The following is a 59,587-nucleotide window of genomic DNA, read 5'->3' as shown; positions in this document are numbered from 1 at the left end:
GGGGGCTACAGGGACGTTTTACGAGCTGGTTTCAAAGTGGAAGAGGGTGGATTTAGATTAGGCTTTAGGAAAAAAATCTTGACTGTGAGGGTGGTGGGACACTGGCATAAACTGCCCAGAGGAGTTGTGGGTGCCCCCTCCACAGGGGGGTTAGAACTTGATGATCTTTCAAGTCCCAAACATTCTATGATTCTATGAATTTTCTGGGAGCCTTGGCCTCAAGGGCTCTGCCTCAGCTCCCAGCCCGAGGGCAGGCAGTTGGGTGCCCAGGGCCCCCTGTCAGGGATGAGTAGCAACAGGTGAATCAAAGCAAGAATTCCACAGTGTGCACGTGGTGCTCGGAGGTGTTTGCATGGTGAGACGGACCTGTCCTGTCCTAGATGGAAGTCAGGAGCTAAGTCTGGTCCAAAGTTCGTCTGTTGTGCTTCTAGAAGTCAGGCAGTGCTGTGCAAGGCACGTTTTATTGAAAAGATGTAAAAACTGTGATAAGGACAATGGAAATTTTCTGAAGATGAGAAAGATTCAAGGTGAAGAACAAATCCAAGCACAGTGGGTTTTATCTTCTGGATTGTGCTTTACACTGTACAGTTACTTCGCCCAAGAAAAAAATTTGAAAGGGTTCATCTGTGAAAGAGTTTTACTCTAAGCTCATACACTGAACAGATACTTTTTCCTCATGGTTAACTTGGTTTGATGCCATGAAGCAGAAAGTTCCTCATATTTGGCTAGAATACGACTGTATCAAGGTTTCTTTTGATCCATATCTCTAGCTGCTCTGTGCCACTTTCTCACTTCATGGTATGTCTGTTGTAAGTTCCATTCTCCATCTTCTGACTCTGACTTTGCTCTGCTCCCATAGCAAGGTCTCTGCTGCCAGGGTTAATTGCAGACACTTTCTCCCATTCCTCCTGTATCCTTTCCTCCTGTCTTGAATATTCACCAGGCTGAATTTCTCACCATTAATTTTCTTACTCTTCAGCACTGGTGAGTCTTGTCAGCCCAACTGTCTGGTGTCTTGAACTAAATTAGACCTACAGTACTGACCACAACCATGTTTTTATGGTCACAGCCTTCGTATTTCTCAGTTCTGTCTTCATTTTGAGTGTTACCTAGAACCTCACCAATTCTAATGGTCAGTTTTATCTCATGAGAAAATCATGTTCCCTCTCCCTTTGAACAACTTGAACAACTTAAACAAGCTTGAACAACTCATCTTCCTTCCCTGCCAGAAGCACTAGGGTCTCTTGTCTGCACTGCACTTGTTCCACTGCCCCCCCACAGTCTCCTGCTTTCCTTCTTAATCCACCTGCTTGTCTCCAAAACTTCAGGGTTTCCTCTAGTGCTTTCCTTCCCAGACTCTGAGACAACTGAATGTGCTGTGTACACTTGCTATCAGTTCTTTTACTCCACTTTCATCCTAGGCTGTCATTTATTTCTGGTCTTTTCTGCCCCTGAGTGGTTTGCAGGCAGTTCTCTTCAAGGCACTGGTTCCTTCTTAGGCAAAATGAGAACATTTCTCAATCCCCTGGATCTGTCATCCAGTTTCACTATAAAAGAGGAAAGAGGAACGTTTTTCTGTCTTTAGATGTGTGCCCTAACCAGGTGTGCAGTCTAGGTCTTTTTTTTTTATATATAGAATGAAGCCCAGATGTTGTCCAGAGGGTCTGTAGGGTCTCCATCCTTGGGTATAGTTCTGAGTAATATGCTCAGACCTCAGAATCAACACTGCTGTGAGCAGGAGGTTGAACTAGAGACCTCCTGAGGTACCTTCCAACCTGAATTATTCTCTGTGCTATGATCCATATGGCAGGTGCCAGAACCCTTCTCCTGAAGAGTGAAAGACTGGAATGATAAGATGCAACAGAATTATAAGATGCAATGTGTCACTGGGGAAGTCCAGACATTGCTGCAGAGTGTTTTGTTCCTGTTCTTGAGAATCATCTTCTTCAGCTTTTTAAGAAGTTCTTTATGGTGGGTTTTGTTGTTGTTGTTTGATTGTTTGTGTTTTGTTTGTTGGTTTGGTTGTGGGTTTTTTGTTTGTTTTTGTTTTGTGGTTTTTTGTTGTGTTTTGTTTTGGGGTTTTTTTTGTGTTTGTTTTTTATAAATATTATATTTTTCCTCCTGTGCCTCCAGCTTACTACACAGAATCACAGAATCTTGCAGGGATGCTGTCCCCAGGCTCCGGTTAACTTCATGAACCATGCCAGATTCCGTTTATTTTTGTGTAGTGATACTCCATCTTGTTGTACTACCTGACCATTTATTCAAACTCAGCATGGCTATAATTGAACTCCAGGCTTCATTTTCAAGCTTCCCCTGTTTCTTCCTTTCTCCAGCCCCTTGTTTTAAATGTCATTCAAGTCCTTTAGCAAAGTGTCCAACCTGAACTCAGTCCTGCTTACATGCTTCAGGACTGTTTGTTCTTTTCATCACAGTTTGGTTTTTTTTTTCTTTTCATCACAGTTTGTTTTTTTTTTCTTTTCATCACAGTTTTATATAGTGCTACACTTCCTTTAATCCTGTCCACATGTACAATTGCACTGAAGTCTCCAGTTTATCTACTTTCAAATTAAATTCTTGAAATACTTTTTGCCTAGCAATGTCCTTGCTTCTAGCTGTATGTGACAATTATCTTAATCTTTGTAAATCTTCCTTTGAGCCATGAGTTTCCTGATGGCACTTTCAGTTTCTCTTCAAAGTCACCTTCATCAGTGCCTTCTCTTCTGTGTTTTCCTTCTGGTTTTGAGTCTTTATACTGTGTTTTATATGTTCTTAGCCCTACACCAAAAACAAAAACCAACAAAAAACCCTCCACCAAACAAAAACAAACTCTGCAATTTAGGATGTAGATAATCTTGAAAATTACTGTGAATCATAAGCTTGCTCATCTTGGCTACTAATAAGAGGATTTCTGAAACTAAATCAGGGGTTCTTTGATTGAAATCAGTCTCATTGTATGCATTCATGAACTAATAGGAAGCCAGAAAGAAGCATATAATTGCTACTTGCAGACTCGGCCTTTTACCAGGGTTAACTGCTGCCATTATTAAATCTGTTTATCCAGCAGAAAACTGTTTCCGGGAGCCTTCAGAATGCTTGACATGGGGCATTTCTCTGTTTTACTGCTCCTCCTTTGGCTCAAAGATTAAAAACTCCAATTGCCTCACCTTTTGTGGCAGAGGTGCAGAAAAACATTTTTGAGTGCAAGCATTCCAAAGCTAATAGAATAGCTCTTTTTTTAAAAAAAGAAAAAAAATCCACCTGATTTATTTCCTGAAACACTGATGATATTTAGAAATACTGTTGAATCAGTCATGAAGAGAACAAATGCCCTTTTTGCCCACTTTTCCTGCTTTATGGTTCTTTCATCACCTGGTTTATCTGAGCAGACATCCATAGTTTGTCACCCTAAACTGGAGATGAGTATTTATTTTGCTTTGCCTTGTCAGATTTTTCTGACTTTTTGAGGTATCTTGAGTCATTCAGCAGGAGTAAAGGCAAAGCAGGAAATGGTTGAACAGCCAAAACTGCTTCGTAGACCTCTGCCTCCTAAGCTGCCATCTGAACTGTCTGCACCAAGGAAGAATGTTGCTAAAGGTAAGTTGTTCAAAAATAGATCCTGTAGTGCATAGTTTCAAATTTCATATGTTCTCTAAAATTAACACGGAAGATAGATTGGAAGTTGAGCAACTAGTGCAAAGCAGTGTGAATAACACCAGTAAGACATGTATGACCTGCATCTCTTCGGGAGACTCTTCATGTAAACAGTGGAAGAGTCATCAGGGCAGGTCCTGAAGTTGTGTCTTCCTCCTATCAGACTTGAACACTACCCACCAGATAATAAAGGCCTTTCCCCTAATTAATAAAAAAAAAAAAAAAGAGAGATAACATGAAAACTGCTGATGTAACGAAAAATTAAATTAGATCACATGGAGTCAGACTATAGGGGAAGTGAGATACAACTTTGATTCAGACAAAATGATCTTTAAAGGTTCCTTCTAACCTAAACCATTCTATGATTCTGGGAGTCTATGAAAACAGAAAAAAATGAGGTTTTGGGGAATGGTCCTTATCTTTTTGGAATATACATCCATGTAAAAAGACATATCTTGGCTGACATGATTTTAAAGCCATCAAGGATTTCTGATGAAAACAAAGGACTTGCAGTGGTGTATGGTTCAGAAATAACTGGGCATTTTTGTGTGCCTGTATATGTGAATTAAAAGCTCCTTCCAGTCTATATAAAGTAGCTATTGATTAAATATTTAAGGACTAACCTTTAGAAAGAAAAGTGAAAAACAATATAATTACCTATATTTAAAACATTTTTAACCAAAGTCATTAAAGAAACCCAAAAACTGAAAACTAGGCACCAATCCTGGAACCAGATCTGTAAAGAAGAACCTGGCATGTAAACAGGTTAATTGACTTCTGCCAAAAATGTCAGGCCCCAGGATCTGCTGTAGAAGTTTAGCATACAGAAATTTTAAGAGAGTTTTTTTGACAGATGAGCACAGTAGAACAAAGTAGTAGCAAGAAGAAACAATGCTGTCCCTACCAACTGGGTTAAAAAGACCAAAGCAAGTTGTTGTTGTTTTTTTCCCCACCTAGATTCTGTAATTCAGTAGGAGTATCTAAAAAGCTAAACCTCCTCAGTCTTCACATAGTCAATAAAGCAGGCAAAGAAAGTAACTAGAACTATTTTTAGCATGTTTAAAATATTATATTTGTTGGTTTTATGTCATATATATATTATATTTGTTCTTATTATGTAATATTAATTTAAAAGTAATTACATAATACATCAAAAGTAATGCCTTTATAACACTATTAAAAATAATAAAGAAAATTCAGTTAGAGAAGTAAGGTTGAAAAGTCAGATGATATAATTATTAGCCCTTGATATTATTAAGCCTTTTCGAATATTATTTTGAAAGACTAGTAAAATCTATTTCTGTACAAAACACTTCCAGTCTGGCGCTGTCCAAACAGATGTAAATAATTCTGGCTCACTACCAGAGCTGTGCTTCAATGATTTAAACCCTTTAAAAAGTGACAGATAAGCTTTTACCCTGAAACAAAGTTCTGTTGTGATGGTTCTCCCTGTAGCAGTACATATTAGTGATGGATGCTATTTATAGATTATGTTTTTATACGGTAAACCTGACAAGAATCTAAGAGCTGTGCAGTAAAGTTTCAAGGGTCATTTCTCCAAATATAACCATTATACCTGAAAGATATTTATACAGCAGCATGCCTATTGATCAGCAAACAGCTCTTCAGCAGTGGTAATTCCATCATCTTGGTGGATGGAATTTTGTGCTTCATGAAGTGTGAGACTGAGGCAAAAGAGCAGGAGTCCTGGAAAGAAAACAGGCAGATAAGGCAATGGTCCCAGCTTTGTTTGAGAGCTGACTTGTAGCACAAAGCTATAAAAAGTAACTTTTCCCTCAGCAGGTCTCTGGAAATGAGCCTCCCTAGCAAAGGGAGCACCAAGAGCACCAAGCTTGTGGAACTTACAGGCTGAATGAAGGATAATTTGCTAAGTATTTCTTTGCTGATAAAAATGGTCAGGATGAAATGTTGGCTGGGTGTGGTACTGTTTGGGAATTGGGGGCTAGTTAAGGAACCAGAATTAGGTCTTTGGGAGCAGTCCTGGCAGCAAAGTCTATCTGTTTTGTGAAGTGTATGAAACAAACCTCTGCCTTAGTGGTGTAGGACATGAGGACTCAGTGCCACCTCACCACACACCAGTCATTGAATGGAGGTGAATAAACTGAGAAAACAGAATTTCTAAGCCTCTCAGTAATCTGTAAAGAGAGGTAAGCAATTTCGGTGAGGTGTTCAGCTCGCTGAAGATCTGGTTCACCCTCTGAAAAGTCTTTCCCCTCATCTGAAGAGAGTAATTGTGTATCCTATTGTATTAGTAAAAGGGCAGAGGACAGACTTCTGACTGGTGCTTCACTGGGTGCCTAACAATTAGTAGAATTAATACAGACCTCAGAGGCTGATAAAAGTTCTTCTGCACAGGCCTGATCAATTCTGTGAAGCTGCCTACTTGGAAAAGATCCTGCAGTCACTTTTGAGACAGTTTCCAGAAGCTGTTTCACCAGTTCTTTTTACAGCTCTACCACAGCTGACCTCATTTATATACTCAAAAGTCCCTCCATAGTGCTTTTTTGGTATGGAAGTTCCCTGAATGTTTGTCCTTTTCCCATTCAGTAGGGTCCAGTGCAAATCCAACCCAAAGATACATGTCTGACTGTTCATCAGATTTGTCATTGTCAAACACAAATCCAACTCAAAGACCCTGTCGTGGTTTGGGCCCAACACAACAACAAAGGAACAGCCCCTGGCCGCTCATTCAACTCCCCTCCCCACACACATCTCTCTGGGATGAGGAGGACAAAGCTCATGGTCTGAGACAAAGGTCCCGGGCAAAACAGACTCAACTTGAGGGAAAAAATAATACTTTAATTTCATACTAATCACACACACACAGGACACAGACAACACCAAGAGCAGTTCTTACATACATTACCCCCACCCCTCCCTTTTTCCCGTGCCCAAATCACTTTGTTCCCGGTTTCTCTCCCTCCTTCCCCCCAGCGGCACAGGGGGACAGGGGATGGGGTTTAGAGTCAGTTCACAGGCTGGTGGTTCCTGCTGCTCCTTCCTCCTCAGGAAGAAGGATTCCTTACAGTCCTGCCCTGCTTCCCCACGGGGTCCCTCCCATGGGAGAGAATCCTCCACGAACCTCTCCTTCATGAGTCCTTCCCACGAGGTCCGGAGCTGCTCCAGCCTGGGCTTCCCACAGAGTCACGGGCTGCTTCGGGAACAGCCACCTCCCCTGGCACCGGGGTCTTCCAAAGCTCCGTAATCAGAGTCCACAGGCAGCAAATCCTTTGGCCACAAAATCCAAATCCACTGGCCAAGTTCACCCCTCCTGGCGCCCCCAGGGAATGTTCCACCACGTTCCTCCACGAGTGCAGGGGGACAGCTGCCATCTCGCCATGGGCTGCAGGGAAACTTCTGCTCGGGGACCTTCTTCCCCTTCTTCCTCACCAGCCACCAGCTCTCCTTCCCCAGCACAGCTCTTCTTTTTTCTTTTAGTGCTCCTCTGCTCAGGTCTTATCTCAGTTCTTTCGTATGTTAATCGCTGAGGCGCATCTATTGTTCCTCTAATGGCTCCTTGGCTGGGTTTGGAGCAGGGGGAGTTTCTCAGCTTCTTACTGGAGCCACCCCTCGGGCCCTTCCCCCCCTAACAAAAATCCCACCAAAGCAAACCAGCACAGACACAGCCTGTCAGTACACAGCCCTGGTTTGACCACATTTCTTCTTGCCCAATGTTTCTAATACAGACATACATCACCTCAATCAAGACAGTAAGACCGTTCCATCCCAAAGCTACATGTATCTGTGACCTAAGGAGAGGCTTGGTTCTCTCTGAAGCAAATTTCCCAACAGAGAAAGTGGAGCAAAAAAGTGGTAGTTACTCTCTAGGTGTAGTTCATAAGAATAATGCCCTGGTGTTGGTGTTGGTCTTTACGAGCCATTACTGCAAGCAGAGTTGTTCCATATGAAATTAATCCTGTCTACTCAAGCAGTCAAATGCCAAACAAAAGTGAACAGAAAAAAAGATTTGCTGTCCCAAATCCTAGGAGATATTTTATTATTACTAAAACTCTTAGTTGGCCTGGTAGCTTCCCATTTCACAAATAATCACAGGTTCTCTCATATGAAGTACTGAAAATGACACTGGTCTTGCCCTTTTCACTCCTATATTTTCACTGGAAAGTCTAGCTGCGGATTCAGCTCCTCACCCTCTGCCTCTGAAGACAATGCTCAAAAAGCCACTTGCTTCCCACTACAACTGTGAAGTCCTCAGTAGCTGGTTAATGATTTATTGAAAGGAGGAGCTTGCAGACTGAACTTAACAGGGTGATTTTGTCTGATATTGATTTACCACTATCTGAAACAAGAAAGCCTGAGCAACAGAAGATCCTAGGTAATTAATATTCAATATCTTCGTGCTTTTTTGTGGGTACAGTATTTTACTGAAAGCTTTTCCTGAGTATGTCTTGCAGGGAGAAAAATACGCTGCATTTATCTTTGTGTGGATATTAGTTTGCCCACATCACCTGAGAAATACACAGCGTGAAATTATAGCTTGTGATAACAAAATGATGTGATTTATGATGACAGCAAATTATTATTTAAATGTGTGTAATTTTATTATAACTGGTGGTATAAGGGAACTGAAAAAGTCCAGTTCCATAAGACTTTGAAAATTGTGGGCCAGTCTATCACCAAAATTTAGGAAAGTGATTCCAACACTTGTGTCTTTGACCTGATCTCTCTGTATCAGGTGTAGCCAACTAATTGAATGCAAAATGAGGAACAGATGTGATTATATTGATTTTTCAGATCTTTGCAACTACTTTAGGTCTAACAAAATCCCTGCCAATATGAACAATTTTATTATTTTATTACTTTATTGAAGCTATAAAAACATTAAAATTAATCTCTTATGTTTAAGGTCTTCCTCACTGCATTTAAATAATATATAGGACTTGTGCAATAAGATTCTGAGCTATATGTATAAAGGAATCTATTTATTGTACATTCAACATGTCTTTCACTGTTAATTTATCTCTTCTGTTTAGAAATGGTCTTGAAAGAAAAAAGTAGAAAGTCTGATTCACTGGAACAGCATTTACAAGAGGGAAAGAAAGAAAAAGCATATACTATACATTACTGAAAGCTACTTGAAGCTGGAAGAGAAGGACTCTTTACAGGTAGGATCAAGAAGTTTATGTCACTTTTGAGAGAGAAACTAGATAGATGACATGGGTTGACAGTCATAAAATGGCATTATGAGAAATGAGGGTTTCAGAAGTGTGGCCTGCTCCTTGTAGACTCTGGAGGACTACAACTGCTACATCCTGTTGCGTTAGTGAAATAGTGGAATTATAATGTAACAAATTAATCTGCAATGTTGATTTGGCATTGAAGGGACTGGGAGGTTGAAGCTTACAGGACCTAAAGCACTCAGGAGAAGGATGCCTCTTCTGCACTGTTGTGGGTGGCATAAGCTCCAGCACAATGAGAAGCCTATAGTCTCTGTAACTGGAACTGGCAGCTATGGAAGAAGGCAAACTAATGTCATGACTGCAGGTCATAAGCCATTCTAGTGCAAGCCCCTTTTTTTTGTGTACATGAAGAATTATTCTTCTCCCATCAAAGGAAAAAGAAAGGAACTGTTTGTAAAGAACATGCAGTCTTTGTATCTTTATGCAGGTCTTTGTAAGTTGATTGGTTACTGTAAGTGAGCTCTGTCTGAGTATGGCAACAAAGGATCTCAAGGATTAGATGCAGGAAGTTTGCAGAACACTTCTCATTCTGTCTTTATTTTCTAATGTTTGCTTTCCCCTAAGAGCTTCTATAATGCCTGACATACTTTTTTTACATAATAGACTTTAATAGTGCCTCCCATGGCTATAGTGTGTGGAGGATATTTGGGAAACTAATTTCCATTTTATAGCAAGCAAACAAGATAAAGGGGAAAAACTGATGTCTGTGTCCCAAGTTGAAGTATTATGTTGCTTCTTGTACCAGAAGATTGCTCATAGCCTTCAGGTGTATCCTTTAAAGACACATTGCTCATGTTTCTGTGTTTAAAAGTCAATAACAGCTTTCATTCAAAGTATGTTTTGGCTTTGTAACCTCATGCACAGAACAATGGTCTTAAATTTCTTACTGTACCACTGAAGGAAAAGAAGTGCTTAAAATGATTTAAAACTGTTAACATTAAAGCAGCTATAGGGATAACTGATTTACATGCTTTTCTTCTATAGTTCCCTTGCCTTAAATTCTCCCATGTGTATTTCTTATTTTCTTTTGTTTCACCTTCTTTTGTCATTTCCTCTGTACTTTTACTGTGTCTCATTTTCTTTCTGATGCATCCTGCATGATTTTCGTGGCACTTGCTCAGCACTGTACCTATTGCCAAAGTGTAATTCAACCCAAGTTATGTCAGCACCATAAAAAGTAGTTGTCAGATGCAGAAAATGAGAGAAGGTGCCTCTTGCTTTTGGTAAGGAACCAGAAATCTAATATTTCATGGTTTTCGGGAGTTTGCCTGCTGATCTAAATTTTGTCCTTTGCTGGAGCTGAACCAGCAGTTTAGTTTCCTAGCTGAACAAGCCAGAGGAAGCTTCACTCAAAATTCCACTTGAGAGTCTCCGCTGGAATTTATGCTTCTACCTTCATGGAGGACACAAATCCCTGGCAGTTGGCATGAGGAAATGGTTTTCTAAACCACCTTTATATAAATGGTTTGTAGGCTTCTCCCAGCTGTCTGCTGCAGGCTTCCATCGGAATGGGAGTTGCTGTCTGGAGAAGCAGGCTCCTCCTTGGAGGTAGATAGTGGATTTGATGTATGGACTTTAAAATCTCAGAATAAATATAACTAGTGAGAGGGTAGATCAGAAGTAATCAATTAGGGATTTGGGGAATAATCCTATCTGGATACATTTTGCTTTAAATTAAGTTCAATCTTAAGCAAATGGTCTGTGTAAATTAGCCATAAATATTTCATTCCTTTTTCCATGACCTTGAAAGAATTAGTATTATTGTTCCCTTTCCTGTTTTATGATCTAGAAAACCTGTTGAAATACTGGTGTTCACAGAGAACTTGTTTGGTTCCTGAAAATATTATGCTGTGATATGGCTGCATTTGGAAGCTAGGCAGTATCCCATGTTGTAGCAGTAAGGTACAGATTTTGTCCGATACCTTTTTATTTTGAGGTTCTTTGTGTAAGAAATATAATTATCTAATAAAACACACTATGTCACTTCATTGTCCATTTCTGCAAGTGTGACCAAAATGGAAACTGGCAATGACAGAGGTGGAAATACCAGAACCATCATCACAAGCAAACAGTGCTGGGAGTTCTCTTTCTTGGTACTATAAAAAAACAGCTATTGATTTTTCACGTTCTTGCCAGCAATACTCTTATGTGAGTCTAGAAAAAACTATTTTTAGATATCTTTTCTGAAAAGTGTTCAGTATATAAATTCCTCTTTCCAAAGCATCCAAACCAATGGAGCTAGTCCCCACTTTACCAGCCAAGATCCTCGAATGACCTCTCCTTATTTTCTTCAGCTTCTCAGCAGTTTGCTTACTGTTTATCAAGACCACTACTATAATTTTGCTGACTTTCTGAGAGGGGAAAGATTACTCTTGTCAAGTTATTTTTAGTGAACAATCAGTCCTTGCCACATGCTAAGGAGATTCTTGGTTCATGGTCACCACTGGTGAAATCTTCTTTGCTGTACTGCATCCATTCTTCTTTTGAGGCAAGCTACTTAAATTATTGTAAATTACTTAAAAGTACTCGTGACCTTCCTCATTCTCTTTCCCTGATCCCTGTATAAATCACTCCAACCCAGCCCCTGATCTCTGTATAACTATTTTTTCCTCATCCTCATGTAAATGACTGCAACTCAATCCCATCCTTCCACATAGTGAATAATAGAGTGAGCTTTGCCATGAGATTGTTACATTGCACCTGTACAAATTTATATTGAAATTACTTTTTCCTAATATTTTTGACTGTGATGCTTTAAGCAACCTTAAGTCCTTCCACTCCCATCTGTGACAAGTATGTCACTTTTTTACATGTAAATGAAAAGGATGAGAGGTTTCTTTATACACCTGACCCATTTTTTGTATCACTTTTAGGCCTGCTTTTTTGTTTCACCTTCCAGACCTGACCCCTTTTAATGGACACCTTTGTTCACCTTAACTTCTTGCTCAATAATTTACTCTTTTTTCCCCACAAAGGCATGTGCTGCTTATTTTCCATTACTTCACCGAAGTGATGTAAGGCTGAAATTTTACAGTTTAAATTTAAAAAGTAACTTTCAAAGATCCATAATTTAATCAGTGAGGCTGTTCTCCTAGGCTCTTGCCTGCTCCCACGTGCCTTTCTGCCCCTTATCCACCATCTTTCCCAGGTCTGAGAAATCTGTAGCTACAGTTCCCAGTCATCTCAGTCTACTGTAGTTAGGTGTATCTATGTATACAGTATTTGTACTAGCTAATCTTATAATATTGATTTCCTAGTTCTTCCAGCATAGTTTACTGATACTAGAGATACAGAATACAGAACCATGACATACTTTGTGATGGACAGTCATTGTTTTTTCCACTTGCTGTCCCATTCCTTTCTCAGATGTTCAGTATTAAAGCCTTACAAGTCCTGGTGTTGTCCTGAAAACAGGGTCTGTTGCCAGGTGTGCAAGAAGCTGATCCACACACAGAGTTGAGATATTTGCTTTAATATCCAGCCCTAAACAGAGAAAGGAGCCAAGTGGTATTCCACAAAGCAAGCTCAGCTTCCCAAAGCACAAGGGCTCCTTTTGTACACAGAAATACGTAAAATTACTTCATCTCTAACTATATTCTGTCAGTCACATACATTATAGGTTAACTAATTTTTGCTTCCATTTAAAGTGACAGTGCTTAAAGACTTCACTTTGCACACTCAGAGAGTAGGGGGCTTTTTGTTACTAGGTGTCCATCTAGCCTATGGGTGGGTACTTTAGTATTAATATACTGATGAGATATTAATACGTTGAGTTTAATTAGGTAGTGTTTTCTACCCAGTGCTCAAGGCTATAACCAAGATAAGCTGTGTGGAGCACTCCCTCCCATCCCTTTCATCTGTCTTACAGGCCTGTGTCTCAAGGACAGGCTGTTGACTACTTGGGACATATTTTTCTCTAATTCTTGCCATTTTGGTGTTAGGTGAGCTCTGTTTTTATTCTTTGTGTCTCTTTGTTCTGTTTTACATGATTTTTCCCCAAAATTTTACTTATTTTGATTAATGACTGACATCACTGGTGCTCTAGAACAACCCCATCTGAGAAATCCCTAATGACATTCAGAGACTTAAGCCAGTGAAGAAATTGAAAGTTTCCTTCAATTTGCTATCACATTTCCATCTGGATAAGAAATTTGCTATTAGCTGAGAGGATCACAGCATTTATAAGCAGAAACAAAGATTTTTATCTTGACCATATATTATAATAATTCACTAATTTCCATTCTACCCATGCAATTAAGCCAAACAAAAAAAGACTTTTTCATACTAGTAGAATGCAGAGGTACTGAAAGTTAATTGTAATGTTTCCTAAAATGCCTTGCCATATTTAATTTTAACTATATAAATGTATTTGGTCAGCTGTGGCTCATTTTCAGTACACAGACATTCTAGCTGAAAGCATTTTGAGAAAGAAAGGTCTTGTGGCTTCCATTATTAGCTCTGCTGTCTGCCTTTGTGTAGCAGTAAAAATAGGTATAATTTTAAAACTTAGTCAATACATTAAATTATTATTGTCCTGGGGAAATTCTGGAGGACATAAGCAAAAGTCCCTTTTTAGAGTATTTTGGAATGCTAAGACCCAGCTTCATCCCCCTGGCTTTAGGTACTTTATTGAGGGACCCATCTTAACATCTACACTGACTGGAGAGAATAGCTTTAGAGGTCATCTGAGCTCCTGTAAGAGCTGGAGGATAGTTTTGGATCCTGAAAAGGGGCTAAACCATCAATTTATTTTTTTTTTTTATAATAGGTAGAAAAATAGAGGCCTACACACTATGTAGCAGCTAGAAATTTTTTGAGCTGCAGGGCTGGAGTAGATGACCTCCAGAGGTCTCCTGAATAATTCTGACTCTGTGTTTTGTGTTTCTAATTAATTATTCTGTTCACTTTCATTGTAGGTTGTTTTTATTAGATCTCCAAATATCTGGATATTGCCTGTAATGATGTTAGCTTTATTCCTATTGACACCAAGAACCTCAGGTATATATGCAACATAAAATGAAACCAGATCTGCACATCAGAATGCTGTGGACCATACTTGGATACTAATTGTGTCAGTGAATACATTGGGAAGATTCACTGCACCCTCTGTCCCCCCTTCTTAACCCTTTCCTATGTCCCATTTAAGCAAAAACAATACATGGCAATTGGATACCAGAAATAGCTGTGATTAGAGTCAGCCACTATTTCCAAGTCTTGATGATAGCTGTAAGTCAAATATCCCCATGCAAAATATGATCATTTTTTCATTTGGACCATATATGTGCACATAAATTTGATTTGTATGATGCTGAAAGACAAAATGTCTTTCTAAACCATGTGTGGTTGCTTTCAAGCAGTGTCAAGTGAAATAAGAATTAAAACATAGCTCTGTAGAAGCCATCCAGTAGAAAATAGAAAAGGAATTATTTATACAAGAGACTCCTGCTCTATGTTGCCCTTAATCATAGAATCATAGAATGCCAGGCTGGAAGGGACTTCAAGGGTCACCTGGTCCAAACTTACTAGGTACTACTATAGTTTATATGAGATGGCTCAGCACCCTGTCAAGCTGAGACTTAAAACTGTCCAATGTGGGGGAATCTGCCCCTTCCCTTGGGAGACTATTCCAATATTTAATTGTCCTCATGGTGAAAGAGTCACCTCTTGTGTCTCATCAGAATCTCCCCAGTAGAAACTTGTGCCCATTACCCCTTGTCTGTTCCATGTGACTCCTTGTAAATAGAGAGTCTCCATCTTCTTAGTATCCACCCTGTAAGTACTGGAACATGGTAATGAGGTCTCCCCAAAGCTGTCTTTTCTCAAGGCTGAACAAACCCAGTTTTCTCAGACTCTCCTCATATGACAGGTTCTCCAGTCCTCTGATCATCCTTGCAGCCCTTCTCTGGACCCTCTCCAGCCTCTCTGCATCCTTTTTGTAGAGCAAGGACCAAAACAGAACACAAAAGTCCAGGTGTGGTCCAACAAGCACCGAGTAGAGCAGAATGATGGCTTCCTTATCTCTGCTGTTGATGCCCTGGTTGATGCAGCCCAGCATCCTGTTGGCTTTCTTTGCCACTGCAGCACACTGCTCACTCAGGTTGAGGCTGTTATCCACCACGACCCCCAGGTCCCTTTCCACAGGGCTGCTCTCCAGCCAGATGGATCCCAGCCAGACCTGCACTCCTGGGTTATGTGTTCCCAGGTACACTCTTACACTTCTCCCATTAATGTTGATGTTCTCAGTGCATGTGTCTATTGCATTCAGATACACCCATCCCTGGATTTCAAGGTAACTCAGGTATTTAAGTTATAATTAGAAAAGCACCATATATACAATTGTGTCTGGTATGTAAATTGCACCCTAAGATACACAGCATTTTATGCATATATGCTATCTTGAATTACTTATTAATCAAACAAGAATTAGGACATTATATAACCATGGTGAAGGTAGGATATGTTGTCAGTGGCCTACAGATGCTTGGTGATCCTTAACATTACAGCAAGCTTGGGTGTTTTGACATTGAAGGGAATCAGCTCTCTGCTTTACTATTTAGGGTTTGGAATCTTCCACTAAACTTACTCAGAATGGAAAATAACTTCATACACCACTTGTTGTAGAACGAAAAGATTCAGAACCTCACTCATCTGGCTGCCCTTTGCTTCTCCAGAAATAACCTAAAGGAAAGATACACAGACATTACAGAAGGTATTAAAAATATTGGATGAGCAAGTAGTTCATAAAGATGTCCTGTTCCCTTGCCCCTAGAGGAGTATTGTGAGGAAGAAATATACAGAAATAGCCCCTAATCAGTCATTCTGTAAGTGTTAGGAGAGTGGATGTTCATACTTGGTCCACACTTACACGTGGAAGTAATGTTGAGCAAGGGTTGCTGTTACACAAATTGGAGTATATCATGGTTTCCATGCAGGTGTGCTCAATTCAGATTTTTAGTATGTCTGGGTGAATGTGAAACTACATTAAAGGGAGATTTATCAGGCATGCAAATACTTTCTTCTAATTAAAGATCCTAGGATTTTACACTGCCACCTGTCCTTCAGACAAAATGGGTGTTGCAGCTTCATGATGTGGGTTTGTGTCAAGCCAGCCTGTTCAGAAGGGAGGTGGACTTGAAGCTTACAGCTGAGACAAAAATTATGTTGCCTTCATTTCTGGGAATTGAAGAATTATTTTCTTCTCTCCCTCTCCACCTCACTCCACTGTACAGTACATTTTTCTATTTTTGATGTGTCTGTCTCCTTCCCCACAGGAGCTATGCAGACTGTGCATTAAGGCTAAAGTAATTATTTCTTGGCAATAGTATGGTCCTCAGCTAAAACAGAGCTGAGGAAGTTTAAGCACCTTCTCCAGTGATAAGCCACAGTCAGTTTGAGGCCAGATAATTTGTTTAATTTGCATTCGTGAGTAAGGAAGTTGAACTGCTGTGGGTGTGTAAATAGTCTGAGAAGGGCGACGCTAAGTTTTTGACCCATTTTCTTCCCCATTGTATTTTTACTGTGTGTGATTGATGCAGTGGACCTCAGTATGGCTAAGGACTTTGTCTTGTCCAACCTGATGGGAACATATTTTGATTTGGAAGACTTCCCTTTTACTCCCATGCCTACTCATCATCATGCCACAGAAACTTCATGTCTCAGATTGAAGCTTGACTTCAGCACTTGGTGAAAAATGACCTGCATTAAAGCAGAGGAACCGTGAATGGCATAAAATAGTTAGAAATAAAAGGTCTCATGTGATGTTATTCTGTTGGACTACCTGGGACTTAGCTGGAGCGATGGGATCACTTGCTGTGTACTGCTGCCATGGCTTTCAGCTCTGGATGATGTTTTGAAAAGATAGTTGAATCAAAAGGAAAGGCAGACTCAGCCCTATGTAACATCAGTGAAGTCATATGCTGACCCTGTCTTTCCTCCAGTAATACCTGCAAGGGATCAGATTCTTCCTCACTGCTGCCAAGAGGTCATTCAGCATCATAATACTTGTCATTGTTTTATATTAAAAAAAAAAAAAACCAAACAAACAAACCAAAAAACCAAAGTCAAAACCAAAACCAACCAAACAAACAAAAAACCCAAAACAAACAAAACAAAACAAACTTTATTGCTGGACTACAAATTACATCTAGGACCAAATTGTCAAAACAATTGGTTTGACTTTTTTGCAAGCTGTAGGAGGTCTTGTAAATATATTTTGTTATTTCTTTTAAATACATTTTGTTTACCGTAGGGGGAAAAAAAGAAAAAAGAAAAGTATTTTTAATGAGTTCCAGTCCCCAAATCTGAAGTGCCTGATGTTTTTCTAAATATAAGAAACCAAGCAAAAAAAAAACCCCTTGCCTAAGTGACTTGATGATTAAGGCAGCCTGCAATAGAACTGGGATCAGAGCTCCAGCCTCTGATTTGGTACCCCTTGACCACAGGGCTGTTCAGTGAGGGCTTAGTTGATGCTTTGGGTTGTTCCCACATTGTATCAACACAAGTGATGAAATATACAAAAACAGTAAAACTCAACTGCCATTTTAACAAACAAATCTCAAAAACCCAACTGTCCGTCTTTGTACCCAAGGACTCCTATGGACAGACGGACACCTCTGCGCCAGTGATGAGGACACAGAATTTGTCCTAACCTTCTGCTGACTTGTCACTCTGGCCCCATGGGTCTTGCATGTCTAATGACAGCTGTGTAGCTGTGGTAGTCTCCCCTTTCCCCCACTTCCCCATCCTCTCCATCACCCCTTCTGCTTTCCAGCACGCATCACTTTATGCCTATTGACTTGTGGCTGCCGATATGCTGCGATATGGTTGCAAGCAGTTGAAACCACCTCAGCTTAAAAAAGAATGCTTTTCACCTGCTGCTAAGTGCTGCAACCTCTGCACGGTTGTGCAGATGCAGTTTCCCTTCTCCCCACCTCAGCAACTTCCAGTGAACTCAGCAATGTCTTTGGTACCCACAGAACAGTAACCAGTCAGAGGGTGTGCAGCCATGAGTCTTGCAGCAGCCTGCCTTGGGGAGCTGCAAGGAAAAATTAGGTGCCTGTGGACAAAGGCCAAACCAAGGATGCAGGTAGACTTCACTCTATTAGCTCAATACACCTGAAATTTGGTTTCAGTGAAGCTGAAGGATGAAAGTAATCTCTCCACTTGCTATACTAATTATAGTAAGAAACTCAAACCACTTGTCTCTGCTGGGATTTTCACTGGAGTCAGTTAATTCAGCTAAATGTTCTCTTGGTGCAAGTACCCAGCTACAGGCTGCCAGCAATGGGGAGAGGCAACAGTATAGACTGGGAGTGAAGTTAGAGAAATCTACATGCAGAAGCAGAAACAGGTGTAGTAGAAAGAGAAGTGAAGGAGGGAATTGAGGGCCTTAGTAGAACTCATGGGCATTGCAATGAAGAGAAAAGACCTGAATGAGGTTATGTGAGTTATCATAAGCATTATTCAAACACAGAAAACAGTCAAATATGTCACTTGCAAGAAGATTGCCATTTGCTAAATGTTAAACCTCCAGCCACAGAGTAGAAAATTCATTTAGACACCACAGTAGTTTCAGTGACTTTCAACCACAGAGCAGGTGGTCTGAACAACCACTCCACAATTTTGAGAGGAGCAGGAAGCAAAAAGCCCCATGGTACAGATGGAAGGGAGTTTTTTATTTTTCTTTAAAGCTGTTTGGTACTGAGAAACTCCAGAGGATTTATGCACACTGAATGGGTCCACAGCTGAAATTCAAAGTAATTTCAAGCTATCAACGAATCAAGGAACTAGAAAGATCCCCAGTAAACTTTCCATCATCCTTTGGCTTTCCCTCACCTGTTCCTGGTTGCTCACAGCAAGGAAAATTAACTCTGGCACTGCACAGTACTGTAGGTGCTTCTGCAAGGGGGAATGCAGGCACAGATAAACATGGACACAGATGACCTCCTGTGCCCTGGGCTTGGAGCTGGCTGGCAGAGGAGGAGCTGTGAGCTGCAGTGACATGCAAATTGCTATTATGATTATGATTATTGTTCTTGTTGTTATTATTATTATCTCAAGTGCAGCAGTACTTCAGTCTCTGGCTTCAGAGTGAAAGCTGTGCCAGGCTAGCATGGAGGAGGTGGTACTCCTGCCTGAGTAGATACTCCTTTAAGGGACATTAGTCCTGCGTCTTCCAAAGAAAAAACTTCTGTTAACATTGAGCTCCTCTAGGGATATCTTTAAGCAATTTATTCCAGTATTTCAGGAATGGCTCTAAAGCTTCCCAGGACTAATTAATAGAAAATGTCTCCAGACTGAAAGAGCTCCAAATGCATTCAGGAATTCTGGACCAGACTCAGGCTCTCCACCAGGCTCCAGGGGCAGAAGGCTGTACTCTCTGCGTTGCTACCTTGCCAGCAGCAGAGAGAGTTGGCACTCCGTGTGTCTTTCACAAAACATGAATAGTAAAAGGATTTAAAGAAGCTAGGTTTAGAAGTGGGCAAGCTTAGAGACAGGAGAATAAGGAGCCAGAGCTTGAAGTGAGCACGCGGTGTAGTTGTGTTCTGCAGACACTAGAGCCGCTGGTGCATGTGGACATTGCTTCTCCGGGATGAATGTTTGCTTCTCTCCGGCTTGGGGTGGCTCTGCAGACGCACCTTTGGAGCAGAGAGCAGCACGGACACGGCAGTGCAGCATTGCCGAGGTCACCACTCCGGGTTCTGCCCCTTCTTCTGCGCAGGTTTTGTGGCTACAGCTCCAGTGAGGCGTGTTTGCACTGGCTGGTGTCCTTCAGGGCTGCACGGCCACCTGCAGTAGCTTTGGGGCACCAAGACAGCCATCCGTGTACCGTGTCGAGCAGTGTAGAAACCTAAACGAGTTACGTGCAACCAGCCCCCTCTAGTGGTACTTTTCCCGGGAAGTTTTAATGCTTTGTGAAAGTGGATTTTATTTTTTTATGTTATACATGTAACGGTGTGACAAGACAGGGACATGATCAAGGTCTTAACTGTTTGAATCGCTTACAGTTTCTCTTACTCTGCAGAGTAAGGCACAGGGAGCAAGTCACCTCCTGAAATTTCTGTGACAAAGTGAAATGATAATTATGATCAAGCTGTTCAAACATGAACAAAGCTGCTGTTTGAGAATACACAACGTTCGAGTTCAACACCAACACTTCTCATCTTCTCTGTGCAAGTCTTCAAGCCTCATTTGCCTTCCTCCTCACCCAGGGCACTTCCAAACACACCTTTAAATGTAAAGCCAGTGTTAGAGAAGATACACCCCCTAAAATTATACTTGAGCATTTTACTAGCAGTATTTAATGAAGTGTGACTTAGGGTGTCTGACCCACATGCTGGAGCACAGGCATAACATTTTACATGTGACAACCTACATATGGAGATCATGCTTACACAGTTCCTCAAAGAGAGGACTGGAAAAGCTTAAAATTCCAGCCAGCTTTTGCTGGGGGCCTCATTTTGATCTCCCCACTAATTTGGGATTTTGAAATCGTGTACCTTCGAGACAGAGGGCAAAGCTTTGGTGAGGTTAGGAGAAAAATCATTACTTTGTTTTATCAAAAGATTGTTAAAAATACAGCTCTGACTTTCATATCATATTTAGATAGCACAGCAATGGCTCATTACTGGGTGATCGATACACACATTCCTGCTTCTCAGATGTGGCTCGATTTGGAGACAAGAGGCTGCAATTCAGCCAAAGTTAAACTTGGCATTTCTTGATGGCTTTGCATTGGGCCCTGCTCCTTTAAGCACGTGTGTGTGAGCGTGCACATGTGTGCATGTGTACAAGGAGACAGATGCAGTCATACTTCCACAGGCAAGCAGAGTCAGAGGGGAAGGAACCTTTTTAGTGCCAGTCCTTTCTCAGTTCTCTGCTCCAGTCAGCTGGAAGGTGGCTTAAAGGTGCAGGTAACATAGATGGTGTAGCGAGACACTGCGAGAGCTCTTTCCTGTGCATGCAGAGGATAAGGTAGCTGTGAGCTACATACACCTGTGCACTGATTTTGCACAGCCAGTGGGGAAGATTAGAGCCACAGATAGTAACTGACAGGCATCTCCTCTCCCATTGCTTACAGAAGAATAGCCAAGAATAGAGAACTGTGTACTGCATTCCTTGGTTGTGTGGCTACACCCATGGCATTTTGTACCTGTAAAATACAGACAGGTTTTTAGGCTAACACAGAGGGCTGGGTGTTGGACTAGCTGGAGCACACAGGGTAGTCACCTGGTCCTTTCTGGATTGTCATCCTCCTGGGAAGCAACCTCTTGCCACAGCCCAGTTGTGAGTTAGGCAAGCACAGGAATGACTTGTGTGCAGGGGGAGTGAAGTGAAGGTTAACAACAGGAAAAAACGCAATGAACTGTGCTTAACATCACTGTACTGTTGCCCCATCAGATTTACAAAACTCCCAACAGGCTTGCTCCTGCTCTTTTGCTTTTCTCTCTTATCTGCTCCTCACTTTGTCCTCTCATTGAGCTCATCATACTTACATACTCTCTTGGCTATTCCTGTCACCTGCAATAGCTCCATCTCCTATGCCATCTATACTGAGACATCTCTTGGTGTCCAGGTGAGGAAGCATCTTGCACCTCTCACAATGAGAGGAAAACTGAGGCTTCTTCTTTATTGATTGAGGCTTGGGGGAAGGTAGGTGGTGAACAGAGACAAGTCACTGCTTTTCTCCATCTTCCTGCCTGTGAACTGTGCCAAATCCCTATGGAGGTCAAGGCACATCTTTCTGATCAACCTGTGAAACACACACCTCTTCATTCCTTTCTTGCTGCTCATCTTGGCCTTGGGCACAGTCCTCAGGCAGTGTACAGAGCAAAATTTAAGTTCTGTCTTCCTTTTCAGTGTCCAGTTGCCCGTGGCTGAAAAGCCCAGGATCAGGCCCAACAACATATCTACTTTTTCAGCCACAGAGCTGACCATTAATCACCTGACTGGGCACTTGGCACTTCTATAAGCAGCTTAAAACTACCACACATAAGTAACAGTTCGAACTTATGTATAAATTTCACCACTTCCTGCACCCCCAGCGCAGGAACCACAACATGGTGGGACATATACTATGCCAGAGCCTCGTGCTTGAGTGGCACCCTGGCACCCCCACCTCTCAGCCTCAGTGTGACCCTCAGTGGGACTTCTTTCTCACTCCATGACTCCCAGGCACCAAATGCTGCAGCACTGCAATGCCATAGTGCAAATGCAGGGACCAACCCTTCCTTCTGGTGCTTGCTCAGCAGAGAGGAGGGAGAGGAAAAAGACTTTTTTTCGCAAAAAAAGAGGAAAACCCTCGGTCAGCTTTTATTTCACTGGAGTACAAAGAGAAAGATTCAGTGGCAGCAACTTTCCTCTTGTTGCTCCTTCCCGACTCAGGCAGAACTCGAGAACAGTCTGGTGTAGCTGCACGTCATCTATTCATTAGAATCATAGAATCATAAAATCATAGCACAGTTTGGGTTGGAAGGGACCTTAAAGATCATCTAGATCAACCCCCTCTGCATTGGCAGGGACACCTTCCACTAGACCAGGTTACTCAGAGCCCCATCCAACCTGGCCTTGAATACTTCCAGCGATGGGGTTTCCACAACTTCCCTGGGCAACCTGTGCCAGTGTCTCACCACCCTCATAGTGAAGAATTTCCTCCTAATGTCTAACCTAAATCTCCCCTCTTCCAGTTTTAATCCATTACCCCTTGTCCTCTTACTACATGCCCTAGTAAAAAGTCCCTCCCTAGCTTTCCTGCAGGTCCCTTCAGGTACTGGAAGGCCACTATGAGGTCTTCCTGGGGCCAGGATGAATAGTTTTGTACAACATCCTCGGTCAGTCAGGACGAGTTTGCAGCAAATATTAAATACCAGCTGCTCCCCATCCCTGCATGAGCAGTGCTGGAAACAATCTATGACACAGCTGAGTAGCCAGGACAGTAGGTGGGTTTTATGCCATCTGCTGTCAAATTTGGATGACAGGTTTTGTTTGAGAAATCTGCCCTTAGGAACTCGCATTTCAGCATTTGTTCTCCTGGTAAGACCCCATGTACATAAAGACTGGAAGCACCTATGGACTTGTTGACTTGGCAAATAGTGCCCTAAGGACAGCCAGATACTACAGAACATGTGGTCACAGCCCAACATTGAAGACAAAGAGGTGTCATTTTTTCATGATGCATGGTAAATGGCATTTCTAGATGTGTGATTCCAAGAATTATAAATTCTGAGGATTTACAATTCAACTCATTTTTCTGAGAAAAAAGCATGTGCTTGTGTTCTGTCCTCATTAGGATGTGGGAAGCGAAAGTGTGAGCTAGTGCTGCCTCACCCCATCAGAAAGAGGTTTTTTCCTGTAAGCTTTACTGGAATTCTGAATTCCTTGGACTGGGATGTTACATAGGTGAACAAGGGTCAATGAGAAACAGAGTCATTAGTTTAGTTGCTGAAAGGTGTTTCAGGCCTCACTTGCAGTCAGGTCAAGTTGGAAGAAAGGATGAGTGGTGAAAAAGTACCTGGCAGAGAGAGGTGAGGATTTTAAGTTATAGAGAAAGTGAAGTCTGTTAGTAATAGTCAAAGGGTAATTAATGTGATATGTGCTGGAAAATTAAGTGTTCTTCAGGTTGTTCCTCTGGAGGAAGAAAAGGGATAGAAGGCAGGGGAGAAATTTGGCCTGAGATGAGTGCCCAGGAGAGAGACAGTGGCTTAAAGCAATAAGCTGCAGGCATCCAAGTGCACCTTCTTGGCATGTAAGGTGTGAAGGAAAGAATGCTGAAGGCTCTGGGCAATCACTGGTTGCAGATGCTAGGGGAAGAGGGGAGGAAATGCTAGAGGGAAAAGGTGTGTCTGTGGAAGCTAGGAACCCTAGGGAAGGTAGGGGTGAACAGTGTCTTTGCAGGGACTTAGAGAGGAAAGGATGGGGTAGGATGGCTTAAAGAGTTTCCCCATGAAAAGATCTGGAAAGACAAAAATGTGAGAAAAAATGCTGGGAAAATAGCAGAGTAAGGTGAGCACTCAGCACAGGGCTGGGACAAGACCAACATACAGATAGGGCCTGGACCCAGCCAGATCCAGAACCAGTAGATGGGCTGTTTGTGGATTTCTACATCTCGTGGCAGGAGCAACTGGAAGGTTGACTTGGAGAAGTGTCATCTCCATCCAGCATCTGGTGCAGCAGCAGTTGTGCATATTTGCTCTGTGAAAGAGGAAGTGTATGTGTTGACTAGCCAGAAAGCAGCTGGGAAATAGGAAGTGTGGAGGATATGCTGGTAGCTATTTCTGCTTTCCCATCAGTCTGTCCAATACAGAAATCCTGGGGATCAGGGTCAGGGAGCTCCAGACTGTCTGACTCTGGCCTTGTGCCTGGCCACTGGGACCTGCTGAAGGAGCCCTACTGCAGTGAATGAAGCACTACTCATAGAGGAGAGAGAGCTAGGTGACTTCCAAAGCATTTGGAGGGAAGGCTGGGGCAACCAGATCCTCCATGTTAAGCTGAGTTTGAGAGGGAATATTGATGAGTGGTGCTGTTAGCATGTTGACTTAATAAATTGATGAGACTGGGTTGGACTAGATGATCTTTTGAGGTCCCTTCCAACCCCTAAGATTCTGTGATTCCGTGAAACGTAGGAAAATCAGATTTTTCCTCACTATGGGAGACAGACAAGGCCCTTCACCCTTCTCTGTGCATTTCATCCTTCCTGGGAAAGTCCATCTCCAGCACTGCTGTGTCTCTCAAGGTTAGAGAAGTAAGATGCTCCTCTGCTCAGGATGCTGGGGTGTGCTTCCAGCTGTATCCTCAAGCTCCTCAGGGCTGTTTCAGCCTCACCTTGACTCTACTTTGCAATCCACAAAATGATGTATTTTCCTTCTTCATATTTTCCTAGATTTCTCAATCTTGTGTTGCACTTCTAAGTAGCCCTCAAGCTCTGCTTCAGTCATAGACCCACGAACTTCTTTCTAGCATGACACAGCATGACACACTGGCTATGTTAGCACTGTGCTGGCACAGGAAAATGCCGTGCCAAGGTGTATTCCTGGGAAAGGAATGTAGCTATTGAAGCCAGATGTGACTAGGATCCGAGTTAGCTTAGGAAATTCTCTACTACAGAAGCGTGGATATATCCTCTTTGCTGTGTCAGCACATAAACTACTACTCACATTCTTGTGTCTCCTCCATTAAATGTGTAGGAGGCCTGAAAACATAACCCTATTCCAGTAAAACCATTCCTGCTTTGATTTAGTTTCACCTTCTGAGAACCCAGTAAGGGGAAACCTGATTTACAGTAACTGTTGAACCAAGATGAGAGCACAGTAAAAAGGCTCCCAGTTCCAGGTGAGGCAAATAAATTCTCCTTTCCCACAGAACATTCCTTGATGCACAACAGCAGTTCAGCAGAGTCACTGACTTGCTTTGAAGTGACCACAACACTGCATTCCTTCTGCTTTATGCAAGGCACTGTGATTTCTTCCAGGGAGTGCTTCTTAGTGTTCTCTCCTAAGGCAGCAGGCAGGTCTTTCCCACCACCCATCTGTGCTACACTACAGCACTTTTTGTTTTCTTCAGGCTGACAGCCCTTCAATGAATTTGTTTCCTTTTTGTTTGCTAACATCTGCCTCAGTGTCACCCCCATCTCATTAACTCATTAAAAAATTCATCTGGGCTGTAAAGAGTTAAAAATTGTTCAGCACGTGAATAAAATATGCTTCACAGAAGAGGGGCTGGTAACATCAGAGGTTTACCTCTCAGTTTCATTTTGGCCATAAGGACAACTGGAAAGGCCTGGACTAAAATAGCAGAGAAAGGAATCCAAGAGGAACTGCTGCTGCTGTGGCTGCTGCTTGGGGAAGTAAGGCGAGTCAGATCATTTCGGACAAGTGACACAGGGGCAGCAGAAGCAATTGTGAAAAAGTCCGTGCAGCTCAGCTCCTCCAAATGTTAATTGTCCAAACAGCTCTGGGTGCGTCCAAGTCCTGCATTGTCTGCAGCATCAGCAACACAGTGCTGGGGCACAAGGCAAACACTTGAATAAAATTATGTTTCCATAGAAGAGGTGACATTGAAGTCATACAGGCATTTCCACAGATACTCACCCCTAGGTTCATGAAGGTCCCAGAGAATCTGGCTCTTGCTCACCAGAACCAGTTGGGCAATTCCTTGGCTGCTTATGATTCTTCTGCATAAACCAGATGGTTTTTCAGGCAGCAGGTCCTTCGTCACTTTTCCCTTTATACCCAGCACACTCGGGGAACTTATCTGGCCCTTAAATGCCCCTCCTGTCCAGTCCCACCCTTGCAGCAGTTGTTACTAGGCTGGCACTGGGTTTAACTTAGTTGCAAATAAATGAACCTAATTGATACATTGAGGGGAAATCTGCATAGTGGGGAGAAGAAAAAATGCTTCCTTTTTCTTCTGCTTTAAGACTGTCAAAAGCCCCAAAATTAAAAACCTTCAGCAGTTTGGTGGGGAACAATAAATGCAGGGAGATGCCATCATTTTGTGGAAAGTGAGCAATCAGCAGCTACCAAACTGTGAACTTAACTGAGCATATGAGTGGTTACACCAAACAATGGCAGCTGTACAGATTTCTTTTAAATAGAATGACATATATCTACACTGGCAAACTGTTCAGACTAAACCGGGCACATTTCTGGCCCATGACAGCAAATACAGATCAGGTGCTAGCATGGACACGGGGGCATTCACAACAGGCACACTGGATTTGGCAACCCCACAGTGAACAAATGTATGGAGTATTTGAACTTGGCCCATCTTGTACCACCTGCCCTCGGTACCAGAGAACAGTCCTGGCAAGTTTAATTTACTGCTAACAGATTTAACCTGCAATTGCAGCAACCTGCTGTAGTAGAAGCTGTCTCTGTCCATAGCAGAAGGGTTGAAACTAGATCATATGTAAAGTCCCTTCCAAATCAAACCATTTCGTGATTCTATGATTTTTAATCTAGTCAAATGTAAAGTATCATCAACTTTTGTAGACACTATGGATGATTTATTCAGTGCAGAGCATCTTTTACTGCGGCCAGTCTTGCTCAGCAATCTCCACACTCCATTAAAGCATATGCTGCTCAAGCCTTTCTTGTAAATCTATTTCCTACCTCTCCTTTCCCTCCTTTAGGGATTAGATTTCCCTTAATGACCTGCTGGTTTTGCAGTCTTTGGAAGACTTTCCAGTCTGTGGTCAGACAGATACGCAATGTGTGATCAAAAAACAGCAAGGGAGGGCAAATACCCTAGACCAAGGGATACCAATGATTATGGCAATGCTGAACCACTTAAGTACAAGTGGTATCTTAGAGAGATACCAGAGATCTTCAGGTGTTTTTCAGAGTATTCAGATTGCTGGCCTAAAAGGAAGCTGTATCAAGCAGCAGTCCCAGAGCAAATGTGAGGAAATGGTGGTAAATTTCCTTTAAAAAAATTAAAAACATGAAAATAGCTACATCAAAAGTGAAAGATTTCTGCTGAAGGTATTTGCATGCTCTGTGTGAAAAACCAGACAAAATACCATTTCTCATAAAACACATAGGTATTCTCTTCTCTTTAAGTAAGTGGGTGTGACAGACATCCCTGGAATTATATAGACCCATACAACTACCTAATTACTTGACAAAATTGCTTACAGTTGCAACAAGACCTGTATTTGTGAGTCCATGCTATGCTGGGCAATTAGTATTATTCTATTTACAGTAACAGCTGTATGATGTGTCATGAAAGATCCTGGCTGGAATGCACTGTATGGAGTCTTAGCAAGGCCCTTCCACCTCTAGACAACTCACAACTGAAACTAAGAGGAGAAATACAACAAATCAATATAAAGAAATAACTAGTGGAAAAGCAAGTTAAGCTGTTAGCAGCAAGGATGAGACATTGGTATTGTGTTCCTTTGAAAACCTGCTCCTATGGAAATTACTAACTAAACTGTCTTGACCTGAATTCTTCTACCTGTGGAGTGAAGCAGGCAGTTAACTAGGAATAGGTTTCTCTGCCTCTTAAGTCCTTGAGAAGTGTTCCCATTGCATCCACATGGCATCATGGAAACACGCTGTTAAGGATATGCATTGGTCCTCACTGCTCAGGCAAACATAAAGGTGCAACAATTCCCTTTCTTTCCCTGGCTGAAGAGTCACATCTCTGTGAAACATGTTCAGCTTTCCAGCTAGCAGGCAGTTTATTTTGAACTGTCCCAACTCCTTAGTAAGACAACCTAACCATTCTATGTCTTCACCTCTCCATGAATTCAGAGCTTCCACATGCAGGATTTTACTTCCTGCAAACAAGTTCAGTAGAGCCATATAGCTTTTGTTTCTTAAAAAGTTCTTATCTTGGATCTGTCTTATCATCTGTTTTAACCTCAGAAATTATCAAACTCAGTACTTATCCATTAAGAGAGATGCTCAGGAAGAGGTTAGTATTGATCTAAGAAGCTTAATGAATCTGAAAACTTGATTCAAAGATCACAGCCACACCCTAAACACACCTAGAGGGTTTGTAGCACACAAGTCACCCCTTCCTTATGATGCCATAGGAATAACTGAAAGATGGTTCAATGATTAATATGACTGGAGGACCATGAGAGATGGCTAAAGACTGTTGGAAAAGATGCTTTGGGTCAACAAAACTTGGTCCTGATGGGAGACTTTAACTACCCAGACATTTACTGGAAAAACAACATTGTAGCTCCCCTGACATCCATCCAGTTGCTGGAATGTGTACAAGACTGCTTCCTCACACAAATTTTGGATGTGCCAACCAGGAATGGGACACAACTGGACTTACTACTCACTAACCAGGAAAACCTGCTCTGTAATATCTCAGTTAGTGACAGACTTGGCTGCAGTGACCACAGAATTGTGGGGCCTGGGACACTGCTGAGCACAATGAAGGTGAATTCCAGGACAAAGGTTTTAGATTTTAGAAGAGCAAACTTCAGCTTGCTCTGGTCTCAGTTGGAAGGGATCCTGTGGGAAGCTTCCATGGAGGGGAAAGGAGCTTGTGAGTGCTAGGAATTTTTCAAGAACACTCTCCTAGATAAGCAAAACCAGTTCATCTCCTCTAAAGGGAAGTAGGCTGAGGAAGAAACCCCCTTGGCTTAACTGTGAGACTGGGTCTGCTCAGAACCACCTAGAGGTGGAAAAGTGGAACATTACCAGTTGGAAATTACAAGGGCATTGCCAGGGTATGCAGGGATGCAGTTAGGAAAGCAAAAGCTCAACTTGAGCTGACACTGGCCAGAGATGTCAAAAACTTCAAGAAAGGGTTCTTCAGGTGCATGAACACAAGCAGAAACAGAGGAATAATAATTGGCCCACTATTAAACAGGAGAGGTGAACTAGTCACCTGCAATGCTGAAAAGGCAGAGGTCCTCAACACCTTCTTCACCTCTGTCTTTACCAGCACTGTTGGGTCCCAGGCCACACGAACAAAAGTCCATGTTGATGCAGACACTTACCCACTGTCATTGAAGGAAGAGGTGGTGTGTCAGCTATTGGAGAAACTTGACCCGTACAAATTGATGGGTCCAGATGCCACCCCCCCTAGGGTTCTGTTAGAGCTGGCTGATGTCATTGCAAAGCTGATCTCTATAATCTTTGACAAGTTGTGGAGATCAGGAGATGTCCCTGAGGACTGGAGGAAGGCTAACATCACCCCCATTTATAAGGGCTGAAAGGAGGACACAGTTAATTATTGACCCATTAGTCTCACTTCAGTCCCTGGAAAGCTCATGGGGCAAATCCTCCTGGGGACTGTCACAAGTCAACTGAAGCACGTGATTGGGAAAAGCCAACATGGACTTACCAGGGGCAAATTGTGCTTGACAAACCTGATCACCTTCTATGACAAAGTGACCTGCTCAGTTGATGCAGGGCGAGTGGTGGGCACTGTCTACCTGGACTTCTCCAAGGCTTTTGACAAGGTCCCCCACAGCCTCCTCCTGGAGAATCCAACTTGTTACAGCCTTGACAAGTGGTCTGTGTGGTGGGTGGGTAACTAGACTTTGTCTGGAGCAGTGGGGATGTGCTTTTAAACAGTATCACCTTAATACTGCCTTTACCTTGTCCTTGACAAATAGTCTCTGTGGTGGGTGGGGAACTGGCTGACAAACCATACCCAGAGTGGGATAGTAAATAGTTCCTCCTCAAACTGGCAACTGGTCACTAGTGGGGTCCTCCAGGGATCAATACTGGGCCCAAGGCTCTTCAGCATCTTCGTAAGTGACCTGGATGTTGGGATCAAGAGCACCCTGATGAAGTTTGCTGATGACATCAACATGAGTGGAGGGGTTGACCCTCCAAAAGAGAGAGCCACCCTCCAGGATGACCTGGACAGACCAGAGGAGTGGGCTAGCAGGAACCTTGTGAAGTTCAACGGGGAGAAGTGTAGATTCTTGCACCTGGAAACACATAACCCAAGAGTGCAGTTGAGACTGGGATCTACCTGGCTGGAGAGCAGCACTGTTGTAAGGGACCTGGGGGCTTTGGTGGATAACAGCCTCAACATGAGTGAACAGTGTGCTGCTGCAGTGGCAAAGAAAGCCAACAGGATGCTGGGCTGCATCAACAAGGGCATCAACAGCAGAGACAAGGAAGTCATCATCCTGCTCTACTTGGTACTTGTCAGACCACACCTGGAGTATTGAGTTCAGTTTGGTCCCTGCTCTACAAAAAGGATGCAGACAGGCTGGAGAGGGTCCAGAGAAGGGCCACAAGGATGATCAGAGGACTGGAGAACCTGTCATAGGAGGAAAGGTTGAGAACTGGGTTTGTTCAGCCTTGAGAAGAGAAGGCTTCAAGAAGACCTTATTACCATGTTCCAGTACTTAAAGGGTGGCTACCGGGAAGATGGAGCCTCTCTGTTTACAAGGAGTCACATGGAACAGACAAGGGGTAATGGGCACAAGTTGCTCCTGGGGAGATTCTGATTAGACACAAGAGGTGAATCTTTCACCATGAGGAGTCATCAAACATTGGAATAGTCTCCCAAGGGAAATGGTACATTCCCCCACATTGGACAGTTTTAAGTCTCAGCTTGACAGGGTGCTCAGCCATCTCATATAAACTATAGTAGTACCTAGAAAGGTTGAGCCAGATGATCCTTGAGGTCCCTTCCAGTCTGGCATTCTATGATTCTCTGATTCCTGTCCAAGCCACTTTATCACCAAATACAGAAAGATCTAGTATGTACTTTCAGTTTCATTGTGGTTGCTTTACACTATACCAGGATAGCAGTAACATTGTTATTAGTTTTATATGGATTCTAGGTGTGTTGGTCTTCTAAGCTCTTCCACTTTCCACCAGCTACCCAAACCCATCGACGATTTTCTCTTGCTGTGATATAGATCGTGGTACTAAGCGGTACAGGCTCTATGGAGATAAGGGCTGAACTGAATGGATGTAAATTATCAACACAATGCATGAAACTCACTCTGACACTCCCCCTCTTCTGCATGCCACTACTGTTTAGGAAGACTTGAACATCTGTGAGAAGCCCAGCCAGAAACCAGATCAGCTCTGCTAAATTAATGAATAGTGAAAAAAAAAAATATGTATTCAGTTGCCCTGCAGGTTATCCTACAAAAGGATTATTCAAGTGAGCTACTTCATAAGCAGAAAATCCCTACAGCAAGGCCTTTCATGTGATTCAGTTAGTCGTGCACCTAACTTCAATGAGAATTAACTCTTGCATAACATTAAATACAGTCAGCTGCATAAGCAGGCCCCTTCTCACCACGTCTTACCCTAAGTCAGTATCCGTTTGGTGATCTTGAGTAAGAGATGATAATCTTGCTTCCGAGCAGTAAGTAGGTAAGCTGCTTTTGGCCACAGAAAAAATAGCTAAGTGGAAGAGCTAGGGAGCTTACTAGTACTGAGAGCATTAGCATGGAGGTGAACTTCACAAACCTTGGTAACAAGACAGCTGATCTCTTCCTTGCTAAAAGCTGGAGCCAGCAGGTGAGGAGAGAGAGAGCGCAAAACACAAAAGGAGAACAACTAATTTAAAATATTAAGAGCACCTCACTGGAGAGATCAAAATGGTGTGTGTTTGGTATATGTTTTCAGGTTCTGGGGTTTTGGTGTTCACTGATACTTCACCTGTGGCACAAACAGAAAAATGGTTTTACAGGTTCAAGAAGCTGCTCTGGGTTTCTGAAGTCAGAGGCTGCTTACTCAGCTGGTTTCCTCAGAATTAACCAACCAGGCTGGGAAAGAATGCTGCTTTCAACTTCCAGCACTTCACCTTTAGGCAAGGACTCAGTCTGCAAGTGTGAGAGTGGATTTATACAGGAGCATCCTGCCCACTCACTGCCTCTCCTTACATTTCTAAGTGCTCTGGAAAGAAACTTGTGGAGCAGTGTACAGGCTGTGGGTGGCAAAGTGATGGCAGAAGGAGCTGTAGACAGACAACTGCTTACAACCAGCTCTAGATGGACCCACTGCAGGACACAGCTGAGCACCTCAGCCAAGATGGTGGTACCTCTGACAAATGTGTTTTAAGAAAGGGCAAAACACTACATAGGCAGAGAGTGAGAAACATCAGTAGAAACATCAAAGTCAGTGAAGAAGGAGGGGGCGAGAGATGCTCCAGGCACCAGCGCACATTCCCCTGCAGCTCATGGGTATTACCTGAAGGAATTCTGTCTGCTGGAGAGGCCACGGAGGAGCAGGTTTATCCTGAAGGCCCCACACTGGAGCAGGGAAACAGCATGAGAAGGAAGTAACAGAGAGGAACTGTTAGAGTTGACCGCAACCACATTCCCCATCCGCCTGCACCACTTGGGGCAGAGGAGAAGGTAGAAGAGTTGGGAATGAAGAAGTGAAGTTAAGCCTGAGTAAAAGGGTGGGTGAGGTAAGGGGAAATTGGTTTAGTTTTCGTCTTTGTTTCTCACCACGCTACTCAACTTCTAATTGGCAATAATTTTGGTTTTCCCCAATTCAAGTCTGTTTTGTCTCTGACAGTAGCTGGTAAGTGATCTCCATGGCTTTACCTTGACTTAAAAACTCGCTCCATCTTATTTTCTCCCCCTGTCCTGTTGAGGGGGAGTGAGAGAGCAGCTGGGTGGGCATCTAGCAGCAGGCCAAGGTCAACCCACCACAAGCTGTTGCATGTGTGTCTTTAAAAGAAACTTTGAATCCACTGGTTGAAATTAAGCAATTGCCAGAACAAAATTTCAGATCATCATTTGCCTAAAGCTTACAGACAAGCTTTTTATATTGTAGAGCTTTTGAGAGAATCATTTCATACTTAAAACACTTTTTCCCATTTCCAAAATCTGACACAAATAAGGATTTCCAACACTCATTTACTATCTATACATTATTTGCAGAATTACAGAGAAGAATGATTGTTATATGGAAAAATATAATAATAAAAATCTTACATACAAGGACAAAACATAGCAACAAAAGGCTGCTCACAGAATTGACAACCAGTCTTTCTGTCACCAGTTAAGATGACACTCTTTCAGCACGAGTTTTCGGTTATATTGAAGTCCTCTTTTTCTTCCACCCCCCCATAAAGGAGACATGCGTTAAAAATAGTAATGTCTAAAACAACATTAATTTAATTCTTAGTCAGGCACCTGAAGATTTGGCTTTGAGCATCTACTGAAATCAGCAGTCAGAGGCATCTGGTTTCACGAAGGCACCACCGATGGAGTTTCTGAAAGTGTCCTCCTAGCTGCAATCCGCAGGCATTTGGGGCAGCCTCCAGACTTGAAGCATGCTTTGTGAAAGCATGTTTTGCACTCTGTTTATACATACAAGCAGTTTAACATTCAGAAAACAAACAAAACAACAACAAAACCAACAAATTAAAAAATGAATCAATAGCTGTGCTCCTTGAAGGATGTCCTATTTAGTTCACCCAAATATAAAAGTAAACAGAAGCAGTGCAAGGCTGGGACAACCACCACCATTGTTGTAACTATGACTAAACATTTTGGTAAGATTCCCAGGATTTACAATGAATGTCAGCAAGATCTGCTATAGCAGCAGTACATGCAGCACTGTCCCAGGCTTACTCTCATGCACAGACCCAGAAAAATAGCACCCCCCTGCAGCCATAATAATGTTTAGGCAAGTCCCTGTTTTGCTTTCCGAATTCACTGCTGCAAGACAGCTGCCACAGCCTGGTTTTCAAAGATACATGCTATCCACAGATATCAAATACACATGCGGATCTCCAAACACACATGCTTTCAGTGAAACAACTTCTCAATGTTTTCCTAAAATCAGTTTGAACAGTTTTAAACACCAACATTCCCGCAAGATAAAAAGAGAAAGAAGCTTGGTCTGGAACGTACCTGTGCACCTTTTGCATTTAGCAATCTGGTATGGAAAGAGCAGATCTGCACTCTGACAGAATTCACAGATGAAACCCTTAGCCTGACAGAGCTACAAGAACAGAAAGAGAGTGGATTTATTTTTAATTAATGTAAAAAATATTTGGGAGTGTCAGCAGGGATGTTTCTCCACACTAGCAGCTGTGAGGACACTAAGAGCCCTGGCTCTTCCTTACCTCACAACCATCCACATGGGAGGTGGAGCTCTTCAGAATGTCTTTAAGAAGGGGCAGTAACTGCCCTCGTTTGATCTTCACCAGATCATCCAGTGAGAAGAGATGCAGCTCCTCTGTCAAATGGCTGGGGACCTGTTCAAATTCTTTCAGTACACTGGTAAGAGAAAGAAAAAACAAACCAAGTTACAAAAACTGTCTGACAAGTGATGTGAAGCATAAACCTATTTCACTTCTCAAGTCATCCAGGATTCATCCTAAATCCTACCTCCCCTCCCAATTTGAGATCACATGAAGAAAAACTGGAGAGCTTGGGATTTAGAATAAAATGTCTGTTTTAAATGTGCATTGGAGTTGCCATGTGCAGTTATCCCAGCAATTCTCAAACAACAAGTAAAGGTCTCTCTCTCCTATCTCAGAAACAGTAGGTAAAATCTGATACATTAACTAATGCTAATAAGCTACAATTCTTCACTTTTTTTGTGTAAAGAGATCTTTGAGGGTTTTTATCCTGCATAGGTCACTATTGAGGGAAACTATGCTTGTTCTGAGCAGGTTAACACTGAAATCATAGCTATTACTTTTGAAATTTGTCACATACATAGAAGGTACAACAGGGATCCTAATACTGATTTCTGTAATGGAATCAAAAGTGGTCATGCAGAAGAGAGACACTAATACATGTATTTATTTAGTTTTGGTGACCAGCACAGAACCGCTTATTTTCTTAAAGAGGTCCATGTTAAAGAGAACAGAAACTACTTTTAAAGATCATTTTGTTTATGACTTTATTTCAAAGGTCAGCGATTCTGTGGTGAAGGTTTTATCATTCACATGTCTAACCACTAGTTATGCCCATATTGTGGTGAGGTGAATACCAAAAAACTCTTTAATTTGCAGCAACAAACAAGGTCAGCTTTATACCTTCTTACGTTTTGACATACATCTGGTTACTACTTTCACTTTGTTTATAAAAAGAAACCAAATTGAGCATGATGAAAGATTTCTGGAAGAATTCTTTAAACCCTCACAAAAATGCTTAAGAATAATCATCTCAGATGTACATAAATAACTTTGACCTTTTAAGAACTAGTGACAACCTAAGAGGGACGAAATAGGAAAAAATATGCACCTAACAATGATTAATCAACATTTAAACCCAACTGTCCAAGCAGGTTATGAGAAACACAAAGCTGCCACATAAAAGCTGTTCTTCAGTCAAAATTTGCAGTGCAATAGAAGAAAGTTCTATTATCAGGATCTTCTTAAAAGATCACAGTAGCTCATTTAAAAATGCATTTAAATGTCTCTAAAGAAGAAGCCTCTAAAAGTACCTTACATACATTTTAATAAGCTATTTTTACTGCACGATCATGGTGGCCCATACCTTTCACCAAACCTGCAGGTTTTCAAAAGCTTTTTTAAATAAAAAAGCTGTTCTTGCACTTCCTGAAAGATAAAGGGAAAAAAGTAACAATTTTTAAATGAAAAACAATTTTATTTATATATTTTTAGGTGAGGAACACCACTTTTTGAGCCTGCAAACTTTGTCAAGCCACACCTAAAAATAGGAACTTCACACTTAGCACAGAATTCAACTGATCTTCTAATGCATGAAAGTCTAAGAAAGGCAAAGATTACTTTTATTCACTGACAAAGGAAGCAATTCCTAACCTTTCAAATGGCTTCACGTCAGCACACCCAGACCCAAACCTATGAATGAACAGACAAGTGTCTCCTCAGCCAGGAAAGAGCGCGTAGCAACTTGACTCTTCACCAGAGCACCCTTCCTCAAGCTGCAGGAGGTGCAGCCCTTCAATGAGCTAAGGCTGTTTGCTCTGATGGCTCACAAAATGAAGGAGTCATTCAAAACTTCTGTAGCTTTCCAACAGCCAATTGCCAAGCAGAGCTACGTATTCACTGCAGAAGTCCAGCTTCTTCCCATAAACTAAAACTGGAACCAATAAGGAAATGCACCCCAAAGACAAGGGGGGAAATGAGCCCTCTGCCATACATTTGGAACTTCTCCCTCCTCCCCATTTACCTGAGGGGAGAGAGGGAAAGTCCCAGAAGCAATGATGGGACAAGTCTAAGTGCAGAAAAATCAACTCTGCCTCCTTGTCATATATGCACACAGCAAAGGACAACCTCTGCTAAGCAGTTCTTCCCAAATGTCTCAGACCCACAAATTCTCAATAAAAAAAGGCCACACTTACCCTGACCCTGTCCATTTCTTTACTTTTTGTGTAGAGGGCTTTGTTAATACATGACACATTGAATATTGGGTGCTGCCATATGCTGTCCAGTAGGTGTTTGGAGAAGTTGCATACATAGTATTTTTTGAAGTCCCACTTCAAAAGCATTCGAGCAGGAATGGAAGACTGGGCATAGCTGTGGCAGCAATCACAGAAGTATTTCCCCAGGTAGTCACAATAGCGGAGCCTCCTGATATATTCTGCAGGTAGATAGAAATGAAATTGTGAATATTTATCATACATATGGGACACACCTTTTTTCTGAATGCCTATTCTGTTTAAATAACACATATCAGGGGTTTCACTACTGTGCTAAACACATACACAAGATCTGTACTTGGCCTTGGAAAAGACAGCTCTCCTCCTTTCCACACATGTCAAACAGAACTGACTGTATCTTATATCTTAGAGAAATCATTATTGCCCTACCCAAAAAAGAGAGACAAATCACACAACAAAATACTTCCACCAAGTGGGAAGACAAGTGATCATGGAGTCACATTTACATAATACTTTTTCATATAGAAGTTTATGCATTCTTCCCAGCTATCTCAGCATCTCAGGTTTGCTTGGGTTAAGGTGCCACCACAGACGGTTGATACTTTACAGGCCAACACAAATGCTGCTCTTTTCCGACCAGACCCAAAACAAGTCTTGAAAGCCACTTCAGAGACTTCTTAGGTATGGTCTGGTTGTCACACCTGTCAATCATTGTGCTTTCAAGCAGGTCTCACAAAGTAACACAAATAAAACAAATGCAGGGCTTCATGATAAAGATTTAAAGAAAACGAAGTTTTAAAAAGACACCCTGAAAGAGCAAAACTACACATTCCATAAGCTTGCATAAAGACTCCCAAAATGTCTAATAGGGGACTTTTGGAAATGTGTGAACTGGCACAGAGAAAGAACCACTGAAACAAACCACTGGAAGATGTAAAATCAGCACTCTTCTGCCTGGAAGCTTGAATTTCTTTAATAGCTTTTCATATCTTGTTGATGAGAAGGACATCTATCAAGTGTTGTATTCTGTCCACAATGAGAAATTCCGGGCAGTGGTAGGATCCTACTGCCTGTTTTATTATTGAAGGCACATCCAACAATGAAATTTCCTTCCAGCTCAGGTAATTTTACGATTGTGATCCATCTACGTTGGTGAAGATTATAGCCTGATTACCTGTAATGGGTTTATCAGATTTTTTTCCCTTTGGATAATACTTACTGCTTTCTATTGGGGTTCCACAACCAACACACGTGAAGTTTTGGGCAGCCACCACTGCGTCTCTCCTGCATGCAGAGGCAAACAGTTATACCACTCAACAGCCAAACCAGAGTTTGCTTAACATTCAAAATGCAAGAAAGCTACAGAGACCAGTGAAAATAGCCAATCAGAAGACTCCTACTCCTGCACATGAAGGAGAGGGTTCTGGAAGGAAATGCAAATTATTATTCCAGTGGGAGTCTCCAACTTATTCTGCGGAGAACGTACCAACAATTACTGTTTCTAAGTATGACTTGTTGCAAGAATTAAATTATTTCCCATTTTTTAAGGCAGCATCAATATCAAGAGGGAGGAGGAAATCCACGTTTGCAACTGAAAGGGCAACTGTATCCACAACAACACAGGTAATTAGCCAGCATGCCTACTGTGCACATTTAACAGCACAGATGAGACATGCAGAGTGAGATAGTAGCTTTCCCAAATATAACCTGCTTTCTCCTTCTTTTTTGGAAACCTGCCACCCATAAAATATCAGCAGGAAAGTGGAAAAATTCTTAAGAATATACTTCACGTATTGTCACAACATGAAATTTTTCAGAGTCCAGCTCAGCGTGCTGCCACCATAACACTGCGTGTATTATCCCACGTAAAAGCGCACGTGTCACATTAATCCAGATGTGCCAACAGGGGGAGAAAAAGATGCCAACTGCTTTCTAGTGAAGCTAGTGACAGACACTGCAGAAGGCTGAACCGCTCAGGCTCCTTCCATCAGCTTCAGCAGGTTTTAGACAAATCATAGGATGGTTAAGGTTGGAAAGGACCTTAAAGATCCTCAGGTCCTGATCTCTCTGCCATGAGCAAGGACACCTCACACTAGACCAGGCTGCACAAGCCTCATCCAACGTGGCCTTGAACACCTCCAAGGAGGGGGCTTCCACAACCTCCCTGGGCAATCTGTTCCAGTGCCTTACTACCTTCACGGTGAAGAATTTCCTCCTGCTGTCTAACCTAAATCTTCCCTCTTTAAAACCATTACCTCTTGCCCTATTGCTGCACCCTCTTGTGAAAAGCCCCTCCCCAGCTTTCCTGTAGCCCCTTCAAGTACTGGAAGGTGCTATAAGGTCTCCCCAGAGCCTTCTCTTCTTTAGGCTGAAAAGCCCCAACTCTCTCAGCCTGTCTTCATAGCAGAGGTGCTCCAGGCCTCTGATCATCTTCATGGCCCTTCTCTGGACCCTCTCCAACAGGTCCATATCTTTCCTGTGCTGAGGGCACCAGAACTGTACACAGCACTCCAGGTGGGGTCTGACCAGAGCAGAGGGGCAGAATCACCTCCCTGGCCACACTGGCCACGCTTCTTTTGATGCAGTCCAGGATGCAGCTGGCCCTCTGGGCTCCAGCACACAGTGGTGGCTCATGTCGAGCTTCTCATCTACTACCACCCCCAGGACCTTTTCCTTGGGACTGCTCTCTAAACAACAGTCCTCAGATCCCTTAGACTTACTTGGCTGAAGGGTGAATGTTAAAGATAATCTGCGATCTTGGTGGGGTCCAGCCAGAAGATCCTCTTAATTTGGATATGATCTTTATTTCTTCAGCCAGATTCAAACTGGACTCAAGCTCTCTTGGAATCTCTTCTTTCAGCACAGACTATTGGGAAAGAAACTTATGAGGATGAACTGGGTATATGTTAGATGCTGTGAAACATTTGCCTTTATTTTTAAAGTTTTTAACTTTTTAAAGTTTTTTTATTTTTAAAGTTTTAATCTGCATGTAGCTCCCCCTCAGTTAAAACTCCTTCGTATCAGTCCCAGAAGAAAGTACATTGATTGTTCACAACTGCACATCTTACATGTGCTGATAATTGCTGAAGAGAGAAGAAATTTTCTAAAAATTGATCTAAAGTGTATCAAAAAATTGGAAGTACTCATCTTCATTTATTTTTTTTTAATGCAGCTTCCCCTTTCCCTCACAGTGAAGCAGCTGCAGTAAGACAATGATTATTTGGGAAACTGAATAAAGGGCTTGCTGTTCTCAGCTCAGACTCACTCTCTGCTTAGATGAGCTCAGGCAACCAGACAGTTGGACTGCAGATTCTGTCTGCAACCAGCGTTTTCTGAAAGCTCTGCACAACTCCTGGGCTGTTGCTTCAGCAGAATTGCTGCCTTGTTCAAAAGGCGATCTGAAAGTTAAGCAATATAGACCAAGAAAAATAGCAGGATGTCATCAGTAGCTCTGCTGCCTCTTCTGCATCCCTGAAAAGTTTTCTCCCACCACTTCATTCCTATCCCCTTGCTTTGATACACCCAGGCCCTCACAGAGCCACAGCCACCACCCTCCAGCGAGACTCCTAGAGCGGAGAGAGAAATGCACTGTTAAGCCAAGTGCCACAGACATGTGCTGTCAAGCAACATTCCTTCCCCTTCCTTGGGAGGGCCAAATTTACCACTCCCACACCTTTCCCCGCCCCAGCCAGAAGAGTCATCAGAAAGCTGGTCCAGCAGAAAAGGTAGTGCCATCAGGCTATTACAGTAAAGACACACAGCATTACCTTTCATCTGGGGAGACAGACAGATTTTCAAGGTCTTCAAGTTCTGTGGTAAAGGAGAAAATTTTATCAAGCCATCTAAGAAACAAAGCTTCTGTTACTCAGCACTGTTTTAGATCTACCTTCTGTGCTAACCACGGTGTCAGTTTCAAATATATTCATCTTTACAACACCCTTTGTGGATGTGGGAAATAACCTCAGCTGTAAAACAGGCATAAGGAGACTCATCTCCTCTGCAGATCTCTTGACATCTGCTGATGAAGAGTACTGCCTAACAACTATGCATCATTTTGTCACCAACACTGTTCCTTCAAGAGCAAGGAAATCAAAAAGGAGAGACTAAGTGCCTGCGAGTCCAGGTCTAGCCAGAAGGCACTAGACAGTAATATAGCAAATATAAAAAAATATACATAGTAAATATAATAATATAGTAAACAGTAACATACAGAACTAATATTAATTTTTTTGGACACTGACAGCTATTTGGAGACACCCATCACAGACACACCAGCTAATGCTATAATAGGTTAGTAAAGGTAAGATTAATGGAATCAAAATACACACTTCACTCTTATATAGACAAAATATGATAATGCAGACAAGGTGTTCACATTGGTAGCATTAGTTTTGGCTATGCATATTTTTATGCAGTCTGAGGGAGCTGAAGCTATTGAGCCTGGAGAAGAGAAGGCTCTGGGGAGACCTTATAGCATCTTCCAGTACTTGAAGGGGCTACAGGAAAGCTGGGGAGGGGCTTTTCACCAGAGGGGGCAGTGATAGGACAAGGGGTGATGGTTTTAAACTGAGAAAGGGGAGATTTAGGTTAGACATCAGGAAGAAATACTTCACCATGAGGGTAGTAAGGCTCTGGAATAGGTTGCCTGGGAAGGTTGTGGAAGCCCCCTCTCTGGAGGTGTTCAAGGCCAGGTTGGATGAGGCTTGTGCAGCCACGTCTAGTGTGAGGTGTCCCTGCTCATGGCAGGGGGTTGAAACCTGATTATCTTTAAGGTCCCTTCCAACTTTAACCATTCCATGATTCTATTAAATGTTGCTCAGACTACTTTTAAGAGTTTCTATTTCTGTGTATGTAAAAAGAGATGGTAACCAAAGAAACTCAGGATGTCCTGAAGAGAAGCAGAACACTGGTGACTACAAGGGGACAGTCTACTCTAGGCCTGAAGCAGGAGGGCTTCCTAAAACCTCATCACTCTCTTTCACTAGGAAGTGATCATGCCCTAAATTCTTTCAAACAATGCTGCTACGTTGCTCACCCACATCCATTTGGTTTAATCCTTAGGCATCATTTCAGTCCCTCAAAACAGCTATTTTGTAGATAGGAAATTGTGTATCACCCCAGTATTTCTTGATGTGTTCTAATTAAGAGTCATGCCACATTGCCCTTTCCATTTTCTCATATTATTTCTCCTGTGATAACATCTCCTAAGCCAAAAGATATTCCAAACGACCAACAGATTCTGCTGAACAACAAAGACGTTTCTGCAGTTATAATTTTAGAGTCTTACCAATAATTACATATTCATCCTCTGAGTCACTGTGGCAGTGAAATCTGGTAACCTCATGATGTGATGGTAGATGCACCAGGGAGCTGACAGGCAACAGAGCACAGCCTGTCCAGGAAAGACAACAGTTGAACTTTTGCAGCATTTGTAGAGTAGCTGCAATAATATTTGGAGTTTGCTTACCAAAACTTTAGCACACAGCGTGTATTTACAGAGCAATGCTACTTATATTTTTACACACACAGAAAGACAATTCTTGGGAGTCTGTCATACAGTATGTCCCTCTGTTTCTTAGCAAGAAGGTTCTAAAGACTAAAACAGAAGGGTTTATATTATCAGTGGTCTTTCCTCTTCTCACATGCAAGCACACAATTAATTTTTCCCCACAAGTTATGTCATTTGGACTTTAGACTTAAGCTCCATCCCTAAGATCCATATTACTCAAGAGTCTAAAATCTTCTTAAAAATGCATGTGCTGACTCAAGGATTACAGTTCCAGGAGCATTTATTATCTTGCCTCAAACTATATGTGAATTAATACTCTGGGCAGCTTCACTCAAATCAATTACGTAGCCTGATCTGCATACTGCAGAAGTAAGCACAGAAGGAAAGAGCCAGGCTTCAAATCCTGCAAAAAAGTATTTAAACACAGAAAAAACAGGCACGCTCTACAGAGAGGTGTGCTTGGCATGTGACACTTCAACCTTACATTTTCTTTTTCATGTAAAAAAAACCCCCCACCATTAATTATAATAAATAAAACACAAATGTGAGCATTCAAAAGAATCTAACCTACAGGAAAAACACTTGTGGCATAATCATCCCCAGGGAAGACAGCTCTTGAGAGTCTCAGAGAAGGTAACAGAGGATGTGGTTCCAAGCAATGCCCAAATCAATTTAGTATTTTCTTGCACAAAAATAAACAGTAAAGGCTGTCAGAAAAGTTTGCATTATAGACTAAATAACTTGCCTTCATAACCACTGTCCGAAGAGGCAACAGAAGAATCAGACTTTTTCACCCCAGGGTAAGAAGAGAATTCCAAATCAGTGTTATAGCTGCCATCTGATCCACTTGTTTCTTCCACACCCCAGGACTCTGCTTGTTGGCTTAGGATATTACATTTCATTTTTTCTAGTGATGCTATAATCATATCCGCAACTAAAAAGTGGGCGTTTTCCTGGATGCAAGATTGGAACACTCATTAGTACACAGCATATTTGACATTTACAGAAGATGAAGTGAAATATGTGACTTTCCCCTGTACTTTCTCAATGGAAGAAGTGAAAATGTACAGCTATCTCACCTTTTATTTGAACACACACAAAAAAAATACCCCAAGGACAATTCAGAGACAACATGCAAAAGACAACTGCCCAGATAATTGTCTCACCTTTGATTAAAACATACTCTTTTATCTTATCCATCTATTAGATAAAACCAAACTTGATTACATGCCTAACTGATAAATATATGTGAATTTTAGAGACAGTCTTCTAGTTACACTGCACTATTTAGCATGCAAGTGCGAAACCAGGTAACCTATTTAATAGGATTTAATTTTAAGTCAGTGTGCACAAGCAGTTCTGCACACACACTAACTTGGATGGGGGTGGAAGAGGCAGGTTTTGAAGAAACTGTGTATCTTCAGATGATGGGTACTACAGAAGCTAGTCAAATGCTTTCATGTGTTAGGAGATGAGGCAGCGAAGCAGGCAGTAGGCAGTGAGATAGATTACACTGTCAACACAAGGTTGCATAGAAAGTCTGTAACAAGGGGAAGTGGAAAACTTCCTCTGGTGTTCACACTGCCTTAAATAAAAGGCAGTAGTTTCAAAGCTTCATTGTGGCATTTCCACATCAAACACAAGCCCTCCCCATGGTGCCCCCTACCATCTTGCCTGCCTGGGTCACCCATCCTCTGGGAAAAGGGAATTTATAAAGCCACCTTCACTGCCTCTCTGACATCCAGACAAACCTGGGGCTTGCTGCCCCAATGTCTCTGCTGTATGCCCCACCTCCTGTGGCCTAACAGAGCATCCCACCAGCCCCACCTGCACTACTGCTACTGGCCTGAGCACATCCTCCTAGCCCAAGCTCAGCTCAAAAGTGGATGCATTATGAAGGGTTAGGTGCTCTCAGGTGGTGGGGTCGACACTCCTAAGATGCCCAGGATACTCTCCCCTTCTCCCCTCGACTGCATGTGGTTTTGTTGTGCAAGGGTAAGCCTTGGTCTAAAACACCACAGCAATAGCTAAGACTAGAGATTTTGAATGCAGAATAGTTAAAGCTTTCTAAAAATTGGCTTGTGCTCAGAAAATTGTACCACTTGCATAAGTATTCATGACATTTTCTACAACCTGTATGAGAAGTATGAAGAAAAATATCAGTGTTTAGAAATACCTAAATTGTAAGGAGTACATGAGACATCACTGCTTTCATATTGTCCACAGACATATGCATTTAAGAGAGATCAATCACAATGTTAGAAAGAGCCCACAAGTCCCTGTGGGTGTTTGAACAGACTTTTATCTTTTCCTTAACACAGATTAACACCACTTGCTTGTTGCTCCAGAGACAACTTAGAGTGAACTTCAGGATGCACCATTAGTAAAGGATAGAATTAAACAGCCTTTTTTCTTTGGGGAGATGAAGAGAACATCTACTCTGAGGATTGTGTGTCAGTGGTTAACCCCAAGTTAGTGGCAGAGCACAGCACATTATCATGTCCTGCTCGTAAAAACAATTAAAGAGCGTATCTGAGAGGTGCAAAAAAGATGGAACAGGATACAGGCACTCCTGTACTCAGCATGACTATCAGCTTTCAGCTCTGCCTCCTACTAGGACCATCACCCTAGGAAGCAGTACCAGATCAGCTGTGACACACCAACCTTCTCATTTCTCTTCCTCCCACTCGAATTAGTGGAAAGTCCCTTTAAATCATCTGGCCCACCTCCTTCCTGGCACAAAACTACAACTCTCAAGACTTGCTGACACTACAAGTACCTTGGTTATTAGTCTCCTAAATTTCAAAGAGATTATTTCACAACCTAAAAGTGTTTTGGTTTTTGGTCTGGGTTTAGTTAGGTTTTTCACAAGGCAGACTCAGTCGTAACAGACTGAGCTTCTGATGTCTTTTAAGCTGTTATCACATCAGCACCAATCATCTGCACAGAGGAAGCAGCTCATGCCATCTTGCTTCACTCAGTAGTTCTCACACTGTGGTTTCTCATCCAGATATCTACTAACTGGTCTCCTGATGACCGAAAGCAAATTACTTTGGTTTTAGTTCCCACATTACAGACAGAGAAACATCATCTCCTTTCTGAAACATCTTTCACAAAAAACAACATGAAATGATAGTTCAAAAGCTTGCTTGATTTTGGCATGAGATTTATTGTGTGGTTTTTGTGTGATGTTTTTGTTTATTTGTTTGTTTTTAAAGGCACCACCTTAAGGACACTAAGAGCTCCAAATCAAATGCAGAACTTGCCACTCCAGTAAAACCAGTGCTGTGCACCTCTTGGGCCCAGGACATGGGACCACAGGCACATTCATAGTCCGGCAAAAATAGATGTATCTCCTTTTCTGTGCACATTTTTGAAGCTCTTTTGTATTAAATCCTACTCATTGCAATAAGTAATTATAATATCAACCCCTCTTTTCCAACTGTTAGAAAAGACTAAAATTTAGCACAGAGTTACAGGTGACCATATTATCTTCTCCTCTTTATCTGTGTTTATAAACTCAATCTGGCAACATACCTAGGACTGTTTGGGCCCCTTATGCAACTATTAGAAACCATGATAAACTGCTTAAATTACTGTAGATGTCACACTTACAATATGAATAACAATCACAGTAATTCTTTTACAGCAATCTCACATGCTCATCATAAGCACAAACAAAAAACCCAACCTCTCCCTAACTCCTGATAGTAAAAGCATGAGGCAAATCCCATCCATACAAGTGTAAGTGCCACAATTCAATGTAATATATTCTAATGTAACTTTAAAGTGACTATGCTAATCTTCAAGTTTGGTATCAAGTAATGTGTAGCAAAACGATGGAATGAAAAGCAGAAATATATAGTGTTCTAAAATATTTCCATTTTTATATATAATTAAAATATTTAATGATCAGATTAAAACTAAATTAATAAATAAGCATTTTAGGTTTGAAGGTTAATCCACAGAGAGGAGGAATAGGGAAAATACAATATTTGTAAAGATAAGTCCATCTATCAGAAAGTATTGGGAAATGCCTCCTGTCATTTGCTTTTGCCACTATAAAATGGAAAACACATTATGACAACAGACTTTGTTACCCTCACCTTCTCCACATCTTCTGGAAGCATGCAAATATCTTGCAATGAACGATTCAAGGGTATAGCACTTATGTTCAAAGGAGAAGTAGAACCTGTGGGTGTAACAAGAGCTTTTATTAGTTATTTCTGTCTTTGCAGCTCCCAGGATGTGTGCAGGGTGACTTCCAGAAAGCAAAGCAAACTTTCTTTCCCAAAACGGACCATCCGTTGAGGCTGTAGGTTATGGGGGAAGTCAAGAAAAAGGAGAGGAAACATGGGGAACATGCTCATATATGAACTACCCTGACAAGCTGAAACGTGAGTATCAACTACCAGAGAAGCAGAGTTTAAATGCCGTGTGGTGACAAGCACCACGGTGCTCTCAACGACAGCCCTCTCCCAGCAACAGCCTGGGCCACTGGTGACAACCTCAGAACCTCAGGCTGGGATTACAGTGATGCTCTGCAGTTCACAACACAGCCAGCTAACACTGTGCTCTGCTCATTCACAATAGCTGGAAAAAAAAACAAACCAAGAAATCTCACTGCTGTCTGAGCCTGCAGAGATGCATCAGCCTTAAAAGGTTTCTTGAATCACTGCAGGTGGAAACAACTTTGCTGCTGTGTTTCGATACCTGGAAGAAATCTCCCTCCTGTTTCCAAATGGAGCCCAACTGCATGGTAATCAGTACAGCTGGGGTGGATGCATTAGCTGCAGTACTCCCCGTTCCCAGAACAGCAGTTCTGTTTTCCTGGCATTTGCTGTCAAGTATGATGAGCATAAGAAACTAAATTAAACTCTTTTTCCCCGTTAAGAACTTTTCACTACGCAGCAAAGTATGGTCTGGTTTTCTAGACATAGGCTGTACCCTGGATTGCTTTTTATACATAAACATATAAAGTCATAATCATCTTCCCCAGAGAACTGAAGGTGTGAGATCATGCCCTCATGTTTTGTTTTCAAGAGCCCACAACCACTGCTACAATAAATCTGCTGGAAGGATGACAAAGATTATATATAATGTCTGTGGATGTACACACTAATGAGTACGAAAGGAAATGACACCTGGTTTATAAACTGACTGGTGGTTGTTTACTACCTCTCCTTTGACCTTACAACCAAGCAATTCTTCTGGTTTGCTGTGGTGATGTTTACAGGATAAAATAGACCATATCTAAATGCTACCACCACACATGCTATTTAAAATTGGTGCAGACAACAGGGTTAATCAAAAGCTCTTTTTAATTAAAAAAAAAAAGCCACCGTTTAATTTTTTTAGAAGTCACAGAGAGGATAAAGAGGTCCTACAAAGTCTGAGAATAATTTCTGAAAATATTTTCTCCAACTAAAGGGCACTGAACTTTCAGGCCTAGTTTAGATTCTTTATATTGCCTTATTTATAGAAACCCTGCCATGCTGCCCTGAGCATCGATGTCATCAGGCTAGAAAGTCAATACTGTGCTCAAGCGTAGCGAGACAGACATCATGATTTTGTAGAGAATCATTAATACCCCCATTGTGTGTACCATGGAGAAAAATAGAAAGGCTGGAAAACGGACTACTTGAAACAGATTTAACCACTGCAAAGCCATTAAGTTATTTTCATGCCTATTTGGTGTTTCATCTTACCGGATAAGCAGCATGCAGGGAGTACAGGTAAGTGCTAAAGGTTCTACAGAAGAATAAAAACTTATTCCTCAGCAGTTAAGATAATAAAACATTACTCTCTGAACTATAAATAATAAGCAAAAATAAGGAAATGGGAAAGTTATTTTTTTTCTTTAAAATACAAGATGCAAGGAACATTAAACATCATTTTGAAATCCAATGGGGGCTTTCTCTCTTGCATTCCACTTGCATCTTTAAGTGAAAATGATGAAAGAGCTTGGGGAAGGAGCCCAGCACATCCAGGAATGGGATGAGAGTCTAGATCTGGTGCAAAAAATAATCTGGTTACCCTCCTGCTTCTGAACACTGTTGCCTGGAGGCTGCTGGGGCTGGGAAAAGAGACCTCAAGAGCCAGAGAAGGAAGTGACCTTGATGTACATCGACATTAAAAGCAAGAACAAGCACTGTGAACTGTCAGTGACACAGCAGCCACAATAAAGCCCCCTGAAAATACCTAATTCAGTGACAGGCTCTTCATTAACAATGACAGAGCCTTTTCAGAAGGTTGCATGAGGACAACTGAGAATTGTGCTTAAAAATATTAATAAATCCTTCCAGGAGTCTCATCAGATGAGCAGAAAAATGCCACTAAAAAAAAAAAGTAATGTTATGTCATTTCCTTATCCCTTGTGCATTCCTCACCAATTCTCCTGCAAGAAGCAAAATTGAGAAACCACCACCTCTAAGACAGCAGGAGAAAGAAAGGCCAGTCAGGAGATGCTTTTGTGTAATTCTTGCCTTCAAATTAGGCAATTTTTTGTGATTTGGTTTTTTTTTTTAGTTTGCCATTTGCTTTTCCCATCCTCATAGTCCCGCACAATGCAGGGACAAGAAGACCTAGGTCCTGTTACCCCAGGCTACCCAGCAGTGAGTTAAATAACTGAAGGCAACAAGGAACAATGAAATGCAGGTATTTTCACTTTGTACAAAAAAGATCAAAGTCTAATGTAGATGTAAGCCCACAACACTGCACAGTGTCTAGCAAGATCCTGGCTACCCTGAGTAGTATTGTTAGTAATATCAAGGATCCTATTTCGCTAGCAACATGGACAGTGGGACTGAGTGCACCCTCAGCAAGTTTGCTGACAACACCAAGCTGTGTGGTGTGGTCAACGTGCTGGACGGAAGGGATGCCATCCAGACACTTGAGAGATGGGTTCATGCCAATCTCATGAAGTTCAACACGGCCAAGTGCAAAGTCCTGCACATGGGTTGGGGCAACCCCAAGCACAAATACAGGCTGGCTGGAGAATGGACTGAGAACAGCCCTGAGGAAAAGGACTTGGGGAAGCCTGGGCTGCATCAAAGTAAGTGTGGCCAGCAGGTCAAGGGAGGCAATTCTCCTCCTTTACTGAGCTCTGGCAAGACTCCACCTGGAGTACTGTGTCTAGTTCTGGAGTTCCCAACACAAGAAGGACATGGAGCTGACAAGTACAGAGGAGGGCCACAAAGATGATCTAAAGGGCTGGAGCACCTCTTCTATGAAGACAGGCTGAGAGAGTTGGGGTTGTTCAACTTGGAGAAGAGAAGGCTCCAGGGAGACCTCATAGCAGCCTTCAAGTATCTGAAGGGGCCTACAGGAAAGCTGGGGACTTTTTACAAGCTGTCCATGTAGCGCTAGGACAAGGGGGAATGGTTTCAAACTGAAAGAGGGTAGATTTAGATTAGATGTTAGGAATAAATTCTTCATTGTGAGGATGGTGAGACACTGGCACAAGTTGCCCAAGGAAGCTGTGGCTGCTCCATCCCTACAAGTGTTCAAGGGCAGGCTGGATGTGGCTTTGTGCAAGCTGATCTAGTGGGAGGTGTCCCCGTTAATGCAAGAGAGCTGGAATTAGATGATCTTTAGAGGTCCCTTCCAACTCAAACCATTCTATGATTCAGTCACCTAGCTGCCTTACTTCTGTTTGCTTTCTGGAGAACCAGCAGTATTACTGACCCAACACAAGCTTGTGACACGTCCTACTCATGCCAGAAGATCAAGTCACACACGATTTAATTGTTCCTACACACGTGCCTTGTGGTCCCTACTGACTCCTAGAGCCTATGCTGCGTTTTCCAGAGGAGCCAGCTTCCCAAACCTGCATGACTGGACCCAGCCAGCTTCAACTGCCGGGTGTGGTTTCCTCCTCCCCCATGGGCACCCCTCAAATACACAGGGCCAACAAAACACCCAGCAGGAAGAAACAACCATAATCGTCACCGTACTAACTGTTGACAACATACTAGCCCAGATGACAAAGTTATTAGTATTAAAAGCTCCCAGTCCTGCAACAGCACGTGCCTATTTGAGACCTCACTGCTACCTTGGAGGAGCTCTGGGTGAACGGCTAGAAAGTACCAGAGCCTGGAAGTGGGGCTCAATTAAGTGTCTTCACTAGGAATATTACTAACTAAAGCAGGGGAGAAAAGCCTTTGCCATTTTTATCTGTGATACAGAAGCAAGCTGAGTGCTCCCATCTGCCTTAATTTCCAGTAGAAAAATAGGTGTGGTTGCATCATCTTTTTGGGGCTCAGTATCTAGGAAGAGTAAGTCTTAGACAGCAATTACACCCTTCATACATAAAATAAAAACGTTTACCTCGCTGTAGCTAAAGCTGTTTGCATCACTGGTAGGTATTAAACATGAGGGAATTCTGCTGTGGCACCACAGGGGCAGGAAGCCTGAAGAGCCTCAGAGGGAGGCACTCAGAGCGCCGAGGCCAGGCCAGCCACTCTGCCAGCCACCCTGGGGCACCGTGCCAGGTGTCCTGACTGAACAGGCCCTCCTGAGCCCCCTCCCGCTGCAGGACCTGGGGGCTAAACTTTGCTAGCAGCACTCAGCCCACATCTCTCCATGGACAATACATGGGATATCTGTAGGGTTGGAAACTGGTGAGGGGCAAAAAGATCCTGAACTGTACTGGAAGGGGCTCTGTGTGTTTGAGATAGCAGGTGCTCTTGGAAAGGGAAGAGGAAAAACAGTCCTGCTGTGGCACAAGCCAATTTAGTCATAATAAGAAGGGATGTTAATGCTCTGCCTCCAAGATTCGGAATTGAAGGACTCCCTCTCCTTCAGCTCACATTGAACACAGATGTCCCAGGGGGCCCACACCCCCCAGTGAGTCACTACCAAATACCCAGATCCATGCTATCTGCCTTCCAGAGAAGGGTAACGGTGAAGATCAAAAGCTGGAAGTCTCATCCGGTGGATGTTCTACACTGACCATAGCTCAGTGGTCTTTACATCTTACCAAAGGTGGAGTATTACAGAAGCATTTCTGCATCATGAGACAGAAGACTGCCACCAGCCAGAGTCTCCCATTTCCCCAAGTCCAACCCTCTGCTTCTCCTTTATTTTGAGGCTCTTTCTCCCCTCTCCTATATTTTGAATGAAAGCACTTCTCTAGCAACCCATGACCAACATAAACAAGGACTGCAACAACTTCAATTACATCATCTTTCCTAGCACAGAAATCTTAAAAACACACCTGTAAAGTTACCTGTTTGATTGGCTGGATCTGACTGGGAAAGTCCACCCGGAGAACTGCTGTCACTGTTGCTGACGGGCGTAGGCTCCAAAGCATCAGGGTATTTCAACAGATCTGCTGGCTTACCAACAGTTGAATCAGGAAGAAATCTTGTGAAAGTTAAGTCTCGTTCGGGGGAGGTATAACGTTCTTTTCGCACCACAGCTGATGTGACAACGCCTCCAGTTAATGTCACCTGGGTAAAACAGTCCCGCTTTGGAGGGGACACATGTGAAAGGGCAAAACCATTCAAGGAGGAAGCAGCAGGATCCCCATCAGCATAACGGGGACAAAAGAAAGTGTCCAGCGAAGGTTTAGAGGCATCACAGAGTGTGTTGTCCCAACATGCCCGGTGCCTTGTAAACCGAATGTCTGTTTGTGTACAGGCCGCATTGCGATGTGCGGAATCACTGTCGCTGTCATCACAGCTCTCCACGTCACTGCTTTCTTCCCACCGTTCCACGTCACTGTCCGGATGTTCAGCTCTTTGCATCGTGGTCTGCCCTGGCACCAGAGAGGGCTTCAAACCAGACGCATTTAAAACAGACACGAGAATGTCTTTGATAGCTTCAGTACTGTCTGGGTATGATCCAAAACTTCCAGCATGTCCAATCACTGCTGGCCTTGAGTATTCGTCTACTCAGAAAAGGAAAGAAAATAAGAGGTTAAGAAACAACGATAAAAAAGGTTAGTTCACAATGTGAATAAAATGCACATTATTTTTTTACATGAGTGAGAAGGCAGGAAAGGGCAGTATTCACACATCATTCCCTGCTGCTGCTTTCTGCAAGAAAGCTCGTGTTTTCTGCAGGCAGGAAGCAATTCTGTTGTTGATAAGGCTAGGTAATAAACCAGCAGTAAAGTATGCTGCTGCTAGCCAAACACAATTAAGACTTCAGTGGTGACTGATTGTCAGCGTGCTTGAAAACACCATTGTTCTACAAAACTGGATGAGATACAGTTACTGGTACAAGTACTGGTTCTATTGCCAGTAAAAAAGAAGGTCACATTACAGAAAGATACAGGAGTATTAATACAACAGGAAGAAAAAAATATAAACAAACACTTGGTAATGAAAAGTCATGTGTTTGTGTGTTTCAGTCAGACACTCCTACTAACGTGGAAAAGGCTGAAGTAACCTTTAGTCCCTTACTCACAGGGGTGGCAACACTTATGTGAAGCCATAATGAAAGTTAGCCCTGTCACAGCGAGTCATTAAGAAGTAGTGCCTGCCTATGTGATCTGCTGCAAAACCAAAGTAGAACAGAAAATGGAAAAACTGCTTTTAGTGGCAAAACCAGCAACGTAAGTGTGATGTAGGCACACCACAACCAGTAGCCATTCAGAGAAAATTGAAGTCTTACACCTTGAACAAAAAGCTTCACTGGAAGTGCCATCATTCAAGCACTGGAAAGATTAGACACAAAGTCTGTGTTCAAGAAGCTATCAACCACATCACAGCAATGAAGTTAACACCTGACTCCTTTGTGGAAGATAAGTAAAGTTGTAAAATTCTAAGAATAGATACAATCATGAAGATTCATTTCCAGGGCAAAGAACTCTTAGTTAGGACTATGTGGAACGTTAAACATTGCTGGTGAAAAAAGCAAGTCTTGCAAACTTTGCCCAGAGGTTGCTCTCCTTGGATATATCTCAATGGAAAACAGTAAACTTCTCAAATCACTCACTTGGAAGCCAGAATGCACTCTGCATGATAAGAAAGTTTACTAATTAAGGGATCAAAACCAAAACAAAATTCTCCACATACTCGGAAAAAGCAAGTCTACACAAAGTGCAGTCCTTAAAGCTGAAAAAATTAAGAGCATCACATATAAGCTATGCTGCAATATTTGCTAGCAATGCTGCTCTCATAAAGCCAGGTCGAAATTAACTGAAGAATTAATCAGTGATTGGGACCAGCCACCTGTTACCAATCAGGACAAAGCTCTTGCAAAAACAGCAGTAAAGCGGCACATTTTACTGGCTGCACTTGCAAAGAAACACCTTTCCAACATAGCCAGCCATGGCAATGTAAGGGCAGGAACTGGAAAATAAAAGCTAGCTGCCTTTCAAACGGGAGAAGAAAGCAACTTGGTAAGTATTGACAATTCAGTGGCACAGGAATACCTTAACCTGGACTGAAGACAGCATCTCTTCTGTTCAGGGTAAAACATTCAGCCTTCCTGTCTTCAACTCCTTCACTTTGCTCTCCTAGTGCAAAGCCCATCCCAACAGCCTTTCCATCCCCACTCATCCTTTGTCATCTCCACTCCACCAGCATCATGGAGCATCTCTAGCACTAACCATATCATCATGCTGACTTACACTGCTAAATACTTGTTCTTAAGGGATTGTAAGAGAAAAAAGAACAAGTTTTAAATATTTAACTCATGCTTCTGCCAAGTTAAGGTTAAAAAAAAACAAAAACAAAAAACCCAGAAAAAACAAACCCCACATCTTGAAGCTACTACCAGAAATAGATTAGTTCCAACTAAAAAATAAAATAAATTTCTCAAACTCAGTTTTGCAACTGATAGTCATGTGAGTAATTATGGTAATCTGTTAAAATCTGAGAAACTATTTATTGAATGAACAAGGAGTTAACCTGCCAAGAACCATCTGAACAGTTCAAGTATTTTACTCTTGAGCCCTCAAAATGCCAGAAGAACTAAAATGGCTAAAATACCATTTAAAAAAAAAAATAAAATAAAAAAACCCCATACTTCCAAATTGTACGGTATACTTTGACTTTGTCTCATCTTCAAAGCCAACAGCAAGGTTCCCTCTCCAACCAGACTATACTTGTTCAGTATACACACACACCCCCCAATAGTTTTTGCTAGCACTATAAGCACCAGCCAACTCCCCAGAGGGAGGCATTTTAGAACAAATTGGCATACCTGGGAGAACAGAGATTTGAGGTGTTGGAGCAAGGCAACTAATCCTGGGTGAGGGATTTGAAGAATATGCTGACTCAGTGAAAGCCACCTTTAGGCTTTCATGGTTTAGCTAGAACAAGAACACACAGGCAGAAAATTTGGTTATAAAACAACAGTACTCTGGTAATTACATCCCTGGTCTCACTGCCATCCCAGCAGGGAGAACACCATGATAAGGCCTGCTGACAGTCCCCTAACTACTGCCTATACTTCTGGTTGTCTGAAAATCTCCCCAGAAGCATGTACCATCTTAAGAGCACTGGTATCTCAATCCTGCATCTTGCATTTCACTCCAGAAGAAATTCTCCAGGGCCAAATTAAACATGTGCATAAAGCTTATGCAATATAAAATGCTGAATCCGGGTATTTGTCAGAACAGGTGTCTATATATCTGTCAGAACAACAGCAATGAAGTGGAAAAGAATTCAAGGAACCACCAATCAATAGCTGGAAGCATATACAAGATAGGAGTTAAACTTATGAGGCCCCAGCTCCACAAGCACCTGATGCACGTGCTGCTTGATCTTCCAGCTGCAATGACTGTGAGCAAGCATGGTCACATAATCACATCTGTCTAATTTGATAGAGCATAGTACATGTGGTTCACGTCAGCAACCCTGCTGACCCAGCATAAAGCATGAAATGACACAAACAGATAAGACCTGACCTGGCACACAGCCTGCCAGTGTAAGCTGACAAAAATTTTGAATGCACTGTAACTGACTGAGCAGAGTTACACCAGATCAGCATTTTGCTTTGTGTGGTCATGATGCTTCCGATCTGGGATTTTGAACCCCAAAGCTGGATTTATCATATTGCCAAACCAGCACAAAGCTGAACCGGGGCAAGGAGCTTAGTTAGCACAGATATCGAGGGCCTAATTCCAACTAGGGAGTTAAGATACACTCAGGACAGCAAAGCAACACGTCTCCTCCCCAGGCTCACAAATTCCTTGTGAGGGTCACACACTCATTTCCTGCTCCCTCTCCACTGCCTGAAGTATGTCATCGACCTGCAAAGCACATCAGAGAAACCCGGGAAATCAAAGGGATGCCCTGCTCTGAAGGGTACACCATTAAGAGGCACTTAATCAAGGTGTATGTGTGCCTTCTCCACACTCAGACATCAGTGAGATGCCTCCCCAGGACACCTCTGGCCCTACCCTGCACCCTGTGACCCCATGAAGGGAAGGGAGTTCAAAGGTGTGCTGTCCTCTGCCACCCCATGTTGACCTCTAGTTTCCCTGTGGTCCCATGGGACAGTGAGGTGACTCAGAGAGCAGATCTACCCAGATAACCTTCAGGCTCATGGAAAGCAGAAGAAATTAAAACCCACAAAGACCTTCCCTTTTAACTGAACATTTTGGGCCAAAAGCAGTATGCAGAATTTCACGTACTTAGTGTTTAATTATGCCGGTGCTTAGAAAAATACTCTTCAGTATTTGACTGTTCTCTGGGGGTTTTTTCCCCTCTGCACTAATTTAGGGAACTCATCCTGTAGGACTGTCAGCATTACTGCATAAAGTAGTTCTAGCAGGAACTCGTTTTTATTAATTGTGTTTAATTTTTTTTTTAAATGAGGGGTTTTTTTAGCATCACAAATTAACAGACTGCACCTCTCAGAATGCAAGTATCACAACTGTCTGTCACCAGGGTGAATGCAAATTCTTTACCAGTAAGCATAAACACTAGGAGTGCTAAATCTTAAAATTTTATCTTATTTAAAAAGCACCCCATCTCTTATCAGAAGCAACCAGTGTTCAGATTATTTGATTAAAAGATTTCCACTTCCTTTCAAGATGCTACAATTTCAACCACAACACTGACTGCGAAAGAGCTCCTTTAGTGTTTAGCTATCAAACTGAAATTAAAAAAGGGTAATTAAAGAGGACTCATAAAGAAATATGGCTGCACAGGTGCATGGAAAAATATCACAACACGCTGCCACAAATAAAAATCAGACACTTTCATAGCATGAATGAGTCAGCTTCCCCACCCCCCGAAACTGCGATTGTATTTCTGAAATTTACTCTGTAAGGAAACATTTAAAAATAAGTTATTTACCACAACCATTTCAACTAAAACCTATTAAAAGAAAAAAAAGAAAAGAAAATAAAAAGAACAAAGTCCCGCCCAGCGAACGAAAACACTGAGCCGATACCTTCTTTGCCTCACCTTTTTAGAGGGCAGGTGCTGGAAGGTTTCTGTTCGGCCGTAGCTGGCCAGAGCTACTGCACGGAGAGACATGATGGGAAAACATTCATCTTTTTGGTGGTGGTGTCGTCAAGCACCTGGAAGCAACAGGGAAAGAATCACAGTCACCACCACGTTAACCACGGTTTCTCCCTGTGTTCTGCAGACCGCGAGCCTCCGTGTGTTTTGCAGGCTCTACATTTCATATTCTGATTGTTTTCGGTGTTGACTTGGCATGTTTAGAAACTTACCGAAAAACAGCGCTCGGGAACAATGGAAATCTGCGTGAGAACGAGCCTGATTTAGAGTTAAAAAAAAAAAAAATAAACAACACACCAGAAGAACAAACCCAAACAAAACAAACCCAGACCAAAACAGCGCCACAGGAACGCTCACGCCAGGCACAGACGGAGGGCGCCGATCCGTGTTTCGCCGCCGTTTGCTGTGCAAGGAGCAGGGGAGGCAGCGAAGCCCCTGCGCTCCGCCGCAGCGGCTGCGGCGCCCCCGGTGCGGGGCAGCGGAACGCACCGGCTGCCCGCAAACCCCGCCGCTGCCCTCCCGGCACGGCGCAGGAGAGACGCGCAGCCCTTCCCACAGAAGCGCTCAGCCTGCTGGACAGCTTCGCAAAGGCTTTCATCCACAGAGAGGCACCAAAACATCCCATCCACCCGGCAAAGAAACCGGCTTCCCGCCCGGCTCCCCGGCCCTACCTGCGGCGCGGCGCCCGGCTCCCCCGGTGGGCGAGAAGTGCTGCCGGGGCAAAGCTCCAGCTCGGCGGGCCCCGCCGCCTCCCGAGCTGCTGCCCCGGCCCCCCCGGCCCGGGGAGCGGAGGGAAGCACCGCCCCGGGGCGCGGCCGCAGGCGGAGCCGCCGGGAGCCGCGGGCGCGGCTGGGGAGAGGGGCTGGCGGAGCGGGGCGGGGGTGCGGGGATGGCCCGGGGGGCTCTCCCAGCGCTGCTTTCTGATCGCTGAAGGTCAGCCCGCCCCGCTGCGTCTCAGCCTGGAGAAAACAAATCTCAACAGAACCGATCCAAACAACACCAACAACAAAACATCTGCGAGGAGCGGCTTAGGACTCTGGGTTTGACTAGTTTGGATAAAAGGAGGCTGTGGGGAGACCTCATTGCTCTCTGCAGCTTCCTGAAGGGGGAGTGGAAAGGGAGGTGCCGATCTCTTTTCCCTGGTATAGAATCATAGAATGGTTTGCGTTGGGAGGGACCTTAAAGATCATCTAGTTCAAACCCTTCAACACCTTCAACTAACGCAAGTCGTCCCAAGCCCGATCCAACCTGGCCTTGAACGCTTCCAGGGAGTGGGCAGTCACAACTTCCCTCGGCAACCTATGCTAGTGTCTCACCTTCCTCACTATGCATAATTTCCTCGTAATATATGATCTAAATCTATCCTCTTTCAGTTTGAAACCGTTCACCCTTGTCCTCTCGCTACATGCGAGGCTACACTTGTAAAATGTCCCTCCCCAGCTTTCCTGTAACCCCCTTCAGGTACTGGAAGGCCACTATATGGTCTCCCTGGAGCCTTCTCCAAGCTGAACAGGTATTTCTCCAGTGTATGGGAACGATTCAGACTGTGCTGAGGGAGCTTTGGACTGGATATTAGGAAACATTTATTTACCAAGAGGGTGGTCAAACACTGCAACGGGCTTCCTAGAGAGGTGTTTGATTCCTCACTCCTGTTAGTGTTTACAAGGCCCTTGGACAGTGCCTTAAACAACATGCTTTAACTTGTTGGTCAGCCCCGCATTGCTCAGGCAATTGGACTAGATTGTTGTAGCTCCCTTCCAACTGAAATGGTCTGTCCTAGTCTAAAACCAAACAAAACCATGATAAGTCAATTGGGAGTGAATGGTGGGTCTTTTCTCCGCTGGGGTGGGGGATGCTGAGGCCCAGAGGCAATATGTGCAGACACACCTTAAGGATCAGTTGTATCCGAGGGTTTGCAACAAGCTGATGTATTTAGAAATGACAAAGATCCATTCTCACTTAGCTTTAGAAAAGAACTGAGCCATCTGCCAGACTGGTCTCTGAGTCAGCTGCCTTAGCAGGCTCAGAGTTAGTAAGCTGTAGTTCCTAGTAGCCAGTTGGGGCTAAAAATAAAGTGGAGGAATGCTGAGTTGTATTCATGGAGCTAAAAAATTTGCTGATTGTCCATAAAATGCAGAAAATATATGCAGGAAATTAGGAAATTGCAAACCAGGAGGAAGTAGAAAGGAGGTAGAATCCAGATGGTACTATGCAGAAATAAGTAAAAGAAGTAAACAGAATGCAAAACAGAGCTGCAGTTGAAAATGTGTCTGTCAGATGCTCCGGAGTACTTGCCTCTCTTTTTAAGCACAGATTACGACTTGGCCAGTAAATAGGGCAGTGGATTTGGGCTATGGAAACTTAGGGGTAGCTGCTGGCCAAGCTGCACATTTGTCTGGGCTTGGTCTGGATGTTAACCTACGCTGTCTGTGTTTCAAATTCCCAGCTATAAAATGGTAATTTTACATGGGTACTTGTAAAAATAAATTCTACTTTAAATAAACTTAACTGTTCAGGTGGAGAAGAACAGGTAGTAAGTGGGGAAAGGATATAGATTTATTTGTACTTCTGCTGGATTCCTTTTTATAGCCTGGCAAAAATCAACTAAGGAATTTGTGCTTAATTTTCCAGAATTTTGATGAAAAGCATTCTACAAATGCAAAATACTATGTCTGAAAGCAATACTGAGCAATAAGAGTGTAGTAGCATTTCAATATCCATTTGATGCCTTTTTTATTTCTTTTTTTTTTTCCCCTATCCACACTGTTTTCTTTATTTATATGTGTATTGTCAGGAACTGTTGCATTGTGTCAGACCCTTTGCTTGGGATGTGATTAAAAGCCTCTCTACTTTTTGCAGATGACACCAACAGAAGTATTAGAAAACTGGGCAGATGCAGAATCACAAGGAAAAAGAGGAAGGAAACTTCTGCCTGATTTTAAACTGACAAGGTGGAAACTCAACAAGACCAGGGTGTACCAAACTGACATCTCGCCCTAA

The 59,587-nt window shown here is 42.6% G+C and overlaps 1 protein-coding gene across 6 annotated transcripts; it reads right to left on the bottom strand.

The window, feature by feature from the left end:
- Positions 1–5,346: 5,346 nt before the first annotated feature.
- Positions 5,347–57,358, bottom strand: RUBCNL (rubicon like autophagy enhancer). Of its 6 annotated transcripts, none has more exons than XR_007891995.1 (17): positions 56,800–56,907; positions 56,531–56,646; positions 54,318–54,426; positions 51,379–52,053; positions 46,268–46,353; positions 42,907–43,114; positions 41,940–42,044; positions 40,420–40,462; positions 39,918–40,050; positions 39,373–39,518; positions 37,872–37,936; positions 36,614–36,852; positions 35,785–35,846; positions 34,401–34,554; positions 34,186–34,276; positions 33,463–33,629; positions 5,347–5,361 (listed from the first exon to the last, which is right to left on the bottom strand). XR_007891995.1 is itself a non-coding variant. In XM_051644021.1 (17 exons), the coding sequence occupies exons 3-17, from the start codon at positions 56,600–56,602 to the stop codon at positions 33,517–33,519; spliced, it is 2,301 nt and encodes a 766-aa protein (XP_051499981.1). In that variant the 5' UTR covers positions 56,603–56,646; positions 56,800–56,845; positions 57,259–57,343; the 3' UTR covers positions 33,070–33,516. The 6 variants fall into 6 exon arrangements, 3 of the variants coding, with proteins under 3 accessions (XP_051499981.1, XP_051499982.1, XP_051499983.1); XR_007891993.1 differs by lacking the exon at positions 5,347–5,361 and adding an exon at positions 22,227–22,294; XR_007891994.1 differs by lacking the exon at positions 5,347–5,361 and adding an exon at positions 32,559–32,568.
- Positions 57,359–59,587: the final 2,229 nt, after the last annotated feature.

Source organism: Apus apus, chromosome 1, assembly GCF_020740795.1.
Source record: "Apus apus isolate bApuApu2 chromosome 1, bApuApu2.pri.cur, whole genome shotgun sequence".
Lineage (NCBI taxonomy): Eukaryota > Metazoa > Chordata > Aves > Apodiformes > Apodidae > Apus > Apus apus.
Note: the sequence above shows the minus strand (reverse complement) of the source record. Positions and strands in the feature narration are given on the sequence as shown.

Coding starts and splice junctions, on each gene's coding strand:
- RUBCNL (XM_051644022.1), bottom strand. CDS start 56,602: ATGTCTCTCCGTGCAGTAGCTCTGGCCAGCTACGGCCGAACAGAAACC. Junction 52,054..54,317: donor TCAAATCTCTGTTCTCCCAG/GTATGCCAATTT, acceptor TTTTCTGAGTAG/ACGAATACTCAAGGCCAGCA. Junction 33,630..34,185: donor TAAATGCAAAAGGTGCACAG/GTACGTTCCAGA, acceptor ATGTATAAACAG/AGTGCAAAACATGCTTTCAC.